This window comes from Diadema antillarum, unplaced genomic scaffold, assembly GCF_040938485.1.
Source record: "Diadema antillarum isolate AM-2024a unplaced genomic scaffold, OU_Dant_1.0 scf00000078, whole genome shotgun sequence".
NCBI classification, from domain to species: Eukaryota; Metazoa; Echinodermata; class Echinoidea; order Diadematoida; family Diadematidae; genus Diadema; species Diadema antillarum.
Genome location: NW_027270967.1, coordinates 1,390,208 through 1,462,296, shown reverse-complemented (window position 1 = coordinate 1,462,296; position 72,089 = coordinate 1,390,208). Strand labels below are relative to the sequence as shown.

The following is a 72,089-nucleotide window of genomic DNA, read 5'->3' as shown; positions in this document are numbered from 1 at the left end:
AATTTGATGTCGTTTCCCGAAACTAATTACGCATATACGTTGTATAAGATATGTTTAATTAGTTTTAAAGTATTTTGGTTACCATGGCAACAAATAAACATAAGCAAGTTCCGTTTCACATTTTGACCCTTTTTAAGCTTCTTGTTACTTATTATTTTATGTATTCACAACATAAAATAATAAAATTTTATACTTTTAAAGGAAGTATTCAATTATGTTTGAAAAAGCTACAGCGCCCTCTTGTGTTTTGTCTTGATTTTTTTCTGTGGTAAACACCATTTTCTTAAGATTTGGACCTGTAAATGCTCCGAAAAGGTTAAAATGAAGTTCAAATGTGTCTTGATATGTCTAGATAGAAATCAACAGCAAAAACTAGTTGCAATTTCGCCTTAACTGCCCGACATATGTCTTAAAATTAGTTAATTTGATATCATTTAATGGAATTCTCTTTGTTTCCTTTGTGTTTTGACAAATTGCTCCCCCTTTGTGGTTTCCAAGAAAAGTTTTGATGGTGCCATTTTGTAGAGTATGTCCAAATTTACATTTGTGCCACATTTCAGAGCAATTGATAGAAAAATATTGAAATCATAGAGGGAGCGGTTTGTGCCCTCCATGGTTTACCGAGCTTAAAAGAGGTATTTGGAGTTATGAGGGTTAACGGCTGATACTAAGACTAAGCTACTTCTCTAGAATTGCTATCATATCAAAATATCATCTACAGATACATACCATTTCAAAATGCATAGGCAGAATTTGTCCCTTTAAGTGGTACCAATATCGTAAAAATCTGGTCTTGGCCCATGGACTACATGTTCCAGGCCCGTCAGCTCGAAACTAGGTAGCATTGCCCATGAGCCTGACACTTAGGCAAACCAGGCCCATAAGAGTCCGACACATGGTGGGGGGGGGGGGGGGGGGGAGGGGGAGGTCCACAAGACCTACACTTGAATAGATGAAGCTTTCTGATGTAATACATATATATATTAATCTCATGGGCCTTGTTTTCCTCGAGTGTCGAGCTCGCGGACCGCACAGCTTGTGGGCCTATTATATTTGATGTCGAGCTCATTGACCTTGTTCATCTAGTGTTTAGGTCGCGGGATGTATGACTCGTGGGCTGCGTAACTCATGGGCTGTACGACTCGGGTTGTTTGACTCGTGACGTACATCTGATGAGGTGGGCCTGTTGTTTTCTGGTTAGCATCTGTCACCCTTTCATCCAGTTCAAGGGACTTTGCCATATGCCTGTTCACAAACTATGAAGCATCAACCCAAAATATGGTACTCCTCACCCCACAATTTTGTCAAGTGCAAATTGGATAATGTTGCACATAATTTCATGCAAGCTAGTCTGCATAACTAACCCAAACATAAATATTATATTTGAGGTCACTGCCATCACTGAAGACACGTAAGCTTCATTTCTGAAGTAATTGAACGCTCACATTCCTGAGACCTGTTACCATGAACCAATGCTTTGTGGAATGTGCATACATACTTTGATTATAACGTCAAGGCGTGATTTGTACGTGATTAAACATTTAGGATTAAACGAATGAAGCCAAACATCAATATTTACAATCCTACACAAATTTTTGAAATTCTAAAAGTCTGACCTCACATTGTCCTTAGAGGTCACAGTTGGATATACACAGGGTAATGACCAATGTTCTGTGGAATGAGAAGACACTTCTTGTAGTATAAATGCTAATAGCATAATGCATGATTGCACACCAGGTATACAGTTAACCATGCATCAAATATCAATATTTTGATATTTTGAGGTCATTGACCTGTCACAGTCCTAAGAGGTAAAAGGCAGAGACGAGTAAATAATTTCCCTTGATCTGAGGAATAGGAAAACGATTTAGTTGTAACACAAATGAATTTTTAGGACATCGTTATGTTTATCATCCGCCAATTGCACCAAATATCAAAATTCTGATAATTTGAGGTCATTGACCTCTGGAGGTCATAAGAGGTCAAAGGTAAAAACCTGTCATGGATCTATGGAACATGAAGACAATTCCACTGTAACAAAAATGACTTTTAAGTACATCATTACCATATTTAACATTAATCAATGACGCAAAATATCAATTTTTATCAAGGTTTGAGGTCATTGACCTCTGGAGATCATCAGAGGTCAATTCAGACTTACCTCCCGATCTTAGAATGAATCTTATAGCATGTACTAACACTAGTGAAAGTTTCATGCTTTAGTCAAATTGTGCTCAATTTTTCGGCTTATTTGCTCTACTATGTGAGATTTGTTTAATGTCCTTCATATTGAATAGGAATATTTTCATTGTCTTTGAAAATACATACTCTTGTATTTGTTGTTGTTTTAACTGTTTCCACACTTTGTGTATGTGTGGGGGGATTCAGATGGCGCCCTCAATGACAACATTACAATTTAAAGCATACATGAAATATCTTTTTATAATCAACTGAATATAATGACATGGCATAGAGTTTGATATAAGGAATAAGATAGTCGTCTTTGTGAACATGCTCGCAACAGGTAAGCCTACAACGCGGGAACTGTTTTAAGGTATTTTTTAGTGAAGTGCTTTAAAAAATGCAGGAGTGGTTATAAAACACTCCTTGCAACACCAGTTCGTCTAAATTTCTGTCATTTTATCAAGAAATCATCACCACCAGCAATCAGATTTGAATATATGAACAAAATCGTCTTCCCGTGTTCAGTCGATAGCACGTATTTGCTTATTATTTTAGGCACCATGCATCTAATTTCACTAATATTCCTAATTCATTTTCTTTTTTTTTATTATTGGCATGCTATCAGTTTCCACGTAAAGTAAAAATGGTAATAAAATGGCAAGTAATGACAATGGCAATTAAAAGTTTCGAATGTGCTCATCTGTGCAATGAAAAGTGTCCGTCATATCGAATTACTTAAAACAAAATCTTGCTTGACGTGAGCTAGCAAAAATCAAACTGAATTAAGAGCATTCAAAGATCAAAATCAGTTCGAAAAGATTAAGGTTATTAAAGATCCAAATACTACGTACCATGATTTTCTGTAGGCCTAATTGTGATTCCTTGTTGATTTATCATTCTCTGTGTTGACATTCACCGGTATATTTTTTTTTTCCTGTAATCACGATTTCCCATGTAGTTTTGTGAAGCTCGAATGCCATTCATTATCCGGACTGCATGCACTGCTTGGGATACGATTCTCGTACCAGTTATGATTTGACTGAGCAACAGAACTCCGTCTCTAAAAGACCTGCCCCTATGTACTGATCAAGGAGGGGGAAAGGTCTTTGTTGAAAGGCACAGAAGTTAAAGGTCCTGTTTACCTTTGGGAACAGTGATTAACAAAAATCAATATATTACATTTCATGCATAATGTGTAAGTCTGTTGTATCACAAAACATCATATCATATAAGATTTTCGCGATAAAGCCTGAAATATAAGGAGATATCTGTATTTTTCTCAATGAACCGTAACTGTGGGCGGTTTAGTCTGGAAGCATTTTCATTTTGACTATTGTTCATGCATTTGTTATATTTAACAATATCTAACATCGATTTTACCGATTCAGATTTTTACAGTGGTTGTTTCTATCCCTAACTCACATTTTAGAACTATTTTAAAGTACTGAAGATGGGTTTTTGTTTCATCTGCAAATGGTAACTTATGCCTTTAACGACACAAACCCAAATAAATGCTATGTGCATTTTGAAGCAGAGTAGTGGCAGAAGGCTCAATTGCATTTTCCTATTGATAGACGTACGTGCCATTTCAAGCACGAATATTTACACGAGGACGAAATGATAATTCATGCGTAGCTCACACATCAGATCACCAACTTACCATGGCTTGACTCATATTTCTCTGCTCTCTTGAAGTCAGTGGTTCTTGAGTGTTGTTTTACTGCCATCCTCAAGTCGGTTATTGTCGTATTTGTTGATAGGTAAACGCTCAGGAGCATGGTGGTCAGCGAGCACGCACAGAGAGCGAGGTACCAAAGACGGTTAGCCATCTTTGCGCAGATCGTGTCTTGCACTCTCCACGTTCCTGCAAAATGGCGCGATGCAGGCGCGCCGGAAGCAGTTTTGGATTGGGGGGGGGGGGGGCAAACATTGGAGGGGGGCTCAAGATTAGACCATGCATATGTTACACAATATACACATACACACACACACACACGCACACACATCTAGTATATATATATATATATATATATATATATATATATATATATATACATATGTAAAGTGGCGTACGGTGGGTCGAAACATGGGGGGAACCATAAAGTAATTTTGACGGTAAGTCAGTCCGCAGCGTGAGCGAAAACGCACGTATTTATTCAGGTCGTATGCACGGCTGAGCGGTGCTTGCATACGTAATGAGCAGATACATGGTCATGAATAAATCCGTGTAGAACGAGTATTTCTCGTCAGTTTTCGACACTTTTAGTATCGACTGAAAGAGAAAACATAAGCAAATATGCTCATGATCAAAATAAACGGAAAAGAAGAATAAAGAATATCAAAATCCCTCTCGAAGTTCGGTATTGTATTCAAAAAATATTCCTTCACGTTTGACGCCAAAAAATTAACCTGAAATTTTTCATGCCCCTCTAAAATATGGTGAAGACTATGTCCGCTAAGGTATATAGTATCACAATAAGGGCACGTTTTCCCATCTTCATTTCAATACGGGTCAGGAACTAGCAAAATTCAGAGACATGTCTAGCGTCGAGTTTAAAAAGATTATCCTCGCATTCGCACCGGAATTCCGGGTCTGTGATTGGTCGAAATCTGTCGCAAGACGCGGCGTGTCGCATTGCGTAGTATCCATTGGCTGCTGACTCAATGCTGTGAGTTTTAAATGTTAGGTTCCAAATTGTGATCGAATTTTCACTCTCTGTACAAAACTTGAACTTTACACAGGAACCAATGATGTGTATGTGAGTGTGCACTTACAATGACCCTGAACAATGGACCTGGCTGCCACCTGTCCCGCGCTCTGCTGCAAGGCACATGAATGCTTAATCAATTATTCACGTGGATTGCCCCGAGCACTGCTAGTCTGAATTCTTGACACAGGGTGAAATGCATGCACATGAAAGAAGTAAGCACATGTTTCCATGTGCTTGCACACACCACATTTCAGAATGAACAAAGACTAGCTGCGATAGTGGAATTCCTGATGAAACATTCCAATCCTGGCCATTGTCCACGACCATTGTCTGGGTATCAACAACACATTCCACGCGTGTTCATTCACTACCCCACTTCCAGTAAGAAAACATAATTTGCCTTGTTTTCAACAGGAAAATTCACAACCTTAAAAATGGTGCCCCTCTTCGTTTTTTAATTGATCATACTCGCTCAAGTTTCACGATTGTGAAATCGAAGAAATTACGGAGATCTATTTTCAATACCAGTCAGGAACTAGCAAAACATCAAACTATGATCTAAAAGCTTCTTGAACATTGGCAAAATAATCGTTTACTTTGATGCTAAAATGGACTACTATATTGACATCAAAAATAGGGAAATTAGGTATCAAATTAATGAGCATAATCAGCTCTATAACTTACCCAACCATCCTGGGTCAAACAATGCACTGTGAAAGCTATGAAAGTTGTTATTGCGACCTCTGCAAAAACTCTCGCAAAGTATCGCGAAATCTCGTCAGTCTCAAGGACACAAACTGCGTAAACGTGATTCTGAATAAAATTGTCGTTCGTGCCTCATTATCGCACACGCTGCGGACTGACTGCGGTCTGTATGCTTGTGCGTGTGTGCGTGAGCAATAATGGGACTACAATATACATTACGGAATGTGATACATTCAACAACGCAGTCATTGAGGAACATTGTAAGTTTTCCTTACCTGCATGGATTATGGAATGACGGTGTGAAACGATCGACAAATTATATACTGTCAGCAACATAAGGTGAATGCCATTACAATAAAATGCGAGCGAGCGAAAATTTTGATATTCTACAGTTCCAAAACTGGAGTTTTAATTGTAGCTGTATATTTCGCTTTGGAAATAAATGGGGGCGCATCGGGCGCAACTGCAGGCAATTATTGGCAGCAACATTAGGAGAATGGCATAACGATTCAATGCGAGCAAGCAAAGCGAGCGAGCTTGAGAATTTTGACATTTTACAGTCCAAAAACTCCTGTTTGTAGCTATATTTTTCGCTTTGGAAAATTAAGGGGGGGGGGGGTAGCATCGGGCGCAACTGCTGGCAATTACTGGCAGCAACATTAGGAGAGTGGCATAACGATTCAATGCGAGCGAGCGAAGCGAGCGAGCTTGAAAATTTTGACATTTTACAGTCCCAAAACTCCCGTTTGTAGCTATATTTATCTTTCGCTTTGGAAATTAAGGGGTGGGGGCATCGGGCGTCACTGCTGGCAATTACTGTCAGCAACATTAGGAGAATGGCATAACGATTCAATGCGAGCGAGCGAAGCGAGCGAGCTTGAAAATTTTGACATTCTAGAGTCCAACAACTGCTATGTTTTTCGCTTTAGAAATTAAGGGGGAGGCGCACCGGGCTCAACTGCTGGATGCGAGCGAGCGAAGCGAGCGAGCTTGAAAATTTTGACATTTTACAGTCCAAAAGCTGCCGTTTGTAGCCATATTTTTTCCCTTTTATTCATATATATACATATTTATTTTATTTTCTTTGTTTATTCATTTATTTGTATTATTATTATTATTATGATTATTATTAATTTTTTTTTTTTTTGGGGGGGGGCGGGCTTTTGGGGGGGGGGGCAAAAATGCGTTTTGCCCCCCACTTTTTGGATTAGGGGGGGGGGGGCGGCCGCCCCCCTGCCCCCCCCCCCCCCCCCCCCACTTCCGGCGCCTATGGCGCGATGGATACGGCCTGTCCTTTTTCAAAGATCCCTTTGTCCCTGACAGTTATGATGATAATGTACCACAAATCTTCCGATTCACCTCACCTCACTCACCTTATTCTCTGTACATGCGTACTGCGTGTCTTTGTTGAAAAACATATAAGAGATTCGACTGGTGCGTGAACAAATTCTCCCTGATGTGTTCGCACTATTAAAAGTGAGACACACGTAAACGAAAACAGTGATGATACTAATGGTTATGATCTCATTCGCAAAGACAGAGACAGAAATGGAGGAGGAGTTGCTGCAGATATTAAGTCGAGCGTTAATTATGAATTACGTTAAGGTTTAACAGATGAAAGTTTGGAGATATTACCGATTGAAATGAAGTTTACATACGTGAAAAATATCCTTGTGTTGGTATGGTACAGACCGCCAAACTGTGGTGTAGAAACATTTCAGAATTTTGAGACACTTTTCAAGAATTGACGATATCAACATGGACGTGGTTATTATTGGTGATATAAACTGTGCTATGCTAGATCAAACGTTATGGCAGTCGAAAGGTTTTTTTTTTATTATACATTTGATAACTTTGATTTGAAGCAAGTCATTACTGAACCAACTACAGGGTAACAAATGTGACTTCAACATTTCTGGATCTCATTATTACAAATAATCCTGATAAAATAAGACAGAGTGGAGTTATTCATGTAGGTCTCAATGATCATTATTAAGTCCATTCTACGTGGGGATCGGAACCCCCTAAACCAGCGCAAGTATATCAGTGTACGTAACCTAGAAGCATACGTTCGAGAAATTTCTGACATGGATTGGCACGAAGTGGTAACCAAAGATGATGTAAATGATGCATATGGTTATTTTGAAAATACGTTAGCGGTTATTGTTGACAAATATGCTCCCATCAAAAAACATACAGTGAGAAAAAAAAAATCCCCGTGGATGGCAAGACTAGTATTAGAGTTGATTCATGTAAGAAATACACAAAAGAAAAAGAAAAGCAAATAGAACGAAAAAAATATAGAGATTGGAGTGATTATAGAATATTAAGAAACAAGGTTACTACATAAATAACAAAATGCTAAATCTGAGTATATCACTAAAACTGTTGAAACAAATGAAGGAAATTCTCATGAGGTATGGAAATCACTGAAGCATGTTATGCCATCGAAGAAGAAAGGTCAAGATCCAGTATAATTGCAAGGTGAAGATGGTGCGTTGATGAGTTCAGAAGAGGGTTCAGATCGATTTAATGTTTATTTCAGTGAAGTTGGTGTCACAATGAAAGTGATAATTTTGAAATCCACACTGCTCTGGTTTGCGTATCTTTAATAAATTGACAAGATTAGTATGTCAAACACATGTTTATTGGATTGCAACCAGGAGTAAACACCTGTATTGTGTATGAGTAGTGCCATTGATGGTGAACATGCTCAAGTGCCATTGATGGTGAAACTAATTAACATGATGATGATTGAAACCTGTATGTCCGTGTAGTGAAGTACACACTACACAGTATAGAGACTTGGTAATGCAGGTGTATTGAGAACTGGTTTTGGCTGGTTTGAGGTTGGCCTTTTGGTTGTATCTTGGTAGAGGAGTGTATTAGAAGGAGTCAGACACACCCTAGCTGCAATGTTGAGTAGACAGAGTTCTCCAGAGCTGTCACACGGTACAGTCTACTTTGCAACATGCAGTAATTTGTCTGAGAAGTTTAATTTAAGCAGCTGTAAACTACTGCACTGGGTTCAGGAAGGCTGCTAACCTGCCAGCAGAGTTGGAGCTGGTTTTGCAGTTTGTAAGCTGTATTCGAGCAAATTTTGGTCACCATCGGTGAGTTTTATCTTGACTTTGTTCTTCACTAGAAACAATGGAGTGTAAGGTGAACAACAATGAATTTATAAGTGAACTTACAAGTGACAAGTATTAAAGGTCTTATATGAAAGGTGAAGACTGTTGTGAAGCGCACTTATGTAATTACAAAGCAAGTTGAGAAAACTGGAGTTTAGCTTTTAGTGATTACAGTTAGTCACATTACATTGACAAGGTCAGATGAAGTATTTGACATTTTTAGACAAACCTCATGTTAGTAGAATGTAAGAATACGTGTAATTTTGCTGTCCACTTTTGTATGTCAGATTTGAATGTGAAAATGTGAGGTAGGAATAACTTCATTGGTTGGTCATAAAATTTTGATGTATTATTGTGGGTTTTTAAACTGAATGTCATTGCTTGGGGACTTTAAATGCCCACTAGTGCAATGCTTATTTTTACATAAATGTATCTCATTGTGAATGACAAAACCATAAGGCACTTTGGTAGGAAATGTGTTTGGAATTATGACTATCATTATTATAGATGGCACTAAGGACGGAACACAACTTTCCGTGTCGCACTACGGACTGGACTGGAGTTTGGGTGATGCACTTAAGCTGGGACTGCATGGCCTAGAGTCTCCATATTGCTGAGACAACGTGCATGTGAGGTCAGACGAGTTATCGCGGTAGCCATCTCGCGTTGGAAGTGAGAGTCGCGTGGTTACATCGTCAGTTAGCGAGACAAGTGGACACGTCCATAGACTTACAGAGGCCGGATCATGGTGATGTATACATTCGATACTCATTCGCATTTGAGAGCAGAAGGAGTTTCAATAGTCTGATGAACTTTTAAAGACTAGTAGGGGGATGAGACACACTTAAATACACTGAGCTATATTTGATTTGTACCTATTGAGACCCAGGTTGTTGTGAAATTTTCAGGTGGTTTATAAGTATGCAATACCAAATTTCACAGATGTAACATTGGTTATTATTGAGTTGAATCATAATATTATTATGCATAATGCATTCAGGTCAAGTCTGTTTTAGGTAAACCAATCGAGAATGTGGCTTGAAGTGTGATGATTGGGTTTATAAAGACTCAAACGAGATTATGAAGTAAGATGTGACAGTGATTCTGAGCCAGAATGAGCAAATTTTCAGGACAAGTCAATTCAGGACTGTCAATTGAGTTGTGGTAGCCCTGTTGAGTGGGCACGATATAGATAGTGGACGTGAAGAGATAGAGTTTTAGATGTCAGGTGAGATTAGGACCTGGACATTTTGGTGAATTTGGATTGACTCAGAATCAGAGAGGTCGCACAAAGTCAAGTCAGCTCAGGACTTGCTGTGGACCAGAGGTAAAGCCAAACTTATTTGTTTAACAGAAACAGCATCGCATATGACCTGTATACATGAGACGGAATTTAAGCAAAGGGAAGTCAATTTGTGAATTAAGTTTGAATTTCTCTAAGTGAGGATAATTGAGGTTAGGTCAGTGACCTTTGAGTGGAATGGTTTGAGGTCAAGACAGTGTCAACTGATGCGTTTATTTTCTAAGGGGTTGATGCAGTTTTAAACAGTAAAAGTGAGATTTTGATATTGACTCTTACATTGGATCAATCTTTGGAATTTAGAGATTTGACCAGACGAGTTTGTTATAGAAATGGATTGACTTGTCAAATAATCTTTTGTATGTGAATCGAATTTTATTGGAAATAAACCTTGAGAGGTAACTGTACATGGCATGTGTGAAGTTATCATTATTTGAGTAAACCCACGTGACAGTTGGTCAAATCGTACAGAGGAGCGTCACGCAAGATAGTAATTTGGCTACAGGAAGTATGTACCAGTTAATCAACGAAAACAAAATATGAAAACAGTAATTACTCCTAGATCAAAGTGTTTCAAAATATATTTGATCTCTACTATATTTTACCATATTATTTTCTATTCCTATTCAGTTTCATACTTTCATTCTCCCCATCTCTTTTCATTCATTACTTTTCCACTCGATATTCCTAAAATATAATAATATGATATATTACTACGTCTACATAACAACGCCAACTTTTAGCTTTCATCTAATTTGTCTTTAAGTGGTTGTCCCTGTCTTTCCTGTCCTTCATGTTGCTAGCCGAGTCCTGTTCTGCGTGGGCGGCCTGAGAATGTCATGCAGATAGAAGCTGCAGTTACATGTTCCTTCTTTCAAGGGTATCAAGTTGGTATGGTTTCCTTGCCTCTATCCCTCCCCCTGCCTCTTCCAGATTACCCTTATTCCTCTTTCCATCTGGCGTCTTGATTTTCTTCTATGCTTTTGTCATTTTTATTTTTACTATTGCCGTCCCCTAAATAGCTTGACAGCGGGGCCGGTTCCCGGGCGGTTGCCGCGAGGACACCAAGCGTACTTTTCGGCAGCGAGTGAAAACTGATCCGTCGCCGCTGAAATTCTAACTCCGCGGTATACTTCAGCGGCGACCGACCGATGCTCTAAACGTCAGTGGTGCCCGGTCGGTCACTGGTCGGTCACCGGTCGCGACAGACCGAAATTGGCTTCAAACGCTCCGACTGGTCCCCGAGAAGGCTGATTTTGAGGGTTGTGACCGTAGCCTGTGTTGGGTTCTTGTTAGCGAGATGACCTGGCTCCTGCAGCGAGCTCCGCGCTCTAACTCTGCTAATTCTTTTTTTCGCAAATATTCGTGAAGATGGTGCAAAAATTACAGGTACCAGTCAATAGTCCAGTACTTACGATTGTTATGGTTATGCAGAATGTTTAGGAAATTACCTACATGATTATCTCCTTTTTAGAAGTGGTCATGTTTACAGCTACAGTATATCTAATGATATGATCCGAATACATGGGAATACGAGACGAGTGTCAACATCAATTCTACCGCAATGATGTCTTTAAAAATATTGAATCAATCTAAATACAAATTCAGGAAATGAAACTATAACTCATTGCCCACTTCTTACAGAAAACCCTATTCGATATGCTTCAGTGGTCAAAGAGAAATACGGAAGATCGTAGAGGATATCGGGAATCTCTTCCCGCCAAGTTCTGTATATTGTATTCACACACAAGATCATCGAAGTGCTAAACTTGGAAGAATCAGACTCATGACATGCTTTACAACAATCCACATTTCTCTGTGACCGCTTCACCAAATCGAATGGGGATTTCAGAAAAACAGAACTAAAATGTTGTATTTTAAGACCCTGAAGTAGCATTAAAAGTAATCATATTGAGTATTATCAATGCGAAAATCTGATTGTAATTCTTTTTTTTTTCATATGCTGCAGTATGTCCCCCAAAAATTACAATCAGATTTTCGAATTGATAACACTCAATATGATAGACCTGTCTAGGTGCTAGGTGAGGTTCCCGACATCCTCAACAAAATTCCTCATTTTTCTTTGACCACTGAAGCAAATCGAATGGGGTTTTCTGTAAAATGTGGGCGATGAGTTATAGTTTCATACCCTGGATTTGTATTTAGATTGATTCACTATTTTTAAAGATATTATTCCGGAGGGTCCCGTTGTAATTTTTTTGGGACGAATAACAGGTAGCACAACACTTGCCAAAATAGGACAATATTGTACATATATATATATATATATATATATATATATATATATATTTATTTATCTATGTATATATATATATATATATATATATATATATATATATATATCTCCGCGCATTGGCAATATTTGAAATATTAATAGAAATGTTACCATAGAGGAGGAATGCATTAAATGCCAATTGCATCGGTTTTTATTCAACTATTACTATATATATATATATATATATATATATATACCAATCTCGTCAGACCAACATTTATCAAAGATAATGTTAATATTTTTTTTTCTGCGATACGCATGAGACATCCCATGCGACATAATCAGATAAAGTCATCTAATAACTGATTTAACAACTTTGCTCCACTGAAATGTAAATAGAAATACGAATTATTGATTTCACACTGGGCTCAATCAGCCATATCACTTTAGGGCACAATTTTCCTACCATTCATAAGGAATTGTATAGAAATGTTGGCGGTTGTTTTGGTGGTCGTCTTGGATATCTCAAAATCCTGTAGGATGCAAGAATTGCATCGTCCACAGTCGGACTCAGCTCCCTCAAAACAGGGTAAAATGGTTAACAAACGAACGAACAAACAAACATTGCACGGACAGTAAAACAAGGACACCAAGACACCAAGTCAATAATGAAAAAATGGCAATTTAATGTACACCGTGTTTCCTTGGACATTGGTCTTTTATAGTTTACATAGTAACTATTGATAGCTGCTTTTTACGAGCATTTATGGCTGTTATAGCAATCATGGGGGACACCTTTTCAGTGGATGTTAATTGTGACATCAATGATTAAAAATGTTACCAGTCATGCGTTTGATTCATTAACAATTTTAATGAAACACTTGTGGTTAACGTTAGTATCTAATGCATTCTATTTCCAATGGAAGCACAAGTTCCCTTTTCAAAAATTACTTTTTTTTTCATTCGTGGTTCCATATTCTACGTATCAGTTATATAATTTACATTCCATTTCATTTGAATAGAGCAATCAGTTTGAGATGGAAATAAACGAATAAATAAGCAAATATGAATAACATGTTAATACATGTATAATGAGGAACCTACTAGCTGTAGAAACTACTTAAATTGTTCATAATGCCTTCTGGAAGACCATTGTGAAGTCTTGGTCTGTCTATTTGAATTATGTTTGTTTCTTAGTTTTCTTTACAAAGTTGATTTCTGATTAGAATTATGGAATTAGTCCTGATTGATATCGAAGAATAGTGCGAATGACAAATATCCAATAACAAATCCTGGTAGGAGTTTAACATTGGCCACGCACCTTTCTACAGATATCATAACAATACAATTGTCAATATCATTACTATATATTTGCTATAGTTTTTCTTCATCTGAGAGGATTGCTAGATAACCCATATTCAGCTGCACTAGCTGGTCTGTCACCGGGTCATGTTGGATGTGAGGTGGGACCACTTTATCGGGTTATGCACCCTGCTCTTTCACGTGCATGAGTTGTGACTCTCTCACACACGGGACTGCCATTTAATGTCCTAACCGAGGGACAGACGATGGATGTTTTTCCTCTTACCAGAGGAGACAGTATGATCACACTCATCATTGCTCAGTTAAACTCGGGTATCGAACCCGGGTCCTTTGGATCGATAGGCAGATGCGCTACCGACTGAGCCAAATCACCGCACTAAATAAATGAAAGCTCCTTTACCATGCCTGAAATTGCAGCTAAACCTTCAAGTCGTTTGATGTTGTATCTTTTAACAAGTGTTTCTTTGCAGAAAAAGAAATGTTCTGCCTCATGTGAGCCCTAGCTCTGCTGTACATACAACTATATTATTGCTTGTTTAGGTAGTAAACTTTTCAAAAGCTTCTATAATGAATATCTTAATAATGGTTGTGTTTAGAATTTAGATTAGAATTATACTTAGATGATTACAGCTCCTGTAAACCTCGAAAATCTCCAAATGTTGCAATTGTGAAAGTGATTTCAGGCAGAATTTACATCGTTAGTGTATCTGACTAGTGTCATCTGATATTTTTCCAATGACAGATAGGCAGTGAAATGCAGATAAGCCAAATGATGGTAAGATGAGAAATAAATGGCACAATGAATGGTGACCACGAATGCCAACCTTACATTTTATATTCACTCCACTTATCTTCAGTCGATTGACTAAGTAAATTGTGATTCAACACGTATATATATATATATATATATATATATATATATATATTTCAGGAACAGACAAAAAGTACGAATATATACTAGAACACGTATATATAATGGGTAATAAATAATATTCATTATCTTGAAATAATGGACACACCTGATAATCATTCGTGTGTATGCGTGTGCGTGTGTATGTGTGTGTGTGTGTATCACAATTTCATAGTCAACATGGACCTGATATCATGAAACAAAAAAGTGTGCATCTTTGTGAAGTCATGTGTCTAGCTGGCTATGGTAGTCATGCTTGTCCCACCTTCCCGCACAATCGTTGATGACCCGCAAGTACCCGTCTTTTTCGAGCGACTGCCACACATCGAACTCTTTGTTGAATGAGTGGGGAGTTTTCGAGTAGTTCTTGGGCGTGTCGTCGTAATAGTGATAGCGAAGGGTTCGATTTGTGGGGTCGACGTAGCGAGGATAGAATCCGAACAACGTGATTCGTCGGCAAAATTTGTGAGCGCCGAGATATATTACCGCACCAGTCGTTGCAGCTCGTACTCTCAGCCATCTAAGAATGAAGAGGGGAGATAGAAGAACAGAAACTTTGTCGGTAATATATTTATTATCAGTACTACTATTAAGAATGCCCTTACCACGTTATATCATATATTTTGTTCTATCGTTATATAAAAAAACAAAAACAAAAACAAACAAACAAAACAGTTAAGTGGGGCGTTCATTATGTTTCACTGGAAGCAAAGAAAAAGAGTTTGTTTTACCAGTTATTTAGGTATATCTCCTCATTTCGTTGTATATTTGCATAGAACTTCTTAAGCTTAAGATATCTCCGTGTCGATCAATATTCCAAAAAACAATCAAACAAACAACAAAATCGCTACTGTATGAAGGGGAACTTACCTTAATCTTGGAAAATGCAACTTTCATTGTCATGAGGGTCATTGTTTATGAAGTAGGCTCCCTAATGCATTTTGCTAAAATTTTGCGTCTCCTCCCAATATCATCAAGTAAATTGCCGTGTAGAGTTTACTCAGAGCCATTAGTTTTAGAATGGGGCGAGAAAGAAATATCCAAATACAAAGTCAACGGTATAATGAACAAAGGAAACAAACCTTTGTGTTGGTCGTAATAGACCTGCAGGACTGTAAGCAAATAAAACTTGCAGGTTGTAATACTCCTTGTAAAAATCTAGTCCCTTCTTGATGAGGTCTACCACCCCATGGGCCTTGAAATACCAAATGACAGTGTTATTAAGACGAAGCATGAGTTTCATCAAACTTTGGCATTTGTCCGGTATGTCTTCAAGTGACTTGTTGGTGTACTCTGCCTTGGCGCACGACGACATAGTTTTGCTCAGCTCAAAGTTGATCGTAGTTAGATTCGTCTTCGATCCAACGTCACGTGAATATTCCCCGCCAGCAGGCGCGAGGTTCATCCGTACGACTAGATCGCCGTGGTCGATGACGTCGCCACAGTTGCTTTCAAGCAGAACGCCACTATTTCCGACAATGGAGCAGGAGTTCACCAGTGGGACAGACCGAGTTTGTTTGCTCTTGGCCACGTCCTTTGCAGACGAGAGTATCTTCCATTTCTCTGGCGGTATTCCAGGTAGAAATATCTGGATGGTCTCTTCACGAGTGATGCCCGATGCAACTTTATCCCTTAAAAAAGAACCGGAACGAATGACGAATTAAAGACACAATTTTACCATTTGCAGATGAAACAAAAACCCAGCATTAGTGCTTTAGAAAAGTTTTAAAATGTGAGTTAGGGATAGAAGCAACCACTGTAAAAAAAAAAAAAATTGAAAACGTATAATCTATGCTGAGTAGGCCTATTGTTAAATGCACAAAATGTGAACAATAGTTAGGATTAAATGTTTCCACACTAAACCGTCTGCAGTTATGGTTTATTGAGAAAAATACCGATATCTCCTTATATTTCAGGATTTATTGCGAAAATTTTATATGATAGGATGTTTTGTGATACAACAGACGTACACATATGAATCAAGTATTAATGTGATATCTTGAAAAAATTTTAAATCACTGCTCCCGAAGGTAATGGGGACCTTTACGGCACAAGTTATTTGCTAACATTATATCATCAACTGTCACTTATACGTAGCAGTTAAAATTCCCCTCATATTCAACAGTTATTACCTTAAAGCTAAATATTTTTTACACGTGTTCCCAGTGGTATGTTATCGTGGGTTTGGAATCCTGATACGGAATTATGTCTCAGGTACCTGCAGAATATTCGTTCGAATTAGCAAATTCCTACCCACAACACATATTTGTGTGTGTGTGTGAGTGTGTGTGTGTGTGTGTGTGTATGTGTGTCTGTGTGGGTGTGGTTGTGTGTATGCATATAGTTAATATGTTTAAAATCCTTTTTATTGAGTGTGTCTGTTATCAAAAGTTTGTCTGTTATCTCTGACAGAATTTAGCGTAGATGGCATGTTCGGCATTTCAATTTTATGATCTCTTCATACAAATTCATTTTGGAGCATTCAAACTACCTTTAACCTCATTCTAATTAACACTTTTTCAATTGAACTTCGTAAACCAAGCACCATTTCGTTAATCGTTCATTCAATTTAGAATGATATAGTCACGCGATCCGTACATGCTGCGCTCGTTCATTCGAATTCATTTTTGGGCATCCAATTTAACATCTTTTGCAGTCAATTAAGCCCGCAATGTTTATGCTTTAGTTCTTTCTTCACTTTTTTTTTTGCAACATAGTTATTGTTTTTGTAAGCATCATTACATTTCATATTTTCTCATTAATTTTAGAGATTTTGGCAACATTTTTTTCTATGTGTTTTTTGAGTCTCCCAGTCCGAAGATAGTGCATGTGGCCACAACTTATCTGGCCGTTGAGCGCTTTATTCCGAGTGTGTTGTTCCTATAATTCTTTCTCTGTCTTCTTGAGCCTTAATGGCTGTAAGAAGATGAAGTTAATATGAAGTATGGGTGCTTGTACGCTATATTGTATGAAAGAAAAGGGGCGTCACAGAACAACAAACATCGAGTTATATGGGGCCAAAATATGATACTTTCACTGCTTTATAGTGTGTTGATAAAACAAAGAACACATAGAAATGCACATGTCTAAATGTTCTCACCTTTTCAAAAAAGAAAGAACATGAGTTATTTTGAATGAAAATGTTTGGAATTTGACTGCCCATTCGCGAAATTGAATGACTCAAATACCCTTTCCGGGGAGTGGTGGCGAATTTGAATAAACGTAGAGTACCAGCCAATTTGAATGCCCATTCTACGGATTCGAAAGCCACATGTGCAAATTTCATTGTTCGAAATGCTAACTTTAACGCACAAATTTCAATTCTGAAAGACAGATAAACGAATAAATATGGGCATTCCAGCCGTTTTCGAACTGTATTTTTTTATATGTTTTAACTGAAATAAATACCTATACCTACCCTCACAACTTGCCATATAGCTTGTACATAATATTTTGAAATTTCCAGTTTTTCATTCAAACGTAGTTATGCCCGAGGCTCAAATCCTGGTACATCTAACTGATCACTATTCTACAGTTTTTTCAAGCAGGAATAACACCATGTATCAGACTTCAATGACAATAACATTGAATTTTCATCATTTCTTTATTTTTTTTTGACACAATCAATGAAAAATTGTGAGGTTATGACTTGGTTTGCTCATTCATTTTCATGTTCATATCCACTGTACAAGAACTGTTTTGTTGAAATTAGCAAAATTTCAAAATGTCATAAGTTCCTTATTTTTTCATCCAATCTCAATCAAAACTTAACCTTTGAACTCGTATGATTTATATCTTGACTCGATTTTCCAATTAAACTCAATCCACACTTATATTTGGACTTTGGTTTCCTGACTGTTAAAGACTGTTTTCTCTGACGTAATATTCTTGCGTGGTTATGTTTTTATCACTAACAATTGAGTTGGTTAGAGACGTTAAGACTTGATTTGATTGTCAGACTCCAAAGATAAGAATATTCTTTTTCTTCTTTCTCTCTCTCTCTCTCTCTCTCTCTGTCGCTCTCATTTGTTTATTTATTTATTCATCTATTTTATTTATTTTTTATTATTTTTTTTTGGCGGGGAGGGGGGTTATTGTGATGCATGGTACTGTTAATATCAATGAACTCCATGGAAGAATTTACCTTGCTGCAATGAACTTATTCCGTTTGGTTGATTTTTTTGGCCTCGGTACTTTAGCTGACGCAATGAACTTTTTCACCTTGGTTGAGTTTTTTGGCCTCGGTACTTGCGCTGAAGCATTATGACTGACATCCGACGCATTGTGACGAACATCTGGACCAATAAACGACAGAAAACGCTTTTTAACAAAGACTAATCGATGTAGTTTATACACTGACTGTATGTTTTCGAGGTGGATAGAATACCACTGGAGAAGTTTTGGTGTATGTTCTCACCCTATCAAAGAATTATGAGATTTCCAGCTGTTGTAGTAAAACGGATACATAGGCCTCTTGTAAAAAAATATGCAGGTAATCATGCAGACAATATTACCTTCTTGGATGGTATTATTATCATTAAGAACAAATGATCGCACCTAAATTCGTTGTGTTGAACGATGCCATACAACTATAGACAGCCACTGAATATCATACATCATGTCTCTTATAACAAGTAAAAGTTGTGTTTCAGAGAAATAATGTTGAGAGAAAAGAAAACACAATTGTTATTCCGGGAGAAAGACGTGGAATACGGCACATCCAAGTGTCAGCTGAGGGCCCACATGAAATCAATTATATGAGGGTTAATTTGTGTGCGTGTGTTTGTGTATTTGTGTGTATAATAATTTGTGCATATGTGTCTTACTAGTGGTTGGTATACTGGATTATTTTAGTGTTATTCTATCACCAGCTATTTAGCAAACTGAGTTTGGATATCATTGTTTACTGCCAAAGTACTCAGAAACAGGAAATGGAAAAATAAAATGGCAATGAAAAGGTTACTTTTTGTAACTATGGTAATGTGTTTGGTTTGAAGTGGAAATTTAGTAAATCTCGTTTAAAGAACAAAAAAGTGATTTGCTGGTGGTTTTTTAGATTCTTTTTACAATTATCTTAAATATGTTCCGTTAAGAGTTATATGTCAAAATATGGGGCTTTGGATATTACTATTTCCAGCATTACTGTAAGGTCTTATATAGGAAGAGAAACATGTGTCATTGAAAAGCTTCTTTTTTTCTCCGTTGTAGATAGGAAGATAGGACACCTATTGCTGATAAAGAAGCACGTATAATCTATGAATTTAATTTTAACAATTGTGTAACATTAAACATGTTGTAAAGTTTTTATTTTGTTCGTGGAAGCAGAAAGATTTGACAGCTTCATATGCCTATAAAAGTTAAGTATGTTTCCTTACCTAAAGTTGTTCCAATGTGGGTATGTTTCTGCATATAGTCCGGGAGCCAGCGGGGGTCAGCCTAGCTGAAAAGGTTACCAATTTTTATGTATATAGCAATTTAGTACATATGCCCCTAAGTATGGAAATGCACGTCTGGCTGGTCATCGGTGGTGGGTGTGGCCAGGAGGGCCAAAAAAAGGACCCCTCAAAATTAGGCTAGCCTAGCTGGAAAAGTAACCCCATGAAAACAGTTGGAACTTGTTCGTTACACTTACAGGATAAATGAATGACCATTGCCAGACGTTTTAAGTGGTGGGGGGTAGCCGCCAGACGCTCTTAAAGGCCCAACTGCAGCTAGGCTAGCCTAGCTGAAAAAGTAACCTCATGAGAACCACCGGAACTTGTTCGTTACACTTACAGGATAAATGAATGACCATTGCCAGACGTTTTAAGTGGTGGGGGGTAGCCGCCAGACGCCCTTAAAGACCCAAATTTTTCCAGCTAGGCTAGCCTAGCTGAAAAAGTAACCTCATGAAACCCACTGGAACTTGTTCGTTACACTTACAGGATAAATGAATGACCATTGCCAGACGTTTTAAGTGGTGGGGGGTAGCCGCCAGACGCCCTTAAAGACCCAAATTTTTCCAGCTAGGCTAGCCTAGCTGAAAAAGTAACCTAATGAAACCCACTGGAACTTGTTCGTTACACTTACAGGATAAATGCATGGCCATTGCCAGACGTTTTAAGTGGTGGGGGTAGCCGCCAGACGCCCTTAAAGACCCAACTTTTTCCAGCTAGGCTAGCCTAGCTGAAAATATAACCTAATGAAACCCACTGGAACTTGTTATTTACACGTACAGGATATATGCATGGCCGTTGCCAGACGTTTTAAGAAGTGGGGGGGGGGGGGTAGCCGGCAGATGCCCTCAAAGACCCAATTTTACCAGCTAGACTATAGCCCTGGCTGGAAAAGTAACCTCCTGAAACCCACTGGAACTTGTTCTATGTTGGTATATCACCTGATAAACACTGTCTACATAGTATTCTGCATGGTGTCCTTTCAATAATTTTCCACACTTTTGAGCTATATGACCACCAAATTCACTCCTCAGATCATCTAATGATTGCTGTCAAGTGTTAATATTGGTGAAGTCCGACTACGTCAACAGTCAAAAAGTCAATGAACTAGGCCTTTACCATTTGAAAATCTCTGTAATCACAAAGTCGATACGTGGACGAGACATCACTTCGCTTTTGCCTTGTTAGATGGTGAATATTTGTAAGCTTCCGTTTCTACTTCATACAGCACCAGCATACAGTCATGTCTGAGAATAGCGGTAAAGAAGATTAGAGTCTTTGGCAACAAGTGCAAAATTAAATTCTGTGCCTTATTTGCTAAACAAACGTGGTAGGAGGACAACGACCTGTTAGGCAATATGGCGGACCAATAGCTCTATACTATTTGTGTTATAGAATAAATGACAATGATGTAGTTCTGAAGCATACTTTTCATTAGATGCTTTTGCAGTGACTCAATGTATACTTTTAATCGAACTAAGTATATATCCATGACTTGCTCATGAATTACGGCAGAACGATTCGGTGAGGAAAGTTTTCTGTCATGTCATTACGGAAGTAGTGAACGTGTCAATATTTTGCTATTTGTTCCATAATTATTTCTGAAGTGGTTAAAGGTATTTTCCTAAAACATTTTTTCTTTTATATAATACCTACGTTGCATCCAAATGCCTATTCGTTAAAAAAATGCGGGCCGTGTATTCAAAGGTCAAAGATCATAGGTTAATGGAAGTAGGGCATACATTGTACAATATTTCACTAAGTTGTTGGTTTTTGTTTTTGTTTTGTTTTGTGTGTGTGTTTTTTTTTTTTTTGGGGGGGGGGGGGCATGATTCAAAGTGTCCTGAAACCTTGTATAATACATGTATTTAGTTTTGTAGTCACGACTCTTGCTATGTATGATGCCAAGCTCTTCCCGCTCATACAAGTGCAGCCGTTTCAGGGAAATAAATATGATAATGATTGGTAATGCTGAAGTGGTTCATAACATTCCATTGATACTATGTATAGAACAGAAAGTGAATTTGACAATGGTATATGATATCCGCAATTTACTCTTTGACAGGTTCTATCATCCGATTAATAATGCATAAATTGAATATACAGTATAGTCCCCTATTCAGTAACTACAGGTTAAGTTCGATAAGCTGCATTCATTTTGCACGCGACCATGGCGTTATAGCCAAAGATGATTGAATTCTGTAAATCTCTGTGTGCCTGCACAGGATTGGAAAACGAAACAACTTTCTGTGTATAGAACAACGAAACAGAAACTGGTGCATGCATTATTCTCAGTCACTTTGTTATGCATAATGATGGTTTGCTCATCGCAGTTCCGGAATCTCAGCTCGAGGGACTCGAAATCCCAAATCAGTCGGCATGCGTATATCACCCAAAACAATATCTGAACTCAATTATAACTGCAGTCCTCCATAGTCTGTATTGGTTGCCGATAAGGGCTGGTATCAAGTTTGATTTTCATATTATTTACAGTACCTTGTATTTTAATGTTTTCATCGAAATGCCCGTATACGATATGCGTATCTCAGTTAACTCTTTAAACCATAGTTGTAATCTACGTGCCAAGAATTTCATGTTTTCAATAAGCGTGAACTCCAAGACATGTCGAGATAAGGACTTTAAGACAAAAACGGTTTGGCATCGTCATTATAAAACGAATTCCCCTTTTACAAGACACGTTTTACATTTTAGATAGAAATATGGATTCGTTTGAATGCATACAAACAGCTTCTTAAATCCTCTTACATTTTGTTTTTAAGATATGGTGTATACTTTAGAAGTGTAAGAAGCATTCTCTTGTTTTAGAGGCTTTGAGTACTGGTAAGAAGCATATGTTATTCTTATAGATTATGTGAATAAGTACGCATTCAAGAACGTTTTGAATAAAACGTATCCAGACAACTGCATTATCATATTTTCACCTCTTCCTTCATGCAGATGTATACTCTTGCCGAGAAGGTTAACTGTTTGATAGATATGATAGTGCTCACCTTATTGAAAAGGTAATTGGGTAAATTTTGGGTTTCAGTATATTATTCAAACACAACTAAGTTAACTTTTACATTAACATTTTCACAACTCACAAATTCCACACGCACACACATTTCATGATTTACAAGATTCAAGTTACACTAATCCTATTTACTTTGCAGAGTGCAACAACAACATAAGTTATATACTGAGCAAATAGGCTTACATCAGTTCGCACTATTCAAGGTTTAGAGTAGTTAAGGAACTAAATCGTACCCGATTATGTGATGCTAAGTTGCACCTTGAGATGATGGACAATATTGCCCCTATAAAGGAGCAGGCAGTGACACTGACTTGCTCCTTTAAAGGAGCAATTTTGCAGCAGTTATGGAGCAAATAAGCACCACATAGGTGTAACATCATACCAATAAAACACAAGATTGCACCCTCACGAGAGGGTACATTCTTGCATCCTTCGGGCATAAAGTTGCACCTAAAGGTACGAGGTTGCGCCTTTTTCAAGGGGGCAAAGTTGCTCCCGAGGGTGTAACTTTCACCCTTTCTTGCGGGTACAAAGTAGCACCCAAAGTTCCAAGATTGCACCCTCAAAACAAGGCACAATCTTGGAACTTTGGGTGTTTCTTTGCACCCTCACGAAAGGATGTTTAAGTTGCACCAAGATGTAAAGGCTACACGGGGTGCAAAGGTGCGCCGAAAGGTAAAGGGTGCAAGATCGCGCCCTCAAGAAAGGTGCAACTTAGCACCACTCAGTGTGGGTGGAAAGATGCACCCTCAAGAAGAGGCGCAATCTAGCACCACTTAGTGTGGGTGGAAAGATTATACCAAGGGAACATTTTCGCACCCTCAATAAAGGGTTCAACTTTGCACCCTCTCTGCAGTATTATTTTATACACACGTGAATTCCTTGTTCCTGTGAGCTACGTTTAATATGAGCGTGACCCAGTATTAGACACGTGTCAAGCCTTTGCAGACACAGAATTTTTTTCTTCATATTGTTTAAAGGTCATTTAAAACAAATTTAAATATATATTCATTTCTTTTAAGTTAAGAGGAGCAAATGTGGAGATCATGACCTGTGATACATGTTACGGGAAGTCTATTTTTTTATGTGTACTCTTTTTTTTTCAACTACAAGGAATTACCTATGAGCTAATTGGATAAAGAAGCTGAGCATTCCTTTTTTTTCATCAGTTAATGTCAGTGCTGGTGTATTATTCTTGAAAAGTTGGCATCTAAATGTCCTCCAAACCAAGTACTTACTGTATAAAATTATGTTCCTGTGAGTTACGTTTCTTATGAGCATGACAGATCTGTAGACACGTGGTTACAAACACTAAGTTTCCTTTGCTTTTATCGTTATCAAGAAGCGATTTTGAACAATTTCAGATGTTCTGGTTTTTTCAATTTCGTTACGAGAAGGCAATAATGATTTCATGTAAATCATGTTAAGGAAAGTTGATAGTTTGGTTATTTTATCATTACTCATCTTCGTCTTCTCAACAAGAAGATGATACACATGAGCTCATTTGCTAAAGAAGTTGAAGGATGTTTAATTGCTGGTAACCACGTAGGGGCTTTTGTCATAACATTTTGCATCTTAATCCCTCGAAACTAAGTACATGCAGTATTAGTTTATAGATAACATAATATTTTTGTTGTTGCTGTGAGCTTATTCATATGAATTTTAGACATGTTTCTCGAAAGGTTTCTGTCATATGCTTTACTGAAGAACAGCAAATGTTGAGTTTATTGGCAAGAGAGGTTGATCATTACTTTACATTTAAGTTCATTGAAGTGCCGGAGCATAAACTTGTCTGAAATATTAGCATCCAAAACCCTCCAAACCAAAAACGTGCAATATTAGACACGACAGGAATTCCTTGTTGTTGTGAGTTATGTTTCTTAAAAACACTGATTTTTTTCTGCTTTTGCAATGTACTATGTTCAAAAACACTCTTGAACAATTTTCAGATTTCGTTTCTTTCTTAAGAGAAGAAAACGGTGAGGTCATGTGAAGCATGTTCCTATAAATTTGATTTCGTTAATAATTTTTCTTTACCCATCTCCTCAACCGTAAGGTGATACGGTACCTAAAAAGTCATAGGCCAAAGGTGTTGAGCTTTACTTCCCCTTTTTAAAGCAAATTTAAGAGCTGGAGCATTATTTTTAAAAAGTTGGCATTTTAAGCTATGTACACCGAGGACGAGTCTTACTGAATGGATTTCTTGTTGCAGTAGAATTGTATTTTTTATGAGCTTGATGGAGTATTAGACAATTGTATAAAGTGTTTGCAAAAACTGTTAATGTATTCCCTTTTGCTAATGTCCAAAGAGTTCATTTGCCAAGTTTTGATTGTGTTTTGTTTTAATCATCGGGGGTTTGTTTTATCATGGTCATAGAGGAAAGAAACTTGATTATAAAAAAAGCCTTCATATAAGAAGAGATACTGTAGGACACAATTTCATAAAAAGTTGTGATTTTCAAAATTTCCAAAATGCAATTGATGAATATTTCTCCCAAGGGCACAGAAAGAAAGTAATTTTTGGTCTTGTTTTTTTTTACGTCAGTATGTTATAATACCCGCGGGTTTACGCCCATCCCACCAATTTCCATCCGGATACTGTACCCGGCCCTGTTTTTTTTTTTTTTCATTTTTGTTTTACACTGCAAAGAAAATGAGAACACTGATGTTTGAGAAAAATCCCGACATGTTTGATTGGGCAATTATTTTTTATGTCTATTATTCTTTCCAAATAAGTTTTTTGGTTATCACTGAGGACAAATACAGATAACCTATTTCTTCTGCCAAAACCACAGCACTGTATATTCTCATATTTCTACAGTATTTCGTCTCAACACTTGCATGCCCTATTGATATTTCAAAGCATGTTTCCCTGTGCGCTCAAGAAACTCCCCCATTAAAGGGCACCTCCGGGTGATTCTCAGATTTTTACATTTGTACAACTATGAATCAGTTATACTGAGGACAGAGTTTCAGAATTTGTGATAATTGGGATGAAGAATAAGAATATTTTCAAAAAATAGAACAAATTGCAATGAACAAGGATGATGACATGGGAGAGTCACCATAAGAATGCATGAGTTGGGGCTCAAGGAAGCAGAACAAAAGAATAAGGCAATGCATAAATTATAGACAGGTGAACTCGCAAGCCAGCGGTATTGTTATGGAATTACATTGCTATCATTTCTGAAATATGTGAACCTTATAGCTGGTAAAATTGGGTCTTTGAGAGCGTCTGGGGGCTACGCCCCACCACTTTTAAAAAGCGTCTGGCAACGGTCATGCATTTATTCTGTAAGTGTAAGAACAAGTTCCAGTGGGTTTCATGGGCTTACTTTCCTAATTTTCAGCCAGGCTAGCCTAGCTGGTAAGAGTTTGGTCTTTGTGGCGTCTGGCGGCTATTGTCTGGCAACAGTCATTCAATTATCCTTTGAGTGTATCACAAGAACAAGTTCCAGTGGGTTTCAGGAGGTTATTTTTCCAGGTATATATAGGCTAGTCTAGCTGGTAAAATTGGGTCTTTGAGGGCGTCTGGCGGCTGCCCCCTCCCCCCCCCCCCCCCACCACCATTTAAAACGTCTGGCAACGGTCATGCATATATCCTCTAAGTGTAAAGAACAAGTTCCAGTGGGTTTCACAAGGTTACTTGTTCAGCTAGGCAAGCCTAGCTGGAAAAAGTTTGGCCTTTAAGGGCGTCTGGCGGCTACCCCCCACCACTTAAAACGTCTGGCAATGGCCATTCATTTATCCTGTAAGTGTAACGAACAAGTTCCAGTGGGTTACATTAGGTTACTTTTTTTCAGCTAGGCTAGCCTAGCTGGAAAAATTTGGGTCTTTAAGGGCGTCTGGCGACTACCCCCCACCACTTAAAACGTCTGGCAATGGTCATTCATTTATCCTGTAAGTGTAACGAACAAGTTCCAGTTGTTTTCATGGGGTTACTTTTCCAGCTAGGGTAGCCTAATTTTGGGGGGTCCTTTTTGTGGCCCTCCAAGTTCCAGTGGGTTTCACAAGGTTACTTGTTCAGCTAGGCAAGCCTAGCTGGAAAAAGTTTGGCCTTTAAGGGCGTCTGGCGGCTACCCCCCACCACTTAAAACGTCTGGCAATGGCCATTCATTTATCCTGTAAGTGTAACGAACAAGTTCCAGTGGGTTACATTAGGTTACTTTTTCAGCTAGGCTAGCCTAGCTGGAAAAATTTGGGTCTTTAAGGGCGTCTGGCGACTACCCCCCACCACTTAAAACGTCTGGCAATGGTCATTCATTTATCCTGTAAGTGTAACGAACAAGTTCCAGTGGGTTTCATGAGGTTACTTTTTCAGCTAGGCTAGCCTAGCTGGAAAAATTTGGGTCTTTAAGGGCGTCTGGCGGCTACCCCCCACCACTTAAAACGTCTGGCAATGGTCATTCATTTATCCTGTAAGTGTAACGAACAAGTTCCAGTAGTTTTCATGAGGTTACTTTTTCAGCTAGGCTAGCCTAGCTGGAGTTGGGCCTTTAAGAGCGTCTGGCGGCTACCCCCCACCACTTAAAACGTCTGGCAATGGTCATTCATTTATCCTGTAAGTGTAACGAACAAGTTCCAGTTGTTTTCATGGGGTTACTTTTCCAGCTAGGCTAGCCTAATTTTGGGGGGTCCTTTTTGTGGCCCTCCTGGCCACACCCACCACCGATGACCAGCCAGACGTGCATTTCCATACTTAGGGGCATATGTACTAAATTGTTATATACATAAAAATTGGTAACCTTTTCAGCTAGGCTGACCCCCGCTGGCTCCCGGACTAATATTGTACTTTTCGTTAAGTTAAACCATTCAAATCGATTGTGTAAATGTAATTCTTTAACATGAAATCAGAAATAAACATAACTGGAAGAAAATGTGCACTTCAGCACACACCGAATGTCATTTCTGTTTGCTTGGGTTATTTGTTAAAACTATATCATAAGGTGATGAAAATTTTGATGACAGTTTTGAGGATACTTCTGAAAGCTTATCTTTGGATGAAAAAAAAATTAAAAAGTTTTTTTTTTCATAAGCAGTAATACCCCTTTCCTGGCTTTTGAGGTTTGAAAGCAACTGGATTGTGAAGTGGTGCTACAATTTTATCTGCAAACTTGAATACTGAAGTTAACTTATATCGTAAAAACTTTATTTGTCGTCTGTGTATAATAACCTAGAGATATGAACACATAATATGTTACAGTTTCATTAAGCATTGTTAAGAGTGGAGTATATGCCGATTACGAATTTGCACGTCCCTCTCTTTACCATGTAGCATGGCATCCGTAATTACTGATTTGTAATGGAAATTAAAGTAATATGATTTCTCAAAAAATAAGAAATCTCAGGAAGGACAGAATTTTCATTCTCGTGCAATTTTCATTCTCAAAAATATTGGAATGATCTCCCAACAGAAGTTAAAAGCTATTTGTCATTATCATCCTTTAAGCGTAAACTCAGACAGCATGTATTGAATAGCTACAACACACAAGTGCACTAACATTCCTTTTTATCATGCTCATAGCTGTTCTGTTATACTACTCGGTTGTTGACATGTGAACAGACTTATGCATATCACATTTCGTTGCATGCTCTCTCAAATTCCTGCCCATCGGTGTTTTTCCTTCCACTCCCAGTAAGACCTTCGGTCGTGTCGCATAGCGTCATAGTTTCACCCCTCTTTCTTTCTTTCCTTCTTTTCATGCGGCATTGCTGCTGGCTGGTATATCACATATAGGAATTGCAATTGATTCATGTTTTCCATTTTTTTCGAATCTTTCCCCGTGTCTATGGTAGCCGGAATGTTTTAACCCTAAAATTATGTCGTATTCACATTGTCACTATCATGTCAAAATTGCTATTAGAACAACTGCAATAGTGTGCAGCATGTGGTAACTTGTTCTCATTTTATCACACACATAAATATATGTGAGAAGAATCTTCTGTACTCCCGAGTATATAATAGTCATTTTCTGTTGTTTATCCTTATTTTTGGTCTTTAATTGTACCAGTGCTCCTCATCCTGTTCTCCACACTAGGCTTTTGTTGGGACCTACACTCAACAAGCTTTGCTTTTTATTAGGTTCCATCGTATTTCTCTTTGCATCCTTTACTTGGATTGAAATTGACACATCGACCGCTGTAGGCCCTATTATGTTTGTATTCCTATTTCTTTATGTATACATATCCCAGCTGGACATTCTGTTTTATTGTATTTTGTTTTATATCATGTATTTTCCATCGAGAAATACGAAAATAAAATTGAAATTGAAAAATTGAAAATTAACATGAATTTTTTTTTAACAACCCTGACTACAGCGCCATCATTCGCTGCTTTAAAAAATCACCCGGTATTTGCATGCCCATTTACAAAATTGACATTGAAGATCCTTGAAGCTAAAGACAAATTAGAATCATTTTGTTGGCACTATTTGATTTGTTAAAACATGTAATCCAATACTTCTTCGGTTGCACACGGTAGCAATAACTCCTCCACTACATTTACCATTACGTGTATTGGTCTCTATAGCTGTCGGGACATTTTCGAATAGCAAATCTCCTGATTAATCTCTTCTTTTACCCCCCCCCCCCCCCCCCCTCCCCGAAAAAAAAAAAATTATGTAGTCATGTTGTGCTCATCAGTTACCTGTGAAACATAACTCCAAAGTTGGTACATGCCTCGTTCACGTTCATGGAATTTGGCACCAGTACAAAGTCTGTATCCACGTCAATTATTAACTTACGTAGTAACAATATAACTTCATTCCAACATTTCCGCACGTAATCCCAAGCATGTGGGGTTTTTTTTGAAAATTCAAATTAACAAATCAGTAGATTGGTTATTTATTCAAGTAGAGTTCATGTAAAGGCCGTGTCACACCATTCCGGGCAAGCTACGTGGGCTTGTGGCGAGGAGGTAGTTTCCAGCACGTAGAAAATTTTCAGCGGGCGAACAAGAATGTTTGCAATTTTCATTCGTGCCTTGTCATACCGTACGGGGGAACTTCTGCGGCTTGACTTGCGGGGAAACAAATTTACTCCCCGGAGCTCTCCGCAGTTGGTCCGCACCCGACAGTATCTAGCGCGTAGTTGCCCGGCAGTGCTCATACACGCAAGTCCGATTTAACCGCAGCCAAGTTTTGAGCATGACCAAAACTTTTTTCGGGTGAGTCGCGGGAATGCCCGTAGAGGTCCACGCAGAACGCTAGTAGGAGACCCTTAGCGGCAGTACTTCCCAGGCAATTCCCACGCAGGTACTTCGCAGTCCCGTATGCAGCCAAGATAATGAAATTCTGTGAGATTTCAGCCATTCCATTAGAGGAATTCCTTCACTGAGTTGTCAGCCCCCACGCGACTGATACAAAGGTCACACAGTATACTCGCAAGTATAACGCGTCCAGCAAGTAAGACACATGCGCTGACTCGCACAAATCCTTTTCCGCCCTCAGGAATGTCCGGTATGCTAGAAAATCCCTACACGTAACAAGCCCGAGTAGCTTGCCCGGAAAGGTGTGACAGGGCCTAAACACGGTTGCGGGTAAAAAAAAAAAAAAATATTCGTGCGCACCTCCGGGCGACTACTTTTGAGATACATGCTAGGTACTGTCATGTGCGGATCATCTACGGGGACCTCCGGGTACTCAAAATTGTTCTTTGCAAGTCGCACGCAAGGCTGGTGTGACACGGCCTTTATGGTTTTATGCGATCATCTCCGGATCTTCTCTTCCCATACATCTTTAGTACTGTTTATATTCAATAAGATTGACGGAGTGTGATGAATGAACCTTTTAGTAGATATACATTTACGATATACTGAATGCAAGGTTGTTTAAATGTGTACATGTATACAGGTTGATCAGATTAGTGGAGAACTTTCTATTTGGCATAGCTATAGTGCATGCCTGTGAAAGGAAATGCATTATAGCTCACCCAATCTATGTAATATGAAATGAAATGAAATGAGATTTTTACTTACCAAACAAACAAACAAACAAACAAACAAACAAACAAACAAACAAACAAACATTGTCAACAAAGTCACAACAATTAATAGTTAAGATATAGTTTGGCAAAAAAAGAACTGGCAATAGCGTGCAGGCTAGTCGAGGCCAGTCCTTTCAATGATATAGATTGTAATATAATGTATTTACAATATTCACAGAAGAATTGTTATAATGTACATAATTATTTACATGTTTTCATAGGGGATCATTGTTATAATGTACATAATTATTTACATGTTTTCATAGGGGATCATTATTATATTGATAACAGATACTTTCGCAATGATATCCGAAAAACATTACGGGTGTTTATCTTTTTGACATAATGAGGAAATTATCTCCAAATTATACTACCTGCATATGACAAGGCGTGTTTACCTGTTTCAGATCTGATTCTTATTAATTTATAATTCATATCATTTTTAAACTTGTATCATAATCATGGTCAATTTCAAAACAATAATCAGAGATATCGTGCGGTAAAGTATGATGGATTAGGTCAAACATTACAGTTCCAATTACAAATTGGTATAGTATGTAAACATCTAGCATTTGTAAACGATGAAATAAAGGGCCAGTATGTTCCCTAGGTCCTTTGAAACAGATTGCACGCACTGATTTCTTTTGTAACAAAAATATAGATTGAAGATATGAGTGGTATGTACATCCCTAAACTTCTAGTCCATAAGATATACGCGGAAGGATAAGGGTGTTATATAATATTTGTAAGATTTGTCTAGGCACAAGTTGTCTAATTCTAAATATGATTCCAATTGTTTTCCTCATTGAGGAAGAGACACACTCAATATGTTTTCGCCATGATAAGTTTTCGTCTATATTAACTCCTAGAAACAAAGTCGAATGTACCTGCTCTATAATGTCTGTGCGTACCATAATATTTCCATTTACCTCCACATGTCTACGTTTACTTTAAAAAACTATATACTTTGTTTTGGATTGTTGATTTATTAGCATTACACCATTTCATAACGTCTAAGAAATTATGTTCAACTTCCTTTAAGTCAATATTCTTAGTTCCAGATGGAAAAGAATGAAATAAACTCAAATCATCCGCAAATAATCGAAAATTGAAATAATCTGTGGATTGTGGTAAATCGTTGATATAAATCAAGAACAGAGTGGGTCCCAAAACAGATCCTTGTGGTATCATGTAATCGGTAGTTGTGCAGACTTTTCATTTCCATAACATACAAATTGAAATCGATTTAATAAATAGCAGCGCATCCACTCTAACGGTAACCCACGTATACCATAGTGTTGTAATTTATATATCAAAATGTCATGATTTATTGTATCGAAAGCTTTTGCAAAGTCTAGAAATAATCCAACAGTAACCTTGCCCTCGTCTATTTGTTTGGTTAATTCATCACTTAGATTGATCAGCGATAGTTTTGTACTGCGCCCTTGTCTAAAACCATACTGGTGTTTGTATAATTTGTTTGTTTGTTTGTTTGATTGATTTATTTTTCTTCCAACACAATTTCATACATAAATCAAGATTATTTTCAGTAATATCACATGGAATATCAGTAAGCAGATTACAAGTACATGATTCAAAGAAGGAAAATCGATGTGTAAATTAATTTCATTAACAAAATATAAATCGTATTACCAAATTTCCAAATAATTATCTGAGAAATTATGCGGAAGAAGGACTGCCACTATAAGCAAAAGCTTGAGCACGTGGCAGCCCAGGGACCTATCTACATAATACACAAAAAATATATTGTTTGCGGAATGGAGAAATACTACACAATATAAAACACTGTAAATACATTATGTTTTTATATTCCTAGTGCATAGATACGAATAAGATTAACGTGAAATATGATGATGATGATGTATGATGATGTTGACAGGGTAATGATGAGGAAAAATGTGATAATGAAGGTGAAAGTGATGGTGGTGATGCTGAAGATAATGGGAATGAAATGAAATGATAGACACAGAAACATTACGTATATTTATTGTAGTTTTAAATCCAATTTACAGGAAAAGAAATGTGATCAAACAAAACAAATATATTCAAATGCTATATTCATAGATTTTAATCTGACAGTCATGTAGTTTTCAATCTAGCCTTGAAAGAATATAAAGTTTTACATGATTTATCATAATCTGGGAGTGTATTCCAAAGATTTGGTCCATTATGTCTTATCGATTTTTGTGCAATTAATAATCTGGGATTTACTAAATGAAAATTTTGCGAATTACGAGTGGGATATGAATGAACGGTATAATTCAGTTTAAAGAAATCGTGAAAATGTTTGGAAGTAAGTTGTTCAAATACTCAAACATAAAAAGCAAAGAATCAAATGCATTTATATCAAATATATTCAGTGTTTTTAACCGATAAAAAAAGTGAACTGGTGTGGGCTAAGTATTGTGATCCAGTACAGATGCGAATGGCTTTCTTTTGTAGTAAATAAATAGGGTTGAGTTAAGTTTTTGAACTTGTAGCCCACACTAGATTACAATACATAATATATGGTAGGATTAAAGAATTGTAAAGCATAAAAAGAGTATGTTCAGGAAGATAACTTTTCATCTTTGAAAGAACACCTATATTTCTAGAAATACAGGTTGTAACATAACGTATATGATCATTCCAGGTTACGTTTTCATCAATAGAAATGCCTAAAAACTTAATAGAACTTTTACGTTCAAGAAATACATTAGCAATCCTAATATTATTTATAAGATCATCTGTGTGAGTTTTCATATGCTTAAAATAAATATAGTTTGTTTTATCAATATTAAGTGATAATTTATTATTCTTAAACCAGTTTGATACATTTGGTAACTCTGCATTAAGTGTAGATACCAACGTTTCTATATCATCGTGGGAATAAAAAAATATTCGTGTCGTCGGCATATAATATAAATGATAATATAGACGACGAATTAACAATATCATCGATATATAAAAAAAAAAAGAGAAGGGGACCTAATATTGAGCCCTGGGGCACACCACATTTTATCGGTAAAAAAATTTGACGACATGTCATTATGTATAACATATTGCTGTCTACATGATAAATAATCCCTAAACCACAAGAGTGCAACACCGCGAACACCATAAAACTGTAACTTTTTAAGTGAAATATCATGTTGTAACGTATCAAACGCCTTAGATAAATCCATAAAAACTCCTATAACATGTTTTCTATTTGCCATTGCGTTTGTAATTTGATCATACAACTGGACCAAAGCCAAATCTGTAGAATAATTCTTTCGGAAACCATATTGATGTAAATTCAAAACTGCATGATTCCGCAAAAAGATTATAAAACCTATCATATATCATTTTTTCAAGAATTTTGGAAATACTAGGAAGAATAGAAATTGGTCTATAATTACTACTTTGACAAGGATCGTCTTTCTTAAACACTGGGTTTACCTTAGCAATTTTTAAAGAATTGGGACATTTTCCAGACAATATGGAAAGGTTGAATATGTGAGTAAGTGGATCAGCAATTTGATATATATGATTTGTTTGAGTACTAATGTGCGTATTCTATCACATCCACTTGTCATGCTAGAATTCAACTTTTTCGTAATATTAATAATTTCTGTGGGATTTGTAGGGTTTAAAAATAACGATGAGGAAATAGGTTCTGGCAAAAATTTCAAAAAATCTTCATTTGCATCATCAAGTGTATTTGCCAGATTAGGACCAACATTAAAAAAAGAATTAAATGCATCTGATACATTTCCTGATCAATAATACAATCGTTTAATTTAAAGTCTGTTTTTGGTAATTGTTGTTCTTTCTTCCCAACCAAATCATTTATAGTTTTCCATGTGGCCTTCATATCTGATATAACTTGGTTCAACTTAGCAGAATAATATACTTTTCGTGAATTTCTTGTCACAGTCGTTAATCTATTTCGATATATCTTATATTTTCTCAAACTAAAATCAGTAGGATCATTTATATAAATCTTATAAAGCCTATTTCTTGTATATATTGAACGTAATATCGATTCTGTTATTCAAGGCCTCTTCCCATATTTATCATTCATTTTAAACTTTATCAATGGACACATTTTATCATAATAATATTGTATTTTTATATCAAAATTATCATAGGTGTTCACATCAAACTCACTGTAAACATCAAACCACTGTTCAGATGCCAAATCTGCTTTAAATGATTCAATATTTTGAGGCGTTTCCTTTCTATACATTACAAGTTTGGATGAATTTTCAACAAAAGACTCATCATAACATATAACAAATATGGGAAGATGATCAGATATATCAAAATATAATAAACCGCTAACAGTTTCTTTATCAGAAATATTAGAAAAAATATTATCTATCAAAGTGGATGAAATATTATTAATTCTTGTTGGCTTGTTTATATGTGGATAACATCCATTTGAATACATCAATTGAAGGAACTTTTCAGAGTTTCTGTCATTGTCATAATCACATATCAAATTAACATTAAGATCACCCATTAAATATATCTGCTTATTTTCACAACGCTGCAAAGCATTTTTTTTCAAATCTTCCAAAAATAATTCATTATGAGTATTCGGGGGTCTATAAATCAAAGCGACGATCGTATTTTTATTTCTGGAACGTTCTATTTCTACAAATAATACTTCACATTCTTCAAAACAAATGTCAGCTCTTACTTTATATCGCAGGTTTTCAGGAATGTAAAATGCTACGCCTCCACCTCTTCTTCCTTCACGGTCTGCTCTAACCATATGATAATTTGTTAAAATAAATAGATTTGCTGAAGTAGAATGCAGCCAATTTTCTGTGAAACCAATAACTGAAAAATTAAAATCATCTACAGTATGAAGAAAGGCTTCAAAAGAATCAAAGTTCTTATTCAAACTCCTAGAGTTAACATGTAACAAACTAAAATTCTTCGAATTTCTGAAATTTTCAACGAATTCCGTAGTTGTATAATAATTACTGTCAGAAGTTGAAGTGTTGAACTCAAAGCATGATTGCTGTCTTAAATCCATTTACACAGTACGTAGCTGTATTTTGAAATCTTTTCAATTTGAATTCAATTCAATATGACGTTACACAAGAGGTTTCTGTGCGTGAAGGATGAATGAAAAGAGAAGTGAGTGACCATGATGAAGATGATAATGATGATGGGGATGAGAAAAGAAAAACACGTATGGGATGATGAAAATGAGAAAAGAGAGAGAAATAACAAATTCGTCACTATACACGTCCACGAGCATATTAAACTTCTCGACCACTTAATGACAAAATAAGGAACCAGTTATTGTTGTATTTTTTTTTGGTAGTCGGATCGCCTATCCAAAATAACTAATTCTTATACCATTGGGATTTATAATCAGTACGAACAATTATATCAAAGTAATGCAAAAACACATACACACAAAAAAATGCAATTCAATTGTTATTGTTAAAATTTTCATCAAACTGTTATGCAAATACAAACAAAATTGCCCAAAATACGAGTACACAATAATAGGCGTTTTCACATCAACACGATAAAAATCCAAGCTCGAGTTATTTTCCAATTTCCCAAGTCAGAAAATAGCGCGCTATTTCGAAACATCGGGCTGATGTGAAAACGCATAATGTGTAAATATATACAATAATAAATAGCCCAATCTGTCTCACGGAGTGAGTACCCTAGATAGAAGAGCGAGGGAGGGAGAGAGAGAGAGAGAGAGAGAGAGAGAGAAAGAAAGAAAGAAAGAAAGAAGTGAGTGAGAGGGGGAATGAAAAGAGAATCTAGACAACAAACCTTGACGAACTGAACAGAACGGCTATTAACTTATAACATTCGTGGGTATACATGTGTCTACAGGTGTGTGTGTGCAAAAGAAGGCAAAAAGCAAAGCCGAGAATAGAGGAAAAAATAAAGGCGAGTTGTCACCTGGGAAAAATATTTGTACAATTATTACCTCATTACACTCTTGCATACAAATAACGTTCTGACAACAGAACGCCTTCCAATCTCCAGTTATTTTAAATATGTTATCGCTTTGAATTTTAAATAACTAATACATTAAGACAACCAACGGCAGTCAAGGGGCCAACATCACCTGATGTGATACAATAAATTGCCATAACTATCCATGAGTATAAACAGCACCTATAAACAGGCCCAAGTAGTACAGCAACGAAGGTGATCCGTGCCCCCCCCCCCCAGCTACCGCAAAGTTCATAATAACAACATTCCAGAAATATAGCAAATTTTATCAAACATTCATTAGTGTTAAACGGATGCCTATTTTCCGGCGGTGTACAAGTAACAAACACAACATAAGATAAACTGAGGCAGCTTCGTGCAGCAGAGCTATAAATCAATCTTATCATATTACATTATAAACAAACATTTTATCTTTGTTAAGTACAATTATATACAAAAATGATTACATGAGTTAACTTTCCCCAGAACTGTTACCAAAAACAAAACATAAAATGATAATTCTGATTACCGAGAAACTATTACAAATACAAGCATGTATTTAAACCTGGTTGGTACCGGAAAAAGGGGGCTCATACAACAAATACCATTATATATCTTAATTTATTATCAACTTTATCATACATTACACAAACAAATAACTGGGGTTTATGTGGATCATTTTTCTATTTTCTTTCTTCCTTGTCATCTGATTATTTTTTTTTCAATACTAGGTTTGAACTGAAGGTCATACCTAATAATCAGCATTCCACACGAAAAATAAAGAACTTTGATGTCAACAATATTTTATTTTCCTCAAAAAATTTCATCAGACGACTGTTTACCAGTTTTTCAATTATCTTACTAATCATCTTACTGATTATCTTACTAGTTATCTTACTAATTATCTTACTAATATTCTAGAATATTGCTCACATATATGGCTGAGTTATGCAATATACACTCTGTACCTGTAACACAATGTGATTGGTAGTCATAGACAGAAAGTCAGAGTTCTGGAAAGCTCTTGAAGTCACAAGTATGTACAAGTAGGTAGGAGTATGTAGCCCTTGGTTGGAGCAAATTACAGAATATTCAAGAAAGGGTGAATGGACCTTTATAAGCCACAGAAATACTGTGAAGTAGGCAGAGTACCCAACACCCCTGCTCTGAGAGTTACGTCACTTCTGGCTGTGAAGCGACTTGTTACCCATAGTCAGTCCTGTGTTACCTGCTGACCTGCTATATTTGTGGAGATAAGGCCTGTAGAGAATTGATTCGCCTACATTGGAGACACACTCCTTTTTTTTTTTCTTTTTTTTGTTAATGGACATTGCTACATCAAATCTGTGACGGGTTGGATTCCTATATAATATTATCTGGATTATCATTCACGCATTGACTGGACGCGGTCGTTATAACGTCTGGATTCTAGACGTGTCGCTGTGGATTTATATTGTGGATTTTACCTTGGATTACCGTAACCTGCGCCTTTTGATTTACGTCGAAGGAATCATTCATCGTTGCATCAAGGATCACTCATCTGCGCATTGAACTTCATCTTCATTTCCAGGGACTTATACGGACCTTGTGATCTCGCATTTGATTGCTACACACAAGACCGACGGAGCGTTTTCAAAAGTAGGGGGCACTTCCGGGTTTCTTCAGCTGACAAGCAAAATATATACATATATATAGAAATAAAGACCGTGTCATACCTTTCCGGGCAAGCTTTGCGTGCGACTTGTGAAGAATAATTTTACTACCCGGAGGTCCCCGCAGATGACCCGCACATGACAGTACCTAGCACGTATCTCACTCGTAGTCGCCCGGAGGCGCGCACGCAAATCTCTTTTTACCCGCAACCATGTTTAGGCCCTGTCACACCTTTCCGGGCATGCTACGCGGGCTTGTTGTGTGTGGGGATTTTCGAGCATACCGGACAATTTCTGAGGGCGGACAAGGATTTGGGCGAGTCAGAGTATGTGTCTTACTTGCTGGACGCGTTCTACTTAAATTCTACTGGCGGGTATACTGTGTGACATGTGTACCAGTCGCGTGGGTGCTGACAACTCAGTGAAGGAGTTCCTCTGAAGGAATGGCAGAAGTCCAACAGAATGACATTATCTTGGCTGCATACGTTGACTGCGAAGTACCTGAGTGTGAGTTGCCTGCGAGGTACTGCCGCTAAGGGCCTCCTACTGGCGTTCTGCGTGGACCTCTCCGGCCATCCCCGCGACTCACTCGGAAAAAGTTTTGGTTATGCTCAAAACTTGGCTGCGGGTAAATCGGACTTGCATGCGCACCTCCGGGCAACTACAGGCGAGATACGCGCTAGGTACTGTCAGGTGCGGACCAACTGCGGAGAGCTCCGGGTAGCAAATTTGTTTCCCCGCAAGTCAAGCCGCAAAACTTTTCCAGATACGGTATGACAAGGCCTTGAGCATGCTCAAAACTTGTTCGTGAGTCGTGGGGGTTCGCTCACAGAGGTACACGCAGAACACCAGTAGGAGACCCTTACCGGCAGCACCTATCAGGCAACTCCAACGCAGGTACTTCTCAGTACCTGTAAGTCGCTCGTAACAGAAAACGGATCGGTTTCAAAGCTCTCAGGCAGGTCACACGAAATACACGCAAGTAGAAGATAAGTAGCACGCGTCTAGTAGGCAAGAAACAAGTGCGAAACTCGCAAACATTCTTGTCCGCCCGAGCAAATTCTCCTGCGTGCTGGAAAATCCCTCCTCGCGACAAGCCCGAGTAGCTTGCCCGGAAAGGTGTGACACGGCCTTAAAAAAGGGCTTCAGTGCAAAAAAAAAAAAATAACCTTACCGCGCTCACACTTCAAGGTCTGTATCTATTTCTTTCTAGTGCCACTTACGCAAAAAAAAAAAGAAAAAAAAGTGATTGTGTGTGTGTGTGGGGGGGGGGGGGGGGGGGCAAAGTGGTGACAAATCATATTACGCGTCTGTACCGGCAATATTACAGTTTATTAAACTGCCTGAAGATCAAATTTAATGTCCTTTGTATTGTATAGGCCTATTTTCATTGTCTTTGAAAATACGTGATATTGTCTTTGTTGTTGTTTTAACTGTTTCCACACTTTGTGTGTGTGTAGAGTTCAGATGGCGCCCTCAATGATAACATCACAATTTAAAACATCAATGAAATATCCTTTGAAAATCAGTTGAATAATGCCACTGCTTGGAGTTTGATATAAGGAATAAGATAGTTGTGTTTGTGAACATGCTCGCGACAAGCCTACAACGCGGGAACTGTTTTCAAAAATGCAGGAGTGGTTTATAAAACACTCCTTGCAACACCAGTTCGTCCAAATTTCTGTAATTTTATCAACTTGATCATCACCACCAGCAATCAGATTTGAATATCTGAGCGAAATCGGCTTGCCGTGTTCAGTCGATAGCACGTATTTGCTTATTGTTTCATGCACAATGCACCTTATTACACTTTAAATATTCCTAATTCATGTTCCTGCATTTCTATCATTGGCAAGCTATCAGTTTCCAGGTAATTACAAACCGTAATATCCGTGTGCAATCAAAACTTCCGAATGTGCTCATCTGTGTTATGATAAGTGCCCGTTATATCCAGTTATTTGTAAAAAGAAAATAATACTTGCTTGACATCAATTGAAACTGAATTTCCCGACCATGTTATTTCCCTTCATCAAAATCAGTTCGAAGAGGTTAAAATTGTTAAAGATCCAAATACTTCGTACCATGATGGGCTGTAATAGGCCTACTGGTGATTCCTTGTAGAGTTATAATTCTCTGTGTTGACATTATTCACCGGTATAATTTTGTTTTCCTGTAATCATGATTTCCCTGTGAAGCTCGAATGCCATTATTTTCCGCCTGCACTGTTTGATATACGATTCACGTACCAGTTATGATTTGACTGAGCAACAGAACTCCGTCTCTATAAGACCCGCCACTATATACTGATCAAGGAGGGAAAAAGGTTTGAAGCAATTGAAGTTTCTTTGCTGAAAGGCACAGAAGTTAACGACACAAAAACCAAACTGATGCATACGTGCATTTTGAAGCATTGATAGTGTCAGAAGGTTCAATTGCAATTTCCCTTTGAATAGACGTACGTGATATTTCAAACACCACAATTTACTAGGGGACGAATGAATAATTTCATGTGTAGCTCACACATCAGATCACCGACTTACCATGGCTGAAGTCATATTTTGCTGCTCTTTTGAAGTCGATGGTTCGTGAGTGATGTTTTACTGTCATCCTCAAGTTGGTGATTCTCGTATTTGTTGATAGGTAAACGCTCAGGAGCATGGTGGTCAGCGAGCACGCACAGAGAGCGAGGTACCAAAGACGGTTAGCCATCTTTGCGCAGATCGTTTCTTGCACTCTCCACGTTCCTGCAAAGTGGCGTCGATGGATAGGGCCTATCCTTGTTCAAAGGTCCCTATCCGTCCGTCCCTGACAGTGTGGTTATGATAATGATATGTACTATAGATAAGCTGCTTCACCTGACCTCACTCACCTCTTTCTCTGTTCATATAGTGTCTATACAATTTTTGTTGTCGCAATGTGATGCCAAAATGACTCTGTTTTTTCCTTTTCTTTTGTTTTTGATATAAGTATACATGATGGACATGCTCACCCCTCTCTTTTAAGGCTGTCGTATCTTCAAGCTATATGCTTATTGATTTTGACGACAGTCTTCTGCATTCACACTCCCAATACATGCGCCACAGTTCAGTCAGATCATTTGATTCACTATATCCCGAGTGGTTCCCGCAGTCGACGTGTTCTCTTATTCTTTTCTTTAATCTGTACATGTATATCTCAGTTATGTTCGGATGTACCCACTGTATGTTTTATTGTCTTGAAAACAAAAGAAATGACTGTATTTGATTTGTAATATATTTTCACTGCAGAAAATTTCCAATAAACTAATTTGAATTTGAATTTGAATTTGACTTTGCTTCGAACATAGCGCTCTGCTGATTCCCTGTTATCATCGCCACCTGAGGCTGGGAGCAAAATTCGTTTAACTCAAGGGCTCGCTTCTCTTGCAGTTACAACAGTGAAAATAATAGGCCTACCCCTTAGTTGGGGATTCATTGGGAATACTGGAATATGGCAATTAGAAAATCAGTGGAAAGGTCAAAACTCATGGAACATAATGAAATATTGTTCCAGCACTTCCCAGTGCGTGCCATTCAGGAAAGCCGCCGGTTTCAAGCATGGGTGGTTCAACATCTTCAATGTGACGTGACAAACGGGTTTGTGAAATCTTCTCGGTAAATTAGTGCATATTTCACTGTTCTTTATATGTCAATTTGTTAGCTGCATATTTAGGAACCTGATAAACACAACATCAAAAAAAATATATTTTTACAAGCGCACCACAATGTATGCGCAGTCCTAATGAACGCGGATGGATCGCTGTCGGCTGTGCTGCAATGGCAAGTTTCAGGGGCGGATCCAGGAATTCCGTGATGATCAGTGATGCGATCCGTGAAAGTGTAGAAATTGACTTTTAGAGGGGCTTTAGAAGACCGTCTTTACCGTTATTGACTGCAGTTAACCGTTAACGTGACGGTCGTATTTGATATTAGTACGACAAACAGTCCATGACGGTCTCGTATGGCCAATACATGTGTATGACGGTGACTACACCGTCCATGACGGTTAGATTTGGGCCGTGACGGGTTTTTTCGTATGAATGATACTACTTTCAGCGGTCATGATACGGTTTGTTGTGGTCCGTGACGGTCCAGCTTCGATCTGGCAACTGTCTATTTTATTTAAGACCCAATATCTTTGAAAGTGTACAACATCTCTTCTAAAATGACAACAATATCCATCTGCACGCACAAGGCGCCGCGCCGGCTTGAAACCCTATCAGACCAACGTATACCATTATTGACGGTAGTAACGGCCGTTACAAACCGTTAGTGACCGTATTAGATAACAGTGAGTGTGACAGACCGTTGCTGTACCGTTGTATGACATTTACCATTGTTTACAAAGGCCCAACCGTCAATGTCCTGGGCAGTCATGATGGGGTCTTTAAAGGATAAGTCCACCTTCATATACATGTGGTTTGAGTGAATGCAACAATATTAGTAGAACACATCAATGACAGTTTGGGGAAAATCGGACAATCCCTTCAAAAGTTATGAATCTTTAAAGTATCTGCACAGTCACTGCTGGATGAGAAGACTGCAATAGCGTATGATGTCACATGCGTACAACGATATAAGGAAAATATAAAGAGAATTTAACAAAATGTTATCTTTTGAAAAAAGTGCACATTTCCTCGACTTGTCACTGACGTATGTTAAGGATATTATTATTCTCCCTGCCTTCTGAAACAGGCAAGTCCAGCGTTCTCTCATAACGAGAGAAAAGTGAAAATATGTTGAATTTTCTTTATGTCTTCATTATACAGTTGTACACATGTGACATCACAATCTTTAGAAGTCTTCTCATCCAGCAGTGACTGAGCAAAAACTTCAAAAATTCATAACTTTTGAACGGATTGTCCGATTTTCCTCAAACTCTCACTGATGTGTTCTATCAAAGCACTGCCCCGAAGAAAATTCGCTAAGAATGGATATCATGGACAAATTATATATGTCTGAAAGGTTGAATTATGACGAAAAAGATTAAATTACTTAGAAGTCAAAAAATGTCATGAGGAGACAGAAATCGCAATTTTCTCACTCCATTCAGACCCTAATGTGAGACTAGCGGATCGCCAGTCGACTTGGGAGAAAAAGGAGCAGAATAGAGTGACGTCACATCGGAGACAATTTTCAGCACAGCCGGCCAGCCGGCCATCACGTAGGCAAACTCGCATTCATTTTCCCCCGCACATGTTGCACATTCACCTCGTTTGTATCTCATAGTTTTATCGACAGATGCACCATTTGATTTTTCATTCAGGGTTTGACACATCTTGGAGACTGGAAACGTTTTTCCCAATATTTCTGTTTTGAAAACTTTTTATGAAGAAATTATCGGCCTGCAAACATGCCATTTTCTTCAGCTCCAGCTGCACTGACAGACTGATCAGCGATGTGTGGTCAGCATAGTCGATGTCTTCAGAGCACTGGCGTAGCCAGGGGGGGGCGATGGGGGCGGTCGCCCCCCCTAAGATTTGGACCGGGGATTTGGGAGGCGGAAAAAAAAAATGCGTGTATACTGTATGCATGCACATACATTTCACTCAAAGTGTGCACCAGATCGTTGAATTTCAATTCAAAATATGCAAAATCTCTCGTGCTTGGGAGGGGGTATCCCCCTCCCAAACCCTCCCCCTCTGTGCCTCTTTCCCTAGCTAAGTACACTTTTTAGATTTACAAAAAATTCTGAATAATTCTGAGTGCACAAGACTTATCACTAATTGATATTCCGAAAACTGAAGGTTCCCTCATGTATAAGGGGAATTTCCCCTTTAATCGACCCTTTCCTCCCTCAGCCCCCCCCCCCCCAATCAGGTGTTTCTTTTTTTTTTTTTTTGGTGATTTCCCAAATGTTGATTCCATCAAATATGCGTATACGAGATATCTCAATTTCAACCTTAAAAAGATAAAAGCTCCATGGGAAGGGAAGGGTGGAGTTAACACTCGCCCACGCCTTCTCCTGTGGCTATACCAGATCGCTTTATTTCAATTCTAAAAACGCAAAAGCTCCGCGAGCGGGAAGAGGAATCCCCCTTCCCTAAGCTCTACCTCACTAGACTTTATACATACGCACAGATGGTGCACATTCGGAATAAGAGCTAAATTCCGTGATTTTAACACTTCGATGAAAAAGTATCGCACCAAAAATTTGCACCAGATCGCTGAATTTCAGGTCTGAAAACGCAAATCACCTTCGTGTGGGAGGGGATATACCCCTATCTACACCCTCGTGTGCATGCTTTTTCTGTTTGATTGCTGAACAGACAGCGTTCATGATATTCAGTGTAAGAATTAGTACAAGAAGACTAGTGTATTCATATTATACCATTTTATAGGCAAATTGTTCAATAATAATCTACACTAAAATATACTGCAACCTTAAACAAGTAGGACTGTTTCAACTCGTTAAAACACGCAAAAACATGCATCAAATTGCACCATTTGCAACATCAAAATGCAAAAGTTCTCACCGTGGGAGGGGACACCCCCCTCCCACACCCTCCCCTACCCCCTCGCTCGCTCCGCTCGCTCGGGTTAGTCGCGTTCATGATATTCAGTGAAAAGAATTGATACAAGAAGTGTATCTAAATTATACCATTTTATAGGCAAATTGTTCAATAATAATCTACACTAAAATATACTGCAACCTTAAACAAGTGGGACTGTTTCAACTCGTTAAAACACGCAAAAACATGCATCAAATTGCACCATTTGCAACATCAAAATGCAAAAAGTTCTCACCGTGGGAGGGGGGACACCCCATCCCACACCCTCCCCTACCCCCTCGCTCGGGTTCAGTCGTGTTCATGATATTCAATGAAAAGAATTGATACAGAAGTGTATTTGAATTATACCATTTTATAGGCAAATTGTTCAATAATAATCTACACTAAAATATACTGCTACCTTAAACAAGTGGGACTGTTTCACGTCGATAAAACGCGCAAAAAACATGCATCAAATTGCACCATTTGCAACATCAAAATGCAAAAAGTTCTCACGTGGGAGGGGGGACACCCCCTCCCACACCCAGTGGCGTATCTAGGGGGGGGCAAGGGGGGCACGTGCCCCGGGCGCCACTCCTTGGGGGCGCAAAAAAACGAAAAAAACGAAAAAAAGAAGAAGAAAAAGAAAAAAAAACGAAGAAGAAGAAAAAGAAAAAAAGAAAAGAAGAAGAAGAAGAAGAAAAAAAAAACTCACGGGGGGGGGGGAGAATAGTGGGGGGGGGGGCAGAAAACCAAATCAAACAAGATAAAAACAAAACATGATGATGACGCGGACAAAATGACAATGTTTATTGTGTTCACACAAGAATTCCATGTTCTGTCAGCTGAAATACAAAAATTTTCGGCTCGCTCGCTGCGTTCGCTCGCCAAAATTTATATAAATAAAGAAGGTAAGAACAAAACGTGATGATGACGCGGACAAAATGACAATGTCTATTGTGTTCACACATGTCATTTTATATTTAGCAAGCAAAATGCTTCACGGAGCCCGCAGCGGCTGCAATTTCTTTCGTTCTGAAGCGATCGCCAATTGGATCAAAAGAATGCGCCAACGGTTTCGAACATATGGGGGGGGGGGGGGGGGGGGAGGGGGGCGCAAAAAAAATCAAGCAAGATAAGAACAAAACGTAATGATGACGAGGAAATATGCAAATTTCGGCTCACTCGCTCGTACAATTGAGAGTATTTTTTTTCAAATCCACAGTTTCTTGGTATAAATCGTCATCTATAAGGCCGTCACTATTATCTTGATTAGGATTTTAGTAAGTAAGTAAGTAAAAAATGACAAGAATTCCATGTTTTGTAAGCTGAAATACAAAAAAAAAAAAATCGGCTCGCTCCCTGCGCTCGCTCGCCAAAATTTATCAAAAAAAAAGAAAAGAAAAGAAGAAGATGTGACGATGACGCGCACAAAATGACAAGGTCTATTGTGTTCACACATGTCATTTTATATTAAGCAGGAAAAATATTACACGGAGCAGCGGCTGCAATTTCATTCGTTCTGAAGCGATCGCCGATTGGATCAAGAGAGGACACCAACAGTTTCGAACATAATGGGGGGGGGGCGCAAAAAAAAAAGATAACAACAAAACGTAATGATGACGCGGAAATATGCAAATTTCAGCTCACTCGCCTCGTACTAATTTAGAGTACTAGTATTATAAGTCCTCAGTTTGTTGGTATAAATCGTTAACTATAAGGTCACACTGAAGGTCGTCACTATATCTTGATTAGAATTGTAAGATTTAATAAGCAAAAATGACAAGAATTCCATGTTTTGTAAGTTGAAATACAAAAATTTTCGGCTCGCTCGCTGCGCTCGCTCGCCAAAATTTGTCCAAAAAGAAAAAAAAAGAAAAAAGAGATAAGAACAAAACGTGATGATGACGTGGAAATATACAAATTTCGGCTAACTCGGCGTACTAATTTAGAGTACTTTTGAAATTCCTCATGCAGTTTGTTGGTATAAATCGTTATCTATAAAGCCGTCACTATATCTTGATTGCAATTGTAAGATTTGATTAGCAAAAAATGACAAGAATTCCATGTTTTGTAAGCTGAAATACCAAAATTTTCGGCTCGCTCGCTGCGCTCGCTCGCCAAAATTTATCAAAATTCATTACATTTAAATCACCCTCAAAAGACCCCCTTTAAAGTGCTTGAAAAAGCATATCATGTGGACTTTGTTTAAAGTCCCTACCGGGATGGGGTTGGGGTTGAACACTTTTTCAGAAATTAGGGGCGCAATTTTCGCGCTTGCCCCGGGCGCCGTTTTCCCTAGATACGCCACTGCCCACACCCTCCCCTACCCCCTCGCTCGCTCCGCTCGCTCGGGTTAGTCGCGTTCATGATATTCAGTGAAAAGAATTGATACAAGAAGTGTATCTAAATTATACCATTTTATAGGCAAATTGTTCAATAATAATCTACACTAAAATATACTGCAACCTTAAACAAGTGGGACTGTTTCAACTCGTTAAAAACACGCAAAAACATGCATCAAATGCACCATTTGCAACATCAAAATGCAAAAAGTTCTCACCGTGGGAGGGGGGACACCCCCCTCCCACACCCTCCCCTACCCCCCTCGCTCGGGTTCAGTCGTGTTCATGATATTCAATGAAAAGAATTGATACAAGAAGTGTATTTGAATTATACCATTTTATAGGCAAATTGTTCAATAATATCTACACTAAAATATACTGCTACCTTAAACAAGTGGGACTGTTTCACGTCGATAAAACGCGCAAAAACATGCATCAAATTGCACCATTTGCAACATCAAAATGCAAAAAGTTCCTACCGTGGGAGGGGGACACCCCCCTCCCACACCCTCCCCTCCCCCCTCGCTCGCTCCGCTCGCTCGGGTTCAGTCGTGTTCATGATATTCAATGAAAAGAATTGATACAAGAAGTGTATTTGAATTATACCATTTTATAGGCAAATTGTTCAATAATAATCTACATCAAAATAAACTGCTACCATAAACAAGTGGGACTGTTTCACGTCGATAAAACGCGCAAAATCATGCATCAAACTGCACCATTTGCAACATCAAAATGCAAAAAGTTCTTACTGTGGGAGGGGGGACACCCCCCTCCCACACCCTCCCCTACCCCCTCGCTCGCTCCGCTCGCTCGGGTTCAGTCGCGTTCATGATATTCAGTAAAAGAATTTAATATAAGAAGTGATCTAAAATATATACCATTTTATAGGCAAATTGTTCAATAATACTCTACATCAAATGAACCTGCCACCATAAACAAGTGGGACTGTTTCACGTCGATAAAACGCGCAAAAACATACATCAAATTGCACCATTTACAACATCCAAATGCAAAAAGTTCTTACCGTGGGAGGGGGGACACCCCCCTCCCACACCCTCCCCCCCTCGCTCGCTCCGCTCGCTCGGGCCTCGGTCGCTTCGCTCCCTCGCAGACTAACCGCCCCCCCTAAGATGAAATCCTGGCTACGCCGTTGCTTCAGAGTACTAGTTAGTAGTAGGCTGTTAGTTGTAGGCCTACCGTACCTCCAGCCAAAACTAACTAGTTGCAGTATCACGAAATATTGTTGTCAAAGGTACGTTTTCAAATACCAAATTTTCTGATATTACTATAAAAGGCAAACCCGGAGATTAGGGGTCCGTATCCAGAATACACGTACCCAGTCCACCCGACGCTAGTCTACAGACTATGCTTTAGCGAAACGGTAGTCCGTGGGCCCCAGCCTGTGTCTACTCCGCTACTCCCCCCCCCCCCCCCCCACCCCGGACTAGCGATACGGTAGCTGTGCGTGTGATTGTGAGACTGCACTGAAGACTTGAAGTGGAACAGCAAACAAGATAAATCAATTCAATGAATTCTCAAATCTTGTTTGCTGTTCCAGTTCAAGTCTTCAGTGCAGTCTCACAATCATACGCACAGCTACCGTATCGCTAGCTATACAGAGCCCTGTCGCTGTACGCAAGTATACACTTGTGTACAGCGACAGGGCTGTGTATAGTTACCGTATTGCTAGACTATAGATAGACTAGATCTAGAGGGTCTAGATTTCTAGTGCTTGCTACCCCGGAGCCGCGTAGCGTAGGCGTCGGGTGGGCTGGGTACGTGTATTCACTATTCTTGATACGGACCCCTAATCTCCGGTTTGCCCTATAAAATATTGTTTGAAAGGATTAGAATGTCAGCCGACCATAGGCGTACCCAGGATTTTTTAGAGGGGGGTGTTCAGTGGCGTACCGTGGGTCAAGACATTGGGGGGGGGGGCGCACCTCATGGAAGCAACATCAGAATTGCATAACTGTACAATTAAATGCGAGCGAGCGGAGCGAGCGAGCTTGAAAATTTTGACATTTTACAGTCCCCAAACTGCCGTTTGTAGCTATATATAATAATAATAATAATAATAATAATATATATATATATAATATATATATATAATATATATATATATATATATATATATATATTATATATATATATATATATAATATATATATATATATATATATATATATATATCTGCTTTGGAAATTAAGGGGGTTGCACCGGGTGCAACTGCTGGCAGTTGCTGGCAGCAACATCAGGAGAATGGCATAACGATTAAATGCGAGCGAGCTTGAAAATTTTGACATTTTAAGTCCCCAAACTGCCGTTTGTAGCTATATTTTTTCGCTTTAGAAATCAAGGGGAGGGGGCGCACCGGGCGCAACTGCTGGTAATTACTGACAGCAACATCAGGAGAATTGCATAACGATTAAATGTGAGCGAGCGAAGCGAGCGAGCTTGAAAATTTTGACATTTTACAGTCCCCAAACTGCCGTTTGTAGCTATATTTTTTCTCTTTAGAAATTAAGGGGAGGGGGCGCACCGGGCGCAACTACTGGCAATTACTGACAGCAACATCAGGAGAATTGCATAACGATTAAATGCGAGCGAGCGAAGCGAGCGAGCTTGAAAATTTTGACATTTTACAGTCCCCAAACTGCCGTTTGTAGCTATATTTTTTCGCTTTAGAAATCAAGGGGAGGGGGCGCACCGGGCGCAACTGCTGGCAATAATTACTGACAGCAACATCAGGAGAATTGTATAACGATTAAATGCGAGCGAGCGAAGCGACCGAGCTTGAAAATTTTGACATTTTACAGTCCCAAAACTGCCGTTTGTAGCTATATTTTTTCGCTTTGGAAATCAAGGGGAAGGGGCGCACCGGGCGCAACTGCTGGCAATTACTGACAGCAACATCAGGAGAATTGCATGACGATTAAATGCGAGCGAGCGAAGCGAGCGAGCTTGAAAATTTTGACATTTTACAGTCCCCAAACTGCCGTTTGTAGCTATATTTTTTCGCTTTGGAAATTCGGGGGGGGGGGGGGCGCACCGGGTGCAACTGCTGGCAATTACTGGCAGTAACATCAGGAGAGTGGCATATTATAACGGTTAAATGCGAGCGAGCGAAGCGAGCGAGCTTGAAAATTTTGGCATTTTACCGTCCAAAAACTGTCGTTTGTAGCTACATGTATATTTTTTTTCGCATTGGAGGGAGGGGGCGCCCGGTGCGCCCCCTGGATCCACCACTGGTAGTCAAGGGTGTCGGTTTATGTTCATGATTGGGGGAGGTATGACCAGCGAGGGGGCGTCGAAGTGACCAAGCGGGAGAAGGATGTCCAAAATCTGCACTTTATATAGAGCATCCCCTAATTTGTTTGTGTTTGTGAGTGTGTGTGTTTCATATAGATGGAAAAGTTAGGAAATAGCCAAGGTCAAGTCTTATTATTGGCAATGCAAGGCATTTTAATATAGACTAGTATGTAAAGCAATACTGCAAAATCAATGATCAAGCTTTGATAGCAAATGTGTACAACCTATCAAACATTGCGAAACATTGCAGCGACTCTTTTTGCCATTCCGATATTCTGAGTACACTGCGCGCATCCTGCTTGTATTCAAAATGCCAACCAGGAATCACGCTGAATCACAATCTTTTGTCGTCTCCGGGCTTTTTGAACAATGTTATACCTCTTTGATTATATGGTTGAAAGAAATCTTAGAAAAATATCTTTTTTTCTTGATCATCCTTTCATGTCGATTTCAAAAGCAGTTTACTAACCCTTGAATTACCATTTTCGTAGTTTTTTGTTTGTTTGTTTGTTTGTTTTTTACCAGCGGATGGGGGGGGGGGGGGCACGTGCCCCCATGCCCCGTAGTTACGCCACTGTTCCTAGACCTAGATATATAGTGAATTTTAGGCGCAATAAAGTCATCCAACCACAATTTGTAGACTCACACTCAGTTATCTTTCAGTTTTAACTTTCAGTCATTGAAAAAATTCATATCTACTATTACTAAAGATTACCAAGTCCGTGTGCTATTACTAATTACATTGAGTTGCAAGTAACTTGCTACTCCCAGAGCTTCCAGAGCTTGCTGCTTCCAGTAGGCTACTATACTGACTGTACTTGGTAGTCAGTGGCGTATCTAGGGAAAACGGCGCCCGTGGCAAGCGCGAAAATTGCGCCCCTAATTTCGGAAAAAGTGTTCAACCCCAACCTCATCCCGGTAGGGACTTAAAAAAAGTCCTGATGATATGCTTTTTGAAGCACTTAAGAGGGGTCTTTTGAGGGTGAAAATTTTTGCATTTCAGCTTTATACATAACATGGAATTCTTGTCATTTTTGGTTATTAAATCTTCGAATCACAATTCTAATCATAGTGACGGCCTTATAGATAACGATTTATACCAACAGTGTCCAACCCCATCCCGGTATAAAATAGGGACTTTAAAAAAGTCCACATGATATGCTTTTTCAAGCACTTAGAAGGGGTCTTTTGAGGGTGATTTAAATGTAATAGATATTGAAGAATTTTTGCGAGCGAGTGCAGCGAGCGAGCCGAAAATTTTTGTATTTCAGCTTACAAAACATGGAATTCTTGTCATTTTTGGTTATCAAATCTTCGAATGACAATTCTAATCAAGATATAGTGACGGTCTTATAGATAACGATTTATAACAACAGTGTTCAACCCCAATCCCATCCCGGTAGGGACTTAAAAAAAGTCCATTTGATATGCTTTTTCGAGCACTTAAAAGGGTTTTTTTGAGGGTGATATAAAATCTGATAAATTTTGATAAATTTTGGCGAGCGAGCGCAGCGAGCGAGCCGACAATTGTTGTATTTCACCTTACAAAACATGGAATTCTTGTCATTTTTTGGTTATCAAATCTTACAATTCTAATCAAGATATAGTGACGGCTTCATAGATAACGATTTATGCCAACAAACTAAGGACTTGGAAAAATACTCTAAATTACTACGACTGAGTGAGCCGAAATTTTTATATTTCCACGTCATCATTACGTTTTGTTCTTCTTCTTATTTTTTTTTTTGGATAAATTTTGGCGAGCGGGCGCAGCGAGCGAGCCGAAAATTTTTATATTTCAGCGTTACAAAACATGGAATTCATGTTTTGTTTCTATCTTGTTTGATTTGGTTTTCTGCCCCCCCCCCCCTTTCTCCTTCCCCCCGTCCGGGCGAGGGTTTTTTTTTTTTTTTCTTCTTCTTCTTTTTTCTCGTTTTTTTTTTCACGTGCCCCCCTTGCCCCCCCCCCCCAGATACGCCACTGTTGGTAGTTGATACTACTAACTTAGCATGCAATGTGCCTATAATAGGCTGCAGCGCAGCATGCATTGTACACACATAATATTATGCATCATACACAATTTACGGTACCGCGTACGGTATAATACCGGTAAACGGTGAACATTATGCGCAATGTATCTTCGCGATTCGGTCAGAAAGCAAAGCAGGGATCGGGAATGTCTACTGTTTGCGCGTCAGCTTCGCGCGCGGTGCAGTAACGTAGTATTAACACGTACTGTACACGAGTTCTTAAGTGCGTATGATATTATGTAACTCCATGATGTATCATCATCCACACAAACATTAAAACAAGGAAGAGAGAGAGAGAAAGAAAATGAACGCAAAAGAACGGAAAGGCGGAATTCAAAACGGAAATAAAAGCGGTAAAGACAGCTTTTGTTTCATTTGTCAACATCTAAACATTGCTGAAGAGGGGTGTTGAATAGCTCAAACACCTCCCTTTTGCCCAAGGGAGGTGTTTGAACACCTCAAACACCCCCCTTTTGGCAAAGGGGGGTGTTTGAACACCCAAAACACACCCCCCCCCCCCCCCCCTCGGTACGCCCTTGCAGCCGACTGTAAGTATGAGCAAAAAGCCATGCTTAGGCATATCCATATCGGTGCCGGTGGCGGTGCTGATCCATATTTCTCTACGACAGTACTAGTCCGTGGGCCCCAGACTGCAGACTGTGTCTCCTCTGGTTCGTTTAATACTCTCCCTCCCCTAGCTGGGGGGAGGGAGAGTAACGAACCGGAGGAGACACAGTCTGGCCGGCCTACGACAGTACGTCTACGTTATGTTGGAGCTTGCTCGGATATTTCTCATGCTTTTTAACATTATCATTCTTTTAAAACAATTTTGCTGTCATCTTTTCCTGCATATAGGCCTTTGGTTACCATTTTTTCCAAGAATGTTGATAAGTGACTGCGTAGGCTGAGTGATGGCATATAGAGGCAATGAAATTTACGGCAGCTGGTTCTTGTCAGGCATAATTCAGATTTTGGTGAGGGTTTTAGATCATTTTTCATCTTTCATCTGACATTGACTTTGTGCTCTCACATGGCACATTTGTGAAATTTTCATGAGATATTTTTTTTTTCAACATTCGTCTTTCACAAACGGGTTCTGTTTTTCTAATTTAGCAGATCTATGAGTATAAACTACTGTATTCAGAAAAACTTCCGTATGGCCCAGCCACCAATTGATAGTTGTTAGCGAAGTATCTTGATCGAATAGAAAATGACACGGGAAGTACAATTTAGTAAGCAAGTAATCATCGACTACGAGGGTGATGGGACGAACTATCGTTCGCCAAGGCGGCTTGGGCCCACTATCTTGCCTGAGCCGCTGGGCTCCTTGTTGGCCGGCCGCCGACGGCTGCTGTGGCTCTGGCTCGTGCTGGTAGGGTCGCGGTATTCCACCCACATCTCCCTGATCGTCGTCAACTTCTAGCTCATTTTCTTCTTCTCCAATCTCTCCGACCTCTCCATCATAATCATCATCATCATCATTGCTGTCGTAAGAATCACTGTCACTCTCTTCACTAAATTCAATGTCCAAGTTCAGTAACTCGACTTCCTTGTCTACTCCGTCCGACATTTTGATAACAAAACCAGACCTGATACAGGGATTGTGTGCACATGTGTGATACAGCTGAAAGCCGGCAAGAGAATGGTCTCCGATGTGACGTTACAGATATTACGCTCAGCTGTGATCAATTTCCCCACTGCTGATCAGCGGGCTAATAATTACCTGGACAAAAATCAATATTACCGAGGGGCGTGAGCATATTTTGAAGAAAAAAGGTGCTCAAATTAATCTACGGACCTTCCCCTCAACAGTGATATGATTTTTAAGTCAATTAAACCCATTTTTTACTCTTCGTGATGCTTCTTTAATATTGCTGCATTCACTCAACCCACATGTCTATGACGATGGACGTGTCCTTTAAGCCTGCAAGAAACTAAACTACCCAAAGTGGCAAACATCGCCGTTCTCCATCACCACAAGCTAGTCTTGAATACACTTGTTACGTGATGTGGAATCCATGCCGGAGACGAACCTCAATAAAAGGTTCCAATTTATGAGGATCCCAGTCCCTCCCTAGCTGACATACGGTAGAGTCGTCCGGTCTTATAACGGGATCGCCCAGGCTCACCTTTCAATTCTTATTGACATGCTCAAAGAATAGTTTTAGTGTAAATGTTAACAATTTCAAAATAAGGTCTTCCATCGAAATAAGATTTATTCATCAAGTACAGAGTGGGAGTTTATGAATGGGAGGAAACGCACGAGGATTGAGGCTGGGAATGAGCAAGAACTCTGGAACAATACCATTATCTATCAATCAATGCATTGACGGGTCACGCGGTAAATACCTCACAACAGTACTCTCGCACTAATCTGGTAGGTCTGCTAGGGCCCATGTTAAGTTAGCAAGGATTAGTGTCTTGCATGGAACAGTTTGAATGGGAATTCAACCCCAAAACATCTTTGCTTAATCAATGAAATAGATTATCCTGCATGATGAAAATTAGCGGTGGTTATATATGGATGACATTTTCCATGGAGGGAATTTGAAAGAAGTAGATTCATGTGTCTGCTAATGATAATGAAAGGTGTTACTATGACGTTGCTATGGATTATGCAAGTGAAGTGTTGCTTTTGCATGGACTACAAGATATTCATGTAATTGTGAACTCTGTTAATTTCTGTCCGGGATTGTTAGTATTTGATATCATTATTCTGCATTCCTTCATGTAAGGGAAAAAAAATAACGTGGTACTAAAAAAAGGATAAAGATAAATATTTTGGACAGAGATATAGAAGTAGAGAATATACACAAGAGAGAGAGAGAGAGAGAGAAATCAACAGAGATCTAATCACTGTGCTTGTACCTCCATTGTGTGTATATCGGGTTTGTGTGTGAAGTGTTAAGTGTGTGATGTCGTTAAAACTTTGGGCAGATATCGTCCAAGTCCAATCACTTCTATCTACAGGCCCAAAATAATTCAATTTAAAACTTTATTTCTCTTTTTTTTCAACAGAACATACAATGTAGTGATTGACACTGATTGACATTAGACATGCACTTGAATGGAAACAAAATTAACGGCATGTTCATGTCTACGATCAATTAAAAAGAAAAGTGTGCGGATAAAAATTAGGAAGGTGGGAACACAGTAGAAAGTGAATCAAAGTGCAAAAAATAAGAAGAAACAATAGAGAAAGGAGAAAATAGGTGAGCATTTCATGTTCTAAAAAAGCATAGATCAAAGCCAAAATCAATGGTCAAATTCCACAGAAGCGGTTGGTCAGAACAGGAGAGTACAGCGTACAGCAACTACCAAAGTGGCGCAGGGAATTGCTGGCAGCAGAAATGACTATAATATAATACTGACATACACTCCTTGAAGCACCTATAGTGTAAGCAATAAAATGAAAATGAGATGTGATTCCATATGCCTTATCTGGACGCAGTCAGTAATGTATGACCCCGTCACCGCGGGATGGGAAATAAGTCTGCAACAGGTCGCGATGTCACGAAAACACAACGACATAAACAAAATCTAAGAACTCCTTACATCTCCGTTTTGCTATACATCTAGTTTTTATGAAAAGCCTTGACTTAGCGCCTTAACAAGGTATGCAGAGAATATGATATTGCCCTCAAAATATATCTGTAACAACAAGTCAACGGATGTGTACTGTTTACATAAAAAAATGCGGAATTCTTTTTCTAATATTTTTAAACATCACAGTTACGTCGTCACGCCATGTGTTGACATATAGCTTCCCGCCTACTCAATTCATCAACAGCGACGACAGCATATTGATCTAAACACAGCTAAAAGCAGTCTGATTCCCTCAACATCTAAGATTTCTCACCTCAAGCAAAACTTTGAAGTTGAAGAAGAAAAAAAAAATCTCTCAAAATGTCCAAACTCATGCGATTATTTACATGTGATTATAGAAACACAGGTGCCCATGTGATCTGAATGTGACAGTAGATAGGAATGAAAGGTTAGCTAAACCAAAGCTATTAAAGCAATATACACAAGCTATTGTGAGGGAAATTTGCAGGTAAGTTGCAGAAAATCCATGCTGCAGTCTTCTTTTCTCATCAAGTCTGTCTCTAATAAACACTTTCACTAACCTTGCAACATAAACATTGATGAAATGAACGGATTCTCTTCGATAGAGATTTGACAATGTTGTTCTCGATGTAACCATCGTTAGTGATGCTAATGCCAACATTAAACAATTGCACTTTCTCCAACTTATACCATACACCTTTTTTATGTTATTGACAAACTACGCAAATAGGGGTTCTTAAATAGTGCTTTTGACAAGTCACTCTCTTCGGAATTGTGTTATCGATCTACATAGACTCGAGAGGGAAACGGCGTTTTAATCAATCTCCCGCTGAATTGGTCTCCTTTTGAAGATTTCTTATTAAACACAAGTGGCTGGCAAAAAGTGAAACATTAGAACACGTGTAATCCAGTCACAGTTCGACGGCTCCCAGTCCGCTTTCTAGGGTCAAATGTCTCTTTGAACGCTTCCCGGAATTTCTTATTGTGGATCATGTAGACTATTGGATTCAAACAAGAGTTCACCTCGCCAGAGAGCGAGCTCAGCTCGAATGCTGGGCTGTAAAATGGGGTGGCATAATCAAAAAAATTACTTGTGGCGTAGATAAAAGAGTAGACGGTGAAAGGTGTCCAGCAGACGACAAAACATATTATAACCACCAGCATCATCTTAATGACGCGGGTTCTTGCAATGAGATGAAAAGATTTCGATGTCGCCTGGCTCTGACTCTCAAAGCAATGAGACTGGAGTCTCAGTGAGCGAGCGATTGCGACTTGGGTCGCGATCATGACTGACGCCGGCAGAAGGAACCAGATGAAGGTCTGGAATAGAAAGATCGCGAGGATCATGTTCCCCCTGGGATCAAGCACTCGGCAGGTATTGGTATCGGTTTCGACATGGGCCAAAAAACGGAGAGGCGAACTACCTGCAGCACCTATCAACCACATGCAGACGATCACGACGTTGACTGTGCGTTTGGTAAAAAATCGATAGAAGTAGATAGGATATCTCACTGCGATGTAGCGTTCGACGGAAATCGCAGCCAGAAGATAGATGGAGGCATGAGTGCTGACCCAGCGGTGGTAGGAGGTGAAGATGAACTTGCAGTATAACTGCCCGAAGACGTTGCTAGGCACCCTAGCTGCTATGGGAACAGGGATAAAGGATAAGGAAGCCAACAAGTCGGCAATGGCCAGGGAGTTGATGAGGATATCCGTGGATCGCAAACCGGTCTTTCGCCGGGAGAAAACAATGTTGACGGCCATGTTGCCAAATGTTCCAAGGATTGCGGCTGATAAGTGAAGACTAGTCCACAAGGACAGGCGAGGTAGTTGCCACACCCACGGCATTATTTCGCCCTCTCCATTAGCTTGAATGCTTGTTGAGACTTCTGTAAACATAATTTCAAGAAAATTGTGGATGCCCATTACTTCTGAAGAATCAAATCGACGATGAAATGGGGAATTCATTGGGAGCTTCTAATAGTCATCAGAAAATATAGGGCATCAGGTACATTGTTGAAGTGTGAAGAGTCTATCTTGTCTTAATGACATTCAGTTTATACTATGACAAAGAATAGGAGAAGAAGATTGATAAAATTATATTCCCTCTGGATTTGTGAAAACAAAGTCGTTATGCTCTGCCCATATACATGTATGTAGGCTACTCGTGCCCTTTTGATCAAGATTGATATAGTTTTGTTCCTCTCGAGTGCAAGATTTTTCGAAAGTAGGAACGTGAGAAATGCATCAAATAGACGTATCTCGGGTTCAAGAATAACGATGATGATGATAACGATGATTATAATAATGATGATAACAACAATGAAACAATAATATCCATAACATGGTTCCTTCCACCTGAAATGACATCTAAAACTATTTTCATTACTGTATTCATTAGTGTAAAGCAAATGGAGGACATGTCATTCCTTGAGATTTATATAGAGGTGATGGTCGATGTCATCAATTTTATAGTTTTGGTAAACTGAAAACTTCTACAACTTTCTTCCTATTTCTAGATCCTTTTGACTTTTGTGCGGGTCTACTCCCGTACCCGCACGTCCAGCGAAACGCCTACCCGTCGAGGCCCGTCTCGGGTAGCAAAAGTCACTACACCGGCATGAACCAGACACATGATTGTCCAGTTCAGTTCAGGTCAGTCCATTTTATTCCCACATTCCAGTTCAGTTCAGTTCAGTTTAGTTCAATTCAATTGAATTTATTTCCGTTATCAACAAAAATAATACATCAAAGTATACATGTAAACATGGATCCCATTTATCTTATATGTAGTATATTCATGTATTCTGTTTGTTTCATTACAATGTAAGAAAACTTATCTTAACGCCAATTGTGCCATACCTTTAAAGCTAAAAAGACACACAACTAATCCCACATTTGAAAAAGACAGAAAACAAAATATAAAACACAATAATCCAATAAAGATATACGTGCGCACACGTGAGAAGGTGCTAAACGTGGGAAAGAGTTGTCACCCTGTGTAATACTAATCTCCTCGTATTCCAACACAGTGATAAGCGTCGATGTTGCCAGTGGAGGATCCTCCAAGCCGTACATGCTCGTGTTTACGGGAAAATGCACCGATGCATTGCGGACTTGAGTTTGGGAGCCAAGGACTAGTGGCGCTTCTTCCTCTAGAACGCTGGCGTTGCTGGCGGGGGAGCACGAATGCAGCAGCAGGATGAGTGGCACCACGCGCAAACCGGACAAACGAGGAACGATCGACAGTCCTTGACAACATTCGGGAATCATTTTCATCTCAGGAACAAACTGCAGGGACAGGAAATTGCATTTTATTCAATAGTGCCTCTTTAAGCTGTCCTATACAAGGGGTAAAACATACAACTGTAAAAATGGAAAACCTGATCCGGCAGTTTTTAATGATGACTTGGGAAAAACTGACAATCCGTTAAAAAATTATGATTTTTTCAAGTTTCGATACCGTTATCGGTGGGTGAGAAAATTTCTTCAGTTATTGATGTCATTGTAGTGGAACGATGCAGATATAGGACATAAATATATATATATATATATATATATATATATATATATATATATATGATATACATAAAGCATATACTTGCATGATTGCAATAAAATTACATATCTTAAGGGTGGCATTATTTTCCTTCCTTCATGTCCTTCCGGAAGAAGTATAAGGACAACAACTCTTTCATTATGCTAGAAAATGGAAATACGTTGAATTTGTTCTGTGTCTCTCTTTCTGTCGTGACATTTTTATTACTTAGTTGATATCTTCTTATAATCATATCAATGACGGCTCAGAGATTTAATAAATCTTTAAATTTGGTAACTTTTGAGCTCTGATTTTCCCCAAACTTCGCTGATATGAGCTGCTGATACTTCTATACTCACTAAATCCAAATATAGATTTCCCATTGGTCAATAAAGCTTTCTTAATTCTTGTCATTTCATGCGCATTATATTTATATTATTCATTTATCATATGCAAATGATAGAAAATAATTTCATAGTGATGATAATCATCAGCACAAGCAGATGAAAGGCACATTGATATAACACAGAGAAGTAAATATACACATATATAGGCCCTACATGAAATAGACGACAAGTAAATCAATGCACGCATATAATCATATATATGGACACATACAAATCTTGCACATGCAAACAATATTATACAAATATCTTTTACGGTCTTGGATCAAAGAAGAAAGTGCCACTGAAATGTAAATAATGATAGAAGCGAATTTGCATCACACACAAACACATACCCCATCCCACCCCACACACTTACAAAAGAGCAAAGCTCCTTTAGCGAAAAAAAACCAAACAAACAAAAACTCTGGCTTTGATTTTTGGAGTAATTATGTAGGCAAATCCAGGCCAATGGAAAAAGAAAAGAATCTAGGTATATTTCATCTTGCCGTGATAAATGATATCTTCTATTTCAAAAACAAACCAAGTAACGAAAAAACCCACATACATAGAGCCAAACATACAACCGAAATCGAAGAAATTAACGGATTTTTCTGTTTCCATGCAGATGGACTTGGAATCACAATCATGGTAACACAAATAAATAAGATTAAATAAAATATTCATAAACGGCTTTTATCATTCAGATGTCAAAAATCACAAAAAGTAAGGATTTTGTCACAGAGAAGGACAAACTTAAATAACGAGGTTTCCCCTTTCAATTGCCTTTCACATGACCATCCCCCCCCCCACTTTATGGGGAGTATGTATTATCAATAATAATTTTTTATTATCAAGTTTCTGTTTGCTTTGTTTTGTTTTGAACTTTAATAGCCATCCAATAAAATTTATATAAAACTGGAAAGGTAAAGATGGGAGTGCAGTCGCATACCTGAAAACAGCAGAAATGGCAGTTGGATTCTCCACAGAGCGTATAGGTCAGGATGTAAAGAATATCTCTTGCTGGTAAAGTATCACATTATATGCGTAGTCATACAGGACAGGTGGGATACCGTCACTGGGGAAGGATTATGGTAAGAGCTAACAATCTTTTCCCAGCACTAGCAATCTTCCTATCATAGGTGGTGGACACATTGCTGGAATACAACTTGTACATGACAATGAGCAATTGCATCAAATGCATGTTGTGAGAAGTATGGTGAGTGTATGCCGCTTAATATACACAAGCCCACACCCACACCCACACCCACACACACACGCACACACAAAGAAAAATGTTATGTACTATATACAAATATATAATTTAGACGTTCTTGTGGTTTTCATGTCCACTTTTATGAGTAAATCGTCTCTGATTGTGCTCCAGGGAATTTGCTGAAGAAGGCATTATCAACAGCAATTAATGACTATGGACTACCCATCCACAATGCGTTAATGAAGGTAGAAGAGATAAACAACTACAAACAACACAAGCTTCTTTTGTGGGGGACATGAATTCATAGGTTTAATCATAAATATCTGTCTTAAGTGAGTGCAAGTTAAAAGAAAAGATTGTTTGAGAACAAGGACGGCGAGTGATTATTCGCTGTGAAAAGAGACCATGCAGCAAAACCACGAAGAGATTTGATTATGCTTTTGTCTTTTCTTTTCTTTCCGTCGCGTTGAGGTCATAAACGTATTAGTTTTATTGGAAAAATTAATAACGCAGCGCAGAAAAACATCAGCACAAATATATTTTCACCGCAACTGAAATTACCGCAAAGTGCAAAACTGCGAAGAATATTGCTTCTCTGATCTTTTAAAGTACAAAGCCCGTTAATTCAAAAACGCGGGGTTTCGTTCTTTGGTAGTTCTTTAATAGTATTGTGTGTGTGTGTGTATGTTCTATAGATTTAAGGACATGGACAAGCCCAAAATGCCTGAATGAACACTTATTTTGCATTTCCCTGTAACATTTCCTGACAATGAGGGAAAGTATGATATAAAAAAAGAAGGTTGCGTACGCACACTTTAGTAATGTAAAAAACTTTGAAAAACGTAGAAAGAAGTCATAGAAATCCGCCATCAAAGCTGCATGGAAGAACAGTGGCGCATTCGTATTGCGCGGGTACATTGATGCCAAGGTGATTGCTCATGCACGGCACGTTCAATGAGAGAATTCAGGGTAAGAGTTGTATATCTTGGCATCTATTGTATTCTCTTTCAGTGGATAATATGTAGGCAAAATTCTTGAATAACGATGCCAACATGAATATCTCAAAATAAAAGTGCCTCCAGAGTGAGCTATTGAGGCCATTTGAAAAATGTAGCTATACATCACTCGAGTCATTTCGTAACTGCTTGACAGAGTTGTCAAGTCAAGATGACACATTTGTATTTGTTGTAGGGTGAGGAGACGTTTACATTATACGGTGTACTTCTTCTTGCTGTGATTTGTGTTTGGATTTATTTTAGGTGACCCCCCCCCCCCCAAAAAAAAAAAAAAAAAAACCAACAACAACAACAACAACAAACAAACAAACAAAAAAACATTGATATGCTGATGAACAAGCTATCAGCACGGCGCTGACGGCTTTATGTTTCTTCCGATGGAGGGAATGAGGATATGTGCCCTGCCCAAGGGCATGATCATTGCTACCACGGACTAGAACTTTAAATAGAGACGTGATGTCTTAACCACTGAGCCAAAATGTATAGTTGGCGTTATCACTATCATGATTAGATCTTGTCATTGTGACCATGTTTTTCAGTATAATATGTAATATTTATATCATGACATGTGATATCATAATATGCGATTATGATAACATTACGTAATGTAATTATTTTGTATCACTTGGATAAGGAAAAATAAAAAATAAAATGGACTGAAATTGAAAAAAAAAAATCGCAATCATGTTACTGTTATTATGAGGCAGCAACATAATTAAGTTAGGATTTGAAACAACTATACGAAATGTCTCGAATAAAAGGAAAGGTTGGTTACGACTCCATTGAGGACTTATATCCATACTCTAGATTATAATTCAATATCTCAGATTTGTTTAGTTTGTTAGTGTTGTTGTTAGTTTGTTAGCTAGTGGTGACGTTATTGACCTTGGCTCTTTTCCCCGGCTGGCATGACGTGATGTTGACCTCGTGGCGACTCAATGCCAACCGAAGTCGCAACATATTTATGTGATTCGGCATTCTTCCGAATAACGGCCGGACTTATTCGAATGCCAGTGCGCTTGAATTCTTTCAATATCGACTTATCGAGATATAATCCAGGAGCAATTGAGACTCCTTCGAGGTGCACTCCGGCTCTTTCAACCATGAACGAGCATGCTGTTCCGGTTCTCCTCCATTAATTAAGAACGCAGTCAAAGTTCAATTAGAATACTCTTTCAATGCCGATCGATATTCTTCCACTTCGAATGCTCCTCGAAACATTCGGGGTTGCCAAAATAAAGGTTCCGAATGTTTGAATTTCATTCAGAATGTAGTCAGAATTTTTAGAATGCACTTCGAATATCCAAGAATGCAAGAAGAATTTTCATCATTCCGCCTACAGTGTGACTGGGGTATCAGCTCAGCTCTTGACTGAACAACTTCTTGCAAAATTGAAGAAATCTCTATTCTTATGGCCCTCTTGCGTCAATTTCGAGACAATGTGACGCAAACATTACAGTAAACATGAGAGTGTATCCATGCCACAAACATTACGACGAACGACTGCGTGTAATGTGCGCATGTTAGCGCAGCTCTGAGTGCATGGTGACGATCGTTCGAAGATGACTGTCCTCCAGTACGTGAAAGTGTGCTTTGTTCTGTGCATATGCATTGCCATCTCTTACCTCAGCGCCCTGACAACGAAGACAGTTCGAAAGGACTTCGAAGTAGTTGCAAAATATAGGTCCAAACCTGGTAAGTCGATCATGATAAGTTTCCCTTTTTAATTAGAAGATCTATTGTGTCTAATACGAAGGCTTTTGTGATGTCACATGAGGTGTAGTACTGTCCCAAATCATTACATTTATATGACGCATCTAGCTTTGATTCAGAGAAAACTCTTTAAGATTCCGGAATCTTTTTAAAAGGACTCCTCCTTTGTTTAAAAGTGTGCTTCAAAGTCCAATTCAATTCAAATTAAACCTTATTTCCAATATTAAAAAGTCTTTCGAGTACAACAACTACAACCGATCCATGTTATAGAAACTGTCTGAATATAATACATTTAAAAGTGGAAAAAAAATTGAGCAAGTGCATAAGCTAGATCTATATTTTTTCAAGGTCATTGCGTTATCAGAAAAGGGAAGCCCAACTTAAAGGTAAGCCTGTGTAGCGATGTGGGCCAATTTAACGAATTGGAAGTAAAAAAGAAAGGATAAAGGGTAAAGAAACGGGAGTGCAGCAGAAGCAAACACTCACACAATCGCAAAAACAACCGAGGAAACAAAGACGATAGTGAGACAAGACAAAGCAACAAAAGACATCGAGGAGGGGCAACTGGAGAAGGAGGGACTAATGGACAGGCAGCAGGAGTCTTCAGTACGTACAAAACAAACGCCAGACACTATCCACCAGCATGGGCACAGTACGCCCTATACATCCACAACCAGAGGAAAGTAGACAAATAATTCATATGATATTCAAAAATCGGGTAAAGCTTTCTTTAGTTTTGTTTGAATTCAGCAGTTAAAAAGTGGTGCATTTTGTTTCACATTATCACTGTTGATTCTCAAAACTTGTTCCAGTATAAACAAAAAAGTGTTATTCTATGCTAGAATAGTGCAGAGTGAAGGTCGCCTAGTAGGGTATCTACAAGCTATACGCCCTATCATCAAATGATTTTACCAGTTCACTATTCTTCCCATTCAAAATAAACTGTCGTAGTTGATAAAAAACAGACTCAAACCTTGAAGAAATACATCCTGATGATCACCCGATTGTTAGTGAAATGTGATTTTAATGTGATGATAACATGAATACAATTTTCAAACAATTATTGATGTGCGTTTCTCCAAGCAAAAATACCAATTACCGTAACTTAAGTACAAGCTTCAACTGACTAATGATCTAAGTGAATATCTAAAAATTATGAATTTATTCGTCTGCAAATTTAAATATAATTTGGCTCCTATCCACGGCTTAACATATTTAAAATCATTATGAGTAGTTTGTAAAAGAATATCAGGATTTCTATATTGATAGAAAAGATTAGAGTCGTAGGTAAATGAAGTGGAAAATGGTTTATGAAAAATCTATGAAAATCATTGATTCAGACAATAAACAAATGGTGGTCTATTTATCAGGTCACCTTGCTACCTTGGGGTACACTGCACAAAATAACTGTCACGCATCGTGGATTAATTATCATCAACAGAAAAAACCTGTTATCTATTGTTTAGGTTATTACTCCTCGACCACTCAAGACATTTCCACAAAAGCCTTAACGATGTGATTCAATAATGTAGTAAGACTTCGGAGAAGTCAAAGAATGTGCACGTCGTATGCGAAAAAAAAAATTGGCTTGTTACCTTTCCCATAAAGGCAAATTAATTATAGAGTGGATTAAGCTTTAGTTAAAATCAAAACTGAAAGTCAATTATTTAAAGGAATCACAATTCAAAAAAAAAATCTTCGAGAATACATTGCTTTTTCATTTTTTTTAATTTGAATTTAAATTAATTTACGATTATAAACATAATATCAATACCCAATTTCAATATTAGAACGGCTTTCGCAACCTAAATGACAGCGAAACCACCACACCAGACGTAAGAAACTCTAATGATAAACAAGAGGTTTCTAATGCAACCAATCACATTTTTCATAATTACTCCCGATAAAAGTTCATTATCAGAAACCGCCGTGGTGGCTTTGCTATTGACGTTTTATCAGAACTCATTGCTCATAGCCAAAAATAGGGGGTTATCCCAGCAAAGGAGTTCGATGGATACCACAAGCTTATGATGAAAGGATGAATAAGAGACAAATTAACAAGATAAAGATGAATAAGATAAAAGGCTATAAAACACGATGGAGAAATAAGATTTAACTATCTTAAATTCCATCCACTTAGATGACACAACATCGTGTTATATCATGCACACACCACTTATTGATAATTTCATAATGACACGGAGAATGAACACGTGGACGCAATGAAAGTCACTAAAATAGAATGCTGTTCAAATGTGTTTTAAATGCCTTTAAAAAGGAGCAGATTTTCCCCTCAAATTAAGGCTGGAGAAATACAACTCATATTGGATTGCAGAATATAATAGTGAACAGATGTATACATTTTTGTATACTTTAATTTCTTTAAACTTGCTTCAGGACCAATTGCAATTTTATTCTAGATTTTTTTGTTGTTGAAATAAAAACAAATGTCAAATTGACATGCATGTCATAAAAATAGGGGAGCACTGTTATAAGGGAACAAAAGTATATACAAAGCTATGATAATTTTGGCTATAAAAATGTATAGAATTCTCAAGGCAATCTCGCATAGCCACGAGAAGTGTTTTCAAACTACCCCCCTTGCTCACTGACTTTGTAAGACGCCAGGGCGAAAAGTTAACACGTACGGGGCTAGAATAAAATTATGTGTATTCATATAGATTATGACATATAGCAAATATTGACTTTTCTGTCCTTATGATAAAACACCTGGTAGCCTCTTGGTAGTTAAATTTTCCCCGCCAGACAGTATTTCCCTCGTTGTTATATTGCAACTCTAAAAAGGCAATCCATAACATGACGCCTTTGTATAATGCTGCCTTGTATTTGTGTTTGTATGTACTAGTATACATTTGATGATAACCAAATGTTTGTGCCAAGAATGCGAGGTTATGGATCCCTCACTGATTTGTATAGCAGTAAAAAGGGAAAACCCATTGATTTGATAACGATATGAGAAAATGTCTATTTACAGAAGATAGGGCAGATTTGTCTTCTCTTCGTTATAATTCATTGTTCTAGGACGGGCATGTGCGTATGACTGAGGCATAGAACTATCCCTTAGTTCTTTGTTTAAGACATATGCACATTTAAAGGGGAAGGCTAGTACCTGATCAGTGGGAATCAGTGCGAATGCTGGGGGATGATTGTTCCAATCCTTGTGGAATTCATACAAGAGTACATTACATATCTACGGTTGTGTGAAAATCATTTGCTTCACAACGGTCTCATATTCAAGTAATGTGCAGATTAATGCCCCGTCACTGACCAGGGACGCTTACCTGGAAACATTAAACTGCACATTACTTGAATATGAGACCATTCTGAAGCAAATAGTTTTCACACAACAATAGATAGGATTGGAACAGTCATCTCCCAGCATTGACACTGATTCCCACTGATCAGTTACTAGCCTTCCCTTTAAGATAATAGTGAAAGCATAAAAATAAAACTTGACACAGCTATGGCTAAAGCCGTCATAAACAAAGTAGTAAAAAAAATCAGTTGAAGATAAAGCAAAAAGACAAGAAAGGAGAAGTGCAATAAACTGAAAGAAGCAGGCGCCCCGTATCAAAAGCCGCAAGGGCTTGCAGTGATGGAACCCCCTGATAGGAAGAACTTGATTTACACAGGAATGGAATACATTACATTGTGAAGTTATGTTGATTTCAAGTCCGAAAGAATTCTAAATTGAAATATCAACATATTCAAAACATAAAAACAATATTCCTGTTTCCTGGATTTAAAGGTACGACCTTCAAAGTTTAAGTTGCGGTACATCGTTTGAAATTTAATCTAAAGAATACCTGACAGAAGAAATTGGAAGATTTAAAAGTTGTGCCTGACATGAGAGCTTAACATGAAAATATTGTCATGATTAAAGTGTCCGTTAACTTCATTGTTTTATCGTAATTAATTTTGTTTGTTTCATTTCATAAAACACTATTTTTATGCAGTGCAATTATATCTCGGTAAGGCTGGTCTCATGTACTTTGGCGTTGATCCTTGAACTCTTCCTCCTTTGCCCCTTTTCTTGTCCTCTTCTTCCTGTTCCTGTTTCCTGTTCTCTTTGACCTCTCCTGTGGCGCGGATCCAGGCGGGGCGCACCGGGCGCGCCCCCCTTTAATTTTTGTTAGAACAAAAGAAATAAAAAGAAAAAAATTTTGCCGTGCACCCCCTCTTTAATTTTGTAAAGGCGCCCTCCCTTTACGGAATTCCTAGATCCGCCCTGCTCCTGTTTATTCTTTCAGTGCGTATGTAAGAGAGCTGTTTTCTCTCTGATTGTGTGTGCGCTTGTGTGTGTATGATTTGTTTTATGTTCCCCCCCCCCCCCCCTCCGTTTCTCAGGCAGGCAATTTGTCTTATCATTTGACCATTAGGCATTTTAGCAGTTCCCTCCGTTAACGACATCTTTTCCTTGATAAGATTCGGTTACAGTTCGCCTATGCATTTCCTTAAACCATGTTTCTTCTTCTTCTTCGTATGTACTGTCCAACACCCCTTAGTAGGGGCCAACCGGACAGGGGGTGCGCTGGTGTTAAAGTTGCGCGGAGAGAGAAGTATGGGGTTTAGTTGCTTTGCTCCTGGATGTATAGGGTTGCTGCTTTAAAAGAGTCCTTGCTTGTGATGTTAGAAACTGTTGATGGGAGTGAGTTCCAGTCTATGATTGTTCTTGGAATAAACGAGTATTTATAACAGTTTTTGTTCGTGGCGATTGGGATGAAGCTTGTAGTGGATGATTTCCGGAGAACCCTTCGGACCGGACGCAGGGCTTTTCGAACTGGGATGGATAGGCGACCCGCAAGCGCTTCGCGGAATGTGGTGATGCGGCCTACTCTGCGTCGATGTTTCAGCAGCTCCCAGCCCAGCTCACGTTTCATTTTTGTAACACTACTGTGTCTAGAGTAATCACCTCTAACAAAACGCACTGCTCTGTTCTGCACTGCTTCCAGTCTGTCTACCAGAGTCTGAGTGTGGGGGTCCCAGACTGCAGAACAATAATCTAGTAATGGTCTAACAAGAGTCTTATATGTCGTATCTTTAATTCTATTGTTACAATCATGAAGGTTTCGCCTTGAAAATCCTACAACTCTGTTGGCTTTAGCCCATGTTCTGTCGACGTGCGCATTCCATGACAAATCTGATGATATATCACCCCCAGGTATCTGTGACACTTTGTCTCTATCAATGTGCTGTTGTTTAGTGAGTACTGGTATTTGACCGGGTTTTTTGCATGTGTGATGTGTAAAGACATGACTTTTTTGGGCATTGAAGTACATCTGCCACTTATCCTGCCACTCAGTTAGAGTATCTAGGTCTCTCTGTAGGTTTTGTGCATCTTCTACGCTCGAGACCTGTTTGTAGATGATGCAGTCATCAGCGAATAATCGACAGGTGGAGTTTAAGTCATTAGGCAAATCATTGATATATAACAGAAAGTAGAGTGGACCTGGGACCGTACCTTGCGGGATTCCTGAGTCTACGGTGACCCATTCTGATCTTTCTCCTTCCACCACCACCCTTTGTTTATTGTGGGTTAGAAATTCCTTAATCCATCTGTGGGTCTTTCCTGTTATGCCATACGATTGCAGTTTTGTTAGCAGTCTGTGATGTGGGACCTTGTCGAATGCCTTCTGAAAATCTAACACAATCAAATCAACTTGTTTTCTGTTTTCTTCAGCTATGTCCTGTATAGCAGAAATTAGTTGAGTTTCACATGAGTGTTTTTTTTCCTGAACCCGTGTTGATTGTCGTCCAGTAACTGATGTGTATCCAGATGATGCATGGTGTTAGTGTGTATGATGTGTTCCATTATTTTGCTGCAAACAGAAGTGAGACTAACTGAACGGTAAATGGGTGGGTCGGCTTTGTCCCCTTTCTTGAAGATGGGTGTTACGTTTGCTTGCCGCCAGTCCTCCGGGATCTCCCCTGTTTCAAGAGATAATTGAAAAATCGTGGTTAATGCTGTAGTTATCTCTTCTGCTGTTTCACGTAGAACCCATTTTGAGATTTCGTCTGGACCTGCTGCTTTGTGGGGATCTAAATTTTTTAGCAAATTAGTCACACCAGTAGCATTTATTTCAATTTCAGGCATAGGGGGTACATGGTTTTCCTGGGTCGTAGGCATGTCATCCAGTCTCTCCTGAGTGAATTGTTCTTGATATTGTCTACTCAGCAATTCAGCTTTTTGTTTACTTTCCATAACCAGTTCACCTGTAAGTTTGTCTTTCAGTGTTGGTATTCCCATTAAATCTTTCCTGGGGGATTTAACAAATGACTAAAATTGTTTAACTGATGCTAGGCATTTACTTTGTACGTATTTCCTTCGTGCTTTCTTTGTTGCATTTTTCGTCTTCTTTCGTATCTGCCTGTAATTCATCCAGTCCTCTGTTTTACCTGACGTTCTAAAAAGAAAAGTGTGCGAATAAAGATTAGGAAGGTGGGAACACAGTAGAAAGTGAATCAAAGTGCAAAAAAAAAATGAGAAGAAACAATAGAGAAAGGAGAAAATAGGTGAGCATTTTATGTTCTAAAAAAGCATAGATCAAAGCCAAAATCAATGGTCGAATTCCGCAGAAGCGATTGGTCAGAACAGGACAGTACAGCGTAAAGCAACTACCAAAGTGGCGCAGGGAATTGCTAGCAGCGAAAATGACTATAATATAATACTGACATACACTCCTTGAAGCACCTATAGTGTAAGCAATAAAATGAAAATGAGATATGATTCCATATACCTTATCTGGACGCAGTCAGTAAGTGTATGACCCGTCACCGCTGAATGGGAAATAAGTCTGCAACAGGTCGCGATGTCACGAACACACAACGACATAAACAAAATCTAAGAACTCCTTACATCTCCGTTTTGCTATACATCTAGTTTTTATGAAAAGCCTTGACTTAACGTCTTAAGAAGGTATGCAGAGAATACGATATTGCCCTCAAAATATATCTGTAACAACAAGTCAACGGATGTGTACTGTTTACATAAAAAATGCGGAATTCTTTTTCTAATATTTTTAAACATCACAGTTATTGTCGTCACGCCATGTGTTGACGTATAGCTTCCCGCCTACTCAATTCATCAACAGTGACGACAGCATATTGATCAAACCACAGCTAAAAGCAGACTGATTCCCTCAACATCTAAGATTTCTCACCTCAAGCAAAACTTTGAAGTTGAAGAAGAAAAAAAAAATCCTTCAAAATGTCCAAACTCATGCAATTATTTACATGTGATTATAGAAACACAGGTGCCCATGTGATCTGAATGTGACAGTAAATAGGAATGAAAGGTAAGCTAAACCAAAGCTATCAAAGCAATATACACAAGCTATTGTGAGGGAAATTTGCAGGTAAGTTGCAGAAAATCCATGCTGCAGTCTTCTTTTCTCATCAAGTCTGTCTCTAATAAACACTTTCACTAACCTTGCAACATAAACATTGATGAAGTGAACTGATTCTCTTCGATAGAGATTTGACAATGTTCTCGATGTAACCATCGTTAGTGATGCTAATGCCAACATTAAACAATTGCACTTTCTCCAACTTATACCATACACCTTTTTTATGTTATTGACAAACTACGCAAATAGGGGTTCTTAAATAGTGCTTTTGACAAGTCACTCTCTTCGGAATTGTGTTATCGATCTACATAGACTCGAGAGGGAACCGGCGTTTTAATCAATCTCCCGCTGAATTGGTCTCCTTTTGAAGATTTCTTATTAAACACAAGTGGCTGGTAGAAAGTGAAAAATTAGAACACGTGTAATCCAGTCACAGTTCGACGGCTCCCAGTCCGCTTTCTAGGGTCAAATGTCTCTTTGAACGCTTCCCGGAATTTCTTATTGTGGATCATGTAGACTATTGGAT

At 38.6% G+C, this 72,089-nt stretch overlaps 1 protein-coding gene across 1 annotated transcript; it reads right to left on the bottom strand.

Annotated features, from left to right (window-relative positions):
• Positions 1-14,725: 14,725 nt before the first annotated feature.
• On the bottom strand, positions 14,726-54,333 carry LOC139717640 (alpha-2,8-sialyltransferase 8B-like). The gene is made up of 3 exons (XM_071629146.1): positions 54,074-54,333; positions 15,583-16,131; positions 14,726-15,020 (listed from the first exon to the last, which is right to left on the bottom strand). The coding sequence occupies exons 1-3, from the start codon at positions 54,331-54,333 to the stop codon at positions 14,726-14,728; spliced, it is 1,104 nt and encodes a 367-aa protein (XP_071485247.1).
• Positions 54,334-72,089: the final 17,756 nt, after the last annotated feature.

Coding starts and splice junctions, on each gene's coding strand:
- LOC139717640 (XM_071629146.1), bottom strand. CDS start 54,333: ATGTCGGACGGAGTAGACAAGGAAGTCGAGTTACTGAACTTGGACATT. Junction 16,132..54,073: donor CAAGGAGCCCAGCGGCTCAG/GCAAGATAGTGG, acceptor TTCTTTTTTAAG/GGATAAAGTTGCATCGGGCA. Junction 15,021..15,582: donor CTATTACGACCAACACAAAG/GTTTGTTTCCTT, acceptor CTTCATTCTTAG/ATGGCTGAGAGTACGAGCTG.